The sequence below is a fragment of the Telmatherina bonti genome, assembly GCF_933228915.1.
Source record: "Telmatherina bonti genome assembly, chromosome: 15".
NCBI lineage: Eukaryota > Metazoa > Chordata > Actinopteri > Atheriniformes > Telmatherinidae > Telmatherina > Telmatherina bonti.
In genome coordinates this window covers 31545474-31617562 of record NC_136613.1, presented here as the reverse complement: position 1 = coordinate 31617562, position 72089 = coordinate 31545474, and the positions used below count along the sequence as shown (strand labels likewise).

At 39.7% G+C, this 72089-nt stretch overlaps 1 protein-coding gene across 4 annotated transcripts; it reads left to right on the top strand.

Moving 5' to 3' along the window:
- The first annotated feature begins 18099 nt into the window (after positions 1-18099).
- tfpia (tissue factor pathway inhibitor a) lies at positions 18100-68054 on the top strand. 4 transcript variants are annotated; one of them, XM_079253925.1, is made up of 7 exons: positions 18100-18224; positions 46355-46558; positions 60490-60666; positions 61474-61542; positions 62980-63036; positions 66907-67095; positions 67185-68054. In XM_079253925.1, the coding sequence occupies exons 1-7, from the start codon at positions 18143-18145 to the stop codon at positions 67250-67252; spliced, it is 846 nt and encodes a 281-aa protein (XP_079110051.1). In that variant the 5' UTR covers positions 18100-18142; the 3' UTR covers positions 67253-68054. The 4 variants fall into 4 exon arrangements, with proteins under 4 accessions (XP_079110051.1, XP_079110049.1, XP_079110050.1 ...); XM_079253923.1 differs by having other exon boundaries at positions 62977-63036; XM_079253924.1 differs by having other exon boundaries at positions 61471-61542.
- Positions 68055-72089: the final 4035 nt, after the last annotated feature.

The window sequence follows — 72089 nt, the reverse complement described above, 5'->3', positions numbered from 1 at the left end:
TTTAATTATAATTTAACACAATCTGCATCACACTTCAGTGTGAACCGTTTAGACCCTGAAGTGATCTGTACGTACTGAGGAAGACATGATGTCACACACACACACGCACCGCTGTGACTGTAGAAGTAAATGTTGTTAGCATGTGTATCATGTTCCATCCAAGCAGTTAAAAACTAGAAGCACTCTGAAAACACACACATCTGTCAAGCCACCGCAAATGTTATTCATTTTTGGTCAATTACCATTAGCTTCCATCGCCTCAAAGTATAGAATCATTTAAACGATCCTGGATCCAGGTGGTGATCCGGATAATCTCCCTAATCTAATCGCATGCTCCTTGTTTCGTTTTTTATATTTTCTGAAAATCGAATCCAAATCTGTCTACAACATTTTGAGTTATGTTACAAACAGACAAACCAAGAGCACTGACCTTCATCTTGGCAGAGGAAATAGTTATGATCAAACATAATTCTGTCCATTGTTTACATTTGATCTACATGTTCCACCTCCTCCAGCTCAGACTTGTGATTTCTGTTGCATATTAAGGTATGAAATGCAACATGGCCATTCAGACTGAGGTTGCATTGATAAAGATCTGATGGCTTGAGTAAAAGATTTAGTTCACATACGGACAAAAAAGTCCGACTTGGGTCCCTTTTCCCTCCCGTGTGAACAGATCCTGAGGCTTCTATTCTAAAATTGGACCATGAAAAGTAACCAGTGTTTCCCCTCCTGACAGTTCCAGCGGGTTAATGCTCCACGTCACAGACCTCAAATCATCTCATCCTGCTTTCTTTAACTTGACAATGAGTTCACTGTCCTCCAACAGCCTCCAAGTCACCATATCTCAGTCCAACAGAGCAGCTTTGGGATGTAAAAAGTAAAAGGGCTCAGATTCTTGCAAGGTGGACCTGATAAAGTGTCTGATGATGTTTTGTACTGAAAAAATTGTAGAAAACACAGTCGGAATTACAAAATGTTTTTTAAATTAACAAGATGACAGAAACATGATGCATGTGGTCACATTTACCTTTTAAACCATCGGGTTTTCACTAATTTAAGGGAAACTTTTCAGTTATCTTAAACAACCATTAAATGTAATGATTTCTTGAACACTACCATCATGTCAGATTTTCAGTTGAATTGTTTTTAGTTTTGTCCAAGAACCTCATTCAGATACTGCAAGCTTGTGAAAGCATAATGACCTTAATTGCACAGCAAATCCTTTATAGATCTATTTCTGTATGAAGTAATTGTGTGAGCTGAAATTCCCCTCAGGTTTCTTTCTTTGACTTCAGCCAAGTTCTTAAATCCATTTTAATCAAGTTCCAAAGGACTTCTCCTTTAATGTGGCAACGCAACTGGACCTATTATGCAAGGAAGAAATGTGTCTCTAGCATGATAAAAGTATCTTTCCATGGACTTGGTTTAGATTAAATAACATCCTTTTGCAAAAAGAGTGCATTATGATTTGATGTAATGCCCTTTTTTCTAAGCCTACTTTTACAGTTATCATCAAGTAAGACAAAAATGGCAAAACCAATGAAAATATTATTAAAATAAATACATATGCAAGTACAGGGTTATCACAGCTCTAAAAGCCTTCTTATGCTGCTTATGTACCTGGAACATTTAAAGAGCCAGTAATGAAGTCACAGAAAGTCTTAGCTGGAAGAAAATACGGCAATCTGAAATTATGCTGCAGAAAGCTTTAAGTAGTCTGACTGAATGAGAAATTATTCAGTCTGTAATACTGCAGCTGCTGAGTGCACAAAACAGCATCAGACTTTACAATGAAATGCACAACTTCTCTTAGTCTGGATGACTTTCAAAAGCTCTTTTCATCAAAACAAACCGTGATGTGTTCCTCAAGAGGACATGAGGTTGTTAACAGATGAGTAGAATTTGATATTCATGTGGCATCAGAGAGGATCCTGTAAATAACCCTGGATCATTAAAGGCCTCTGGCGTTAGGGTGGTGACAACACCACCTTGGGACTTCCACCCAAGGAATAATTGCTTTCAGCAAAGGACACACACACACAGGTTTGTTATTCTAATAAAAAGAGAAGACTAGTACCAAGAATAATTCATTGTTTAGCTTGATAAATTATGTCAGTTTAAGATAAAAGCAGCTGAGGCTTAATAAAAAGGTGCAGAGTAGAATTTTCCACCCCTGGTCTAAACCAAGAAGTGCAGGAGTCCACAGCAAAAGAAGGGCCACCTAAAGGAATCCACCACCACCCCTCAGCAGTTCCAGAAAGTGGGTGGGGGCTCCGGACTTCGAACCCAGGACAGAACAGCGGCTTTCCTCGGCTTATACCGGGGTAGGAGCAGCTGTGTCAACAGCAGTCTAGGTCTGCAGACACTTCCCAGCCACTTAGGTGGAAGCTTCGCGCATTTCCAGCTGCGCCAGCGAGAATCAATACAGGTCTAACTGTAGATAAATCCACTAAGAGACAATCTGTGACACCAGACAGTGTGTGTTTGAGGACATTCAGGATTAGAGACAATCACTGCCACCTGCTTCGTTTATTGTGGCAACTATAATTTGATTAAACTCAGGTGCATCTTATCCCACTATATTTAACCTAGCTTCAAATTAAAGTCTGTCACATGATGAGATGGTCAATAGAGAGAGTTCCATTAAAATGACTCATTGTTGGAGGTTTCTACCTGCAGAGTTGATCTGATCGGCCAATGCTGCTGTAGATCCATGGTTAGTGTGTTACCCTTCCTCTGCCATGTTACTGTGGGTTTTAAACTTGTTTGTGGTATTCTGCACAGATGTGATGGTGATGTCATGTGGTTACAGTTTCATAGGCCTGGAGCCCAAAATCTCTATAAGCAATTAAAAACTGTTTATAATTGTCATGGGCAGTGATTCGTCACCAGACAGGACGTGGACGATAAGCCCCTCGTTTTTCTCACACTAAAACGTTAAACTGGTCTTAAATGTGTAAAAGAAAAACTTACTGTTGTCGTAGACAAATTAGGAACATTTTGGTCATTTCTGAAGACGTAGTCTAGGAAAAGAGAATTCCAGAAATTTCAAATCTCCTCATATTTCCACAAACAGGGATCTAAATAACGCTGATGTTACAGGAAAGTTATGATTATTTTGATTCAATTTATTGTAATTATAGGAAAAAAGTTCCCATTAGCCTAGTAAATTGTACCAATGTGGTGATGATGGTTGACTGATTATGTATCTTGGACCATATTCTGCTCCACTCATTGAACCAGACAGGTGCCTTAAAACATATGTTTCTAATGTGGATAATGGAGGTTCTTGGACTGCTGGAATAAACACACAAGTTGTAACAAAAATGAAAAAAAAGGCTCTGTGGAAAATGAAACTTTGCCTGAATGACATTGGAGTGCTATCCTTGTACACATCTTGTAGCTTTGTTGTACCCTTGTTCAGCCATAGTTTAAAGCCCATGTTCTTTTGTTGCCAGGATAAAATAATTGTTTCCCAGACTGGTGAGAAACAGGACAACCCTGAGAAGTTGCCAAACATTTTTTTCTATTACATGTCAGTCAACAGCAGTATTATTTATAGAAGGATTACAAGAACTTTCCATTCATTTCTTCAAGTAAGGGGAGATATTAAAATCTGTCCAGAGGCGAAACTCTTGAGGGCATTTTTTTCAATTTCTGGTCAGCGAAAAAGAGCATCATGGGAAACCCACAGCATTTTGGATCCAACTGGGAAGCGTGGTAATACCATTGGTTTGATAGCCTTCCCCTATCAAATGGTAAATTTAAAAGACAGAGTGTGTATTTCTTATTGGTCCGAAGGAAATTAGTGAAAAACTTCCTTGTTCTACAATCATGAGCTGAAAACTGGCAGAGATGAGATTACTTTTCTTTGGAGTAATTCTGATGCCCAAGTACTTAAATCCTTCTGTGGAGTTCACAAATGGGTGGGACACTATTTGTCAATTCTGCTCGGCTCCATTTAGACACATGGCAGAGAATTTTCCTTTGGTAACTTATTGGGTTTCAAAGTGAACAAACTGATTAATCAACTCCCAGAGGGACGTCATGGACTCTGCAAGATCTGATAAACAATATCATCGGCATACAATGCTGTGCTGCTTTCCATGCCCTTGCTTTTAATAGCATTCATTAAACTGTCATCAAATCCCTGTTGCCAGTGGTGTTCCAAAAACTAGAGGGGAAATTCATGACCCATGTCATGTGCCTCAAGACAGCTCAAAGGGCTTAGAGCCATGGTTGTTAGTAGATACCATTGCAGTGGATTTATCCAGTAGTATTTTAATCCATCTCCTAAAATAATCTTCAAATCCCAACAATTTAAGCACCTCAGGAGGAAAGCTCCATTCAACTTGGTGAAATGACTCTTCTGCATCGAGAGATGACAGAAGTATCTGGAGACTCTTTCCAAGTATGGGTTGCATCGAGAACGTTCTTTACATTGTGGAACCACTGGTGATTTGCAACAAAACCATTCTGGTAATCATTTATTGACTGAAAGGACTTTCTATGATCTCATTTGTGTGTAAGAACCATGTTGTTTGTACTTTACCTGGATTTATGAGGAGAGTCATCAATGCGCTGGGTAATAAAGGTGTTTAATTCCATTCCTTTTAGAGCATTAAACATCTTGCAAAGATGTTGATAATTTATCTTTAAAATATCTATAAATATCTACCAGAAGCCCATCTGGACCTGAGAATGTACTTCTTGCTCATTATGGAGAGGGAGAAATCAGTCAAACTTCTCCAGTTCAGTTCTGGATACTTTCGGAATATGCAAAAAATCCAGTTTATGGAGAAAACTGCTTTGTTTTTTCTTGCACATTGACGATAAAGATTCTTCCATTGTTCCTCAATGGGTCACAAATATTCCAGTCTTTTCAAACAGTAAAATCAATTAATGATTCACTGGAAATGATAAGTGGAGCAGATATTTCAGTCTTTTTTTTTTAGCATGTTATACACCTCTGGATCTGTTTTCCTCGGATGATCTTGGTCGTCCCCTCCTCCCTTCATCCAACACCGTTCCGTTCTCCATTGAGGGACATGACAATATCATCTGTAATTATTCCCATAGTTTATTTGACTGTGTATCCAATTAAATTAATGAACCACAATACACCTTGTGCATTTTCTTGAGGAGCGGCCGTCTTTAGGGTTTTATTAAACAGAAGCTTTATTTTTTAAAAAGGAACACAAAATAATAATGAAATGTTATTTTAAACTTTAGTAAAATATGAGTACATTGAAGAAATGGTTGATATGTCGCCACTTGTCTTTGTAATACTTTTTTAAATTGTAAAGAGACTTGATGCACACCCTGTATATTGTATAGTTTTCTAATTTGAGAATGTGAACTATTCATTCCTGATGCAATAAAGCTTCAAGTGTACATTACAAATAACCTAATGCATGAGTAAATTAAGAAAAATGGTTTACTTATTTGCACTTTGACATGCAGAGTGATGTATGTGTGTGGCATATTTACATTTGAAGAGAAGAGAAAACATCAGCAGACAAAATAAGACTTATTTTATTTCAAATCAAAATATTATGGATAAAACAACAGAATAGTGCAAACTAACAACTATTATAGTCTGAAAGGGAGCAGGATGATGTAATCGCTATTCATCACTTGTCCTTGACTTCTTACATGAATGAACCTGAAAGACTGTGCAGCACTTTGCTGTTTCATGGTTGGCACATAAATAACAGTAAGGTTTGTAACTGTGACTGAATATTATTAAATCCAGTTTTTATGAACATGACCATTTTTATTTAAATCATTCAGGGATATATTTGGTGGTTTAGTATCTATGTTCTAACTTTAAGTTAAAATATCTTGACATTTTGTTGTGGCTTAATGTGAAGCTGGATTTTCCATTATCTAGGTAACCCCACGGTTAACCCTCGGTTTTCCAGATTACAGTGCTGGTTCACTTTTTACTGGTCACCATGGTAACTTACACTGAACAACTAACCTGCTCCAGAGTGGGTTATGTTGACAGATGAAGGAGTATTAAAGCACCTCGTCCTGACAAACCAGTTCTCTTCAAAACAAAATGTCCTGTGCGGATGGTGAGAGGAGTGTTTAGGAGAAAGTGTAACAGGCACAGATTCGTCCTTTTAATGAAGAACCAAAGCCTTGTCAATGATCCCTTTGGGTGAGCTTTTGCACTTGTTCTTGACTTGTTCCTCAGTCCGTTTAGCTCCACAAGAGTTGAATCTGAATGAGGTTTATAATGATGCTCACACATAAGAACTGTAGAACCGTGGATTTATGGAAAACACAAGCATTTAGATCGTCACGGTGATGAAATTAATATTCCAACACAAAACACTCCTGCACAGGGTGATGAGCCTCAAAAGACCTGAATGGAAAAAGGAAAGAAGGAACTGAGGAAGCTCAGCGGGATCACAGTGCAGTCCATTTATATGGACCTCACAAATTTTGCCCGAGTGTTGCTTTTGGCCTGGATGATGTTTGAATTCTTCCCATTTTTGAAGGGTAAAAATCTGCTTCTCCATGGTAACGTAGCTGCTCTGCAGGGTTTCTCGATGTTTGCAACTGATCAGACGCTGCAAATATCAACCTCATGTAAGTTGGTACTTTATCAAGATGGGAAAACCCGGAGTTGAGTTACTGATTTAATGTCCAGCTTCATAGAATCCTTTAAGCAGATTACCATTATCTGGGTAAGTCAGCTCAGGATGTGTCAATCCTGCTTTGTTGTCCAGCCCTCTGAAGTCGTTACAGCTTATTGTGTCATGGCTTCTGCATAGCCGTGACACTTCTGGGCCACCATACATAGTGAATGAATCAATGAGTATGATACTTGACATCAGTTTGCTTAATGACAGTTGGTCTTGGGTCACTTTGCACTTTACAGAAAGGTTGACAGAAAGGTCATTAACCCTTCATTATATTTAACCATCAACACCTCTACCTGTTGTTTTTATCATTCATATCTAATGAAAGCTCCTGCTGCAGGAGGATTCATCTTCTCTGCGGTTAAAGCTCCTCATATATTCTGCTGAGTATAACATTAGTGTTATGTGGGTTCAGACGACACTCAGGGAACAGATGTGCTGCGGAAACAAACAGTAATGTATACATGATAGTACATGTCTTCCTCTTCACATCTAGTCACAAGCACCTTGTAATCCAGGTGGTCAAGCTTGTAATATTCTATTCTGGTAAAAAGCATTTTACAGTTTTAAACATAGGAGCAGCATGATCTGACAACAAAATGGATTAGCTGAACCTTTTGTACCATCTTGGGAGACGATACTAAGTTTGAACTATAACCATGGAGCCGGTTTACATCAAAGATTCTTCTTTACCGGCCCCATGAGCCTGGAGAAGAGGGATAATGATGTGTGCCAGGTGGTTACAAGATCAGCAGGGGAGCTTCATATTAGAACCAGCAGGTGTTGAAGCTGTGATTCATGCTCTGCGCTTTGGCTTACAAGTAAGAGGTACTGCACCCCCGAAGCCAGCGCTAAAAGTATGAGCACTCTCATCATCAACCAACAGGACTGAGTTACTGAATTAATCATTCATCCAAACATTAAATAAACATTGATATTCAAATTCCTGCCTTTGTGTTACATTTGCTGAAGAAGCACCAGGTTATATTCATCTGAGCAGAGTGAATCCTTTGAGGGAAAAACCAGTATAACTGTTAGTTGTTGGGCAATGGGGAAACTTTCCATTTCAGACTAAACCCCGACTTTACTGGTTCCATCAGAAGAGTTTCCAAAGATCTAAAATACTACAGCTGTTATCTGAGCCCAACAGAGTATCTGAGAATGAAATGATGGTGGGCAGAGCTCATTCTGGGCAAAGTGGCGTCAGGAGAAAGGAATGATTGCTTTGAGGAAGAGGAGCCTTTGTTTGCCACTGACCCAACAAATGGAAACAATGTCAGAGCAGCAACACTTTAGCAACTATAGATCGGTGTGTCAATGCTGGAGACGGGGTTAGAGAAAAAAAACATGTTACTGAAGTGGAAACGTTAATATTTAATGAAGAACACTGTCAGTGTATTGAACATGTTTTACAAACTCAGCATCAATAAAAGCCAGAATGCTGAGTAAATAAAATTAAACCAGAATTGCAAATCTCACATGCATTTTTTTTATTCCCAAAAAGACCATACACTACTTAATAGATGTTGAATCAGAGACATTTTGCTATTTCATGGGAAAAAATGAGCTAATCTTTTATTCTGATGTCAGCAAGATATCTGCAAAAAAATTGGAAATGGGGAAAACAAAAAGCTTGGAAGGTAAATGGTACAACGTCACACAACTGAAAGAGATTTTGACATCTAAGGAGGTCATTAACAAACAGGTCATTACCATGACTGGGTATAAAGGCATTTCAGTGAGGCGGAGTCTCTGATGTCTACGATGTTAGACAGGCTGTCTAAAAGTTGTGGAAAGATTTTAGAAAAATTTTAAAAAGAAGATTTTAAAGAATCAGAAGGAATCTCTGTATGAATGCGACAAGGTATGAGCTTGATGAAGCGATATCTTTGTTCTTGCTCTCGAGGCCACAAGAACAAGAAAAAAAAAAGTCTTGTTGGCCATTCAGACTCCATGAGTATGCAAAGCTTCATCTGCAATGGCACAGGGATCACTGTGGACGGTGATGTCTGCATTCAACTCTGTTATTTCATGCGTGACGAGGGGAGGGCAGGTTTTTCCCACATCCTTGTGTTTTAATGCCACTAGAAAAAATGTTTGTACTTTCTCATCAACTTGACTAGTTTTAATAAAACAATCCATTTTACCTGCATCGGCAAAAACGCAGAAGCAGCAACTGTCAAAAGCCAAAAGTATGCAAAATATTTGCCTCTTGCGTGAGATTGTAAAATCAATTTATAGGCAAGATTTACATGGAAATCGTTACAAGTAAATGTAGTTGCCTGTAAAGTTTGCAGCTTGGGAGTATGAAGCCATTAACAACATGAGCAGCTGAGAAGTCCACTTTTCTGCATGTTTAAGCTAACTGAACTGTCACTGCGGTTCAGTCCATGACCCAGCAGAACGGTTAAATGGGAACATCTTCATGATGTTTCATAATTGTGCGATAACACTCACGTCAACAGTTGTTCGTTTAGATATCACATTATGGGACATGGATAACCAGTTGTTTTGGATTTCCACCAAAAAAATATTTCACCTTATGGACAATAGTTTTACCGTAACGCACCAACATTATGCTTTATTAAACTAAAGTTTCACTCAGTCAAAAATACCCGCTGACAACATCAACACCACTAGAGTGAACTTTTCACCTTTGAAATCAACTTAAACCTCAAAAGTTTCATAACAGTGGTAGATTTCTAAACCATGTTACTTCATCATCAGATAGTTTGTCACTTTGTCACACGTCATCCCCAATCCGTTCCATAATGGCTTGCACAGCAACACCAGTCCATGAAACTGTCTGATACCGAGATGATGCTGTGTAAAAATCCACAGTATATCATTTGTTTAAAAACCTCATTCAGGTACACACAGCAGAGCGACAGAAAGATTTAGCATTTATTGTTAGATTTTTAAAAGCCATCCATTTACACTACCATCGCTGTTACTGGGTTGGACTCCTTTTATTTTATTTTTTAACCCCTTTTTAGTATTTTTCATTTCATTTTAATTTCTATTTCATTTAGTTTTTACTTCAGAACTGCCTTTATTCTTATTGTCAGATTCCTCAGAGTTTTCTTTTTTCCCATGTTGACATGAAGCATCACACCGTTCCACCACATCCCAAAGCTGCTCTGCTGGACTGAGATCTGGTGACTGTGGAGGCCGTTGGAGGACAGTGAACTCATCGTCATGATGGAGATGATGTGAGCTTTGTGACATGGTGCATCATCCTGCTGGAAGTTTCCATCAGAAGATGCTACACTGTGCTCAAAAAGGCATGGACATGATCAGCAGCAGGACTCAGGTAGGCTGTGCTGGTTAAACCATGTCATGTTGGTACGAAGAGGCACAAACTGGGCCAAGAAAACATCCACCACACCATTAAGCAGCCTGAACTGTTATTCCAAGACCAGATGGCTCCATGTTGTCATGATGTTTCCAGCAGATTCTGATCCTACCATGTGAATGTGGAGCTGAACTAGAGACTCATCAGACCAGCAACATTTCTCCATCTTCTATTGTCCAGTTCTGGTGAGTCTGTGGGAATTGTAGCCTCAGTTTCCTGTTCTTACTGACAGGAGGGAACCCGCTGTGGTCTTCTGCTGCTGGAGACCATCTGCTTCCAGGCTGGATGTGTTGTGTGTTCAGACATGATGTTCTGCAGGTCTTGGTTGGAACCAGTACTGATTTCATATCCAGTTGTCTATCATCTCCAACCAGTCTGTCCATTCTCCTCTGACATCAACAAGACATTCTGGTCCAGACAACTGCTGCTCACCAGATCATTTCTCTTCTTCAGATCTTCTCTGTAAACCACAGTGATGGTTGTGTTTGAAAATCCCAGTCGATCAGCAGTTTCTGGAAAACTCAGACCAGCCCATCTGGTACCAACGACCATCTCCTTTCTCTTCCTTTTCTTGTTTTGAGCTTCAGCAAGTCATCTTGACCATGTCTACAGGCCTCAATGTGCCCACTTGGTGCCATGTGGTTGGCTTGACTGGCTGATTAACGAGTTGCATCAAAAGCAATTAAGCAGTCAGCCACATTATTAAAACCATTGACAGCTGAAGTGGGTAAAACTATCCGTCTCACCCCCACATGGGGTCAGCAGTGGTAACAGCAGATTAAGAAGAGTTCAAAGAACATGATGAGGAGAATGAGGTGTTCATCTGGCTTTTAAATTTCCCAGATGCTTAGCTGATGTAATGTGTGGGAAGTAAGCCCAATCCATAAAAAAATACCCACCAAGCAACCCAGAGGGCCAGGATCAAATGTCCCACTGGTAGACACCCTCAGCTTTCCTCTTTTTCCACACTGACTGATCAGAGGTCTTTGTAAAGCATGAATAAAACCCACTGAGTCTCAGGCAGATGTCATGTCTAAACAAGCAGAACAGTATCTGTGGCAGGGTTAAAAACCTTCACCCCATAAAAGCAAAAAAAAAAAAAGAATAAATAAGCTGAACTTTCTTTTTATCCAATTAGGTTTAATAAAAAACAAACAGAAAAAGCTCATTATAAAAACCCCAAAATACAGTTTTTACAGTAAGTATAGAGTTAATTCTCTGTAGACAAAACAGAACTTGTGTTCATCGTCAGGAACCAAGAACACAGAGGAAAAAAAGGTCAGACAATCTAATCTTTTCCTCTGCAAAAGCTCTGAGCTCCAGCAGCATAAGAAGATGGAAGTATTGAGGTCAAGATATCGTGGGAAAATTAACACACAGAACATTCCATCAGACTTTTGTTGTAGGTTTCACCATGTGACTTTTTCTCTACAACTTTTCTACACAGACGGACAGCTGGGGCAGTTTCCCTGAACAATGTGAATAATGGCTCTGCAAAATTAATCCCGCAGACAGACACATTCTTGTCCGCTGACATCCCACACATGTCAACAAGACTACCATAAAGCATGTGCACACAGAAACACACTCGCTGAGGCTGTGGGCAAATGTGTTACAATGATTCATTGTAATTTTTAGCCCCAAAAGCTTCTTTTTTTGGCCTCCCCCAAGAATATGAACAAATCTGCTTGTTTGAGATTTCAGATGTTTCCCAAGGCAGCATGTCTTAGACATCTTACAAATGAGGGTTATCTTAAGACGTTTAGTGTATTGTTTAATGTTTATTGTAGTTTCACTACATTTGGGCAGATTTACAACCATGTGTTCACAGTATACCACAGTTAAATACACTAAAAATATCTTTTACATGATCCTGCATCAAAATTCTCTCATATCAGGAAAGATTACTGCTGCTTTATATTCCTCACAGTACATGCCATCTTTTTTCCCTGTGTAATACTATATTCCCACAACAGCCATGAATATCAGATTTCATATAAAGCAATCAAAATTAATTGCTGTAAATTTAATTGTGGATCAGTATTGACAGTTTGGTTTCTTCAGTACTTGTAGAAGAAAGCTTAAATTCCAAACTCATTTCCACTGTTTGCCGCCAGCCAAGAAACTTCAGAGTGCTGCCGCTATTACTCACCTAGCTACGGCACACATCCAGACGTTTTATGTTACAAATAATCGACAACAATGGTGACATCGCAGGCAGGTATTCTGCATCATCTAATGTGGCTCACATCCAGGCAGTCTACAGGGCCTCAGGACACTTCTGCATACAAAGACAAAGGAAAAGATTGATTAGAAAATGCCTCGGAGCAGCACTAATCTGTTTCACCTGGCATGCGTTCCAGAGCCAATCTGCCCCCCCAAGCCACACCACCCATCACAGCTGAAGCCACACCTGATGGCCAGACTTCTGAGCACATGGTTGAAATACTCAACAGCACTGTGACAACTTGTGTGCTCTCACTGAGGATGCAACACCCCTCCGAGATCCCCCCTCAAGAAGTCATGCACATTATCAACTGTTCATTATGTAGTGAGTCATTTTGTGGTAATGTTTGAAATATAAGTCAGCATGCGGCACACTGAGAGCATAGCAAGTACGCAGTGCAACATGGCGGGAGCAGCTATTAAGCTAACAGCGTGAGCTACTGCTAGCGACTAACATTTGCAGCTCATTGTTATTGTGAGCATCCTGCGAAAGATCAGTGAGCAAATAATAGTCCTTCAATGATTCTCTAAGCTGGAGGATTAAAAAAAAATAAATAAATAAAAAATTAAATTGTTTCGTCCAAACAGTTCTGCCTTTTAAAACATTTGCATGTGCGCTCAGACCAACCTAGCCAAAAGCAGCTTAGCTAGCCTAGGTCTTGTCCCCTAAAAGTTTATGATTAACATAAAGAGGACTTTTTCATTTCGTTCAGTGCCTTAATTCTGTTGCATATTTCAATCTGTTTTCAGACTTGCAGATACATAAACCAACTTAGAAAATGGTGCAGTACCAACGGACATGTGGGGACAGTGTTGTGCAGTACAGCTCATGTGCAAGCAATAGAAACAAAGAAGCAGCAGCTGCAGTTTATGAAGACTTCCACTGTCTACTGTGTTGCCTCTCTTTATGTCTCTCTCTGTAAATACACTATTGTGATCTCCCCCATCCTCTCCATGTTTGCTATATTACTATAAATTTAACTCTGAACCCTGCACTGCCCTCTTAGGGATGATCTATGGTTCCTTTTTTTAAAAAAAAAAAATTAAATTCTACATGGTGATTCCACCCCTTAGCGCTTTGTTCATTTGACCGCTGCACAAATGAAAAGGGTAAGAAGAAGAACCTCTAGATGGCGCTGTAGTATGCCGAAGCATAAAACTGCCTGTGCTCAGTCGGTCTTTCTTATAAAGCTAAAAGACTGGAAGCTCACAGACTTTAAAATCAGCAATAATCACAGAATTCACTGCAGAAAAACAAATTAAACATGTAATTTACAGAAATCTAACCTGTCAGCTTTGAGTTTTTAAATGTATCTTAACGCCTTGATTGTGCGTATTTTCACACTTTGAGTTTTATTAACTTTTGTAACAATCAATTAGCATTTTCCAGTTTCTTGTCCCCTGTTTGAGATGAACTTAGTTTCTCAGTGAGTTTGTACTTTACAACAAACATATTTGTTGTACAATGTGCTATGTATGTAGTCATAATCATTTTGTTAAGCTCTTATTTTTATTTCAACCTTTTTAAAATATTTTAACTTCAGTCTTCTACAGAGACTGCAGACAGAAAGTAAGTAGAAAACTATAATCAGGTGCAGAGCATCTCCATTCAGTCTGGTCTGGGTTTAATGGTTTTACTTCGTAGCCCTTCTGATAAAAGTAGTTAAAAAAGCTGCTACTCAGGTTCTTCTTGGTCATCTCTTGCAATAAGAAACCTTCCCAAGCATAAAAGACTAGCCGTCCTCTGCTTCTGTGTTTGACTAGCTTGTCCTTAACTTTCACTTCATGCAGTTTGATTTTTCAGGTGCACTCAAACTTGTGGTTTGAACTTGCACTCAAACTTGTGGTTTGAGTGCACCTGCTCAAACTTGATGTCAAAAACTTGATAATTGCAACAGGAAACCTTTGGTTTATTACCCAGAAAGCCATGAAAAAACTGTGGTTGAATCAAACCCATCTATAACTATGAGGGTTTTAAAATGCTTTCAAGCAATGGGGGAAACAGAGTTTTTCCATATTTGATGAATCCTAAAAGAAGCTTCTTTGAAAAAAAGAAGTTCCATCCAAACCAACTCCAAATGAAGTTTTGCGAGATGAGAAATAAATTTAAAAAATTATTTTCAGTTCATAAGAATTACACGTACATCTTTCAGGAAACCACCGGGCTTTCTATGACACAACGTAAGAGAGGACATTGACCTGTGAAAAAAAGAATTGGTCATAGTTTGTCCAGGGTGTGTAAATGTGATTCACTGACTCGCTGTGTTAATGACATTAGCATGTGAGCAGCGTCCTCAGCTATCCTCGTCACATTAACAGATACTGCACTGCTTAGCCTTTTTATCAGTGAATTGCCAAAGCTGTGTTTCAGTAACCATAGTTTTCTTAGTCTTCATTACACAAATCATGTTTCACACAGTCACTCCAGGAAGCTGAGCGAGTATGAGCACTCCGTTGCTCCTGGCTGTTCATGAACTCCATGAAACTGTGGCGGTTCAGGCTGGCTTGATGGTACCTTCAGGCCGAAAAGACTAATATTAGCTTGCACAGATACGTCCAGCTGTTCTGCAAACTTAAACCAGGCACCGCTGTCACGGTCACGACTGGGGGGAGAATTTATTTTGGCCACTTAGGTTAGCTTAGAAAAGCGAAGCTGTTTTGGAACAAGTTTTACTTCCCTGTGAACTCTCAGTCAACCCAAAGTTTCATATTTTCTTTTTCACGTGTTTTCTTTTTCTTTTAATGTTTCATTTTGAGGTTTGCCTCACCATTTCAACTCGTTTTATGCTATAAGCATAAAATGATGCTTATGCTTACTGAAACAGTAGGCCAGGGAAGCTCCAGTAACTTGACAATACACTGATTTAACATATCAGGTCTATTCAATTGATTGTTAATACATATAACTTACCGGCCAATCACATGGCATCAGCTCAATACCTTTAGCCATGTAGACATGGACTTTCAATACCGTGTAGATATCAGTGCTAGATAGGCTCATCTGAGTGTTCCAGAAACTGCTCGGATTTGTACACACAACCATCTGTAGGGTTTACAGAGAGGGTCTAAAGAAGATATCCAGCGAGCAGCAGTTGTCTGGACCACAATGTCACTTTGATGTCAGACACAAATGGGTAGACTGGCTCTAAACTATAGAACAGCAATGGGAAGTTGAATCAGCACCGGTTCATCTGCAGAACATCATCTCTGAACACACAACATGTCTAGCCTTGCCTGGAAGCAGATGGTCTCCAGCAGCAGAAGACCACAGCGGGTTCCCTCCTGTCAGTAAGAACAGGAAACTGAGGCTACAATTCCCACAGACTCACCAGAACTGGACAATAGAAGATGGAGAAACGTTGCTGGTCTGATGAGTCTCCAGTTCAGCTCCACATTCACATGGTAGGATCAGAATCTGCTGGAAACATCATGACAACATGGAGCCATCTGGTCTTGGAATAACAGTTCAGGCTGCTTAATGGTGTGGTGGATGTTTTCTTGGCCCAGTTTGTGCCTCTTCGTACCAACATGACATGGTTTAACCAGCACAGCCTACCTGAGTCCTGCTGCTGATCATGTCCATGCCTTTTTGAGCACAGTGTAGCATCTTCTGATGGAAACTTCCAGCAGGATGATGCACCATGTCACAAAGCTCGCATCATCTCCACCATGACGATGCGTTCACTGTCCTCCAACGGCCTCCACAGTCACCAGATCTCAGTCCAGCAGAGCAGCTTTGGGATGTGGTGGAACGGTGTGATGCTTCATGTCAACATTGGAAAAAAGAAAACTCTGAGGAATCTGACAATAAGAATAAAGGCAGTTCTGAAGTAAAAACTAAATGAAATAGAAATTAAAATGAAATGAAAAATACTAAAAAGGGGTTAAAAAATAAAATAAAAGGAGTCCAACCCAGTAACAGCGATGGTAGTGTAAATGGATGGCTTTTAAAAATCTAACAATAAATGCTAAATCTTTCTGTCGCTCTGCTGTGTGTACCTGAATGAGGTTTTTAAACAAATGATATACTGTGGATTTTTACACAGCATCATCTCGGTATCAGACAGTTTCATGGACTGGTGTTGCTGTGCAAGCCATTATGGAACGGATTGGGGATGACGTGTGACAAAGTGACAAACTATCTGATGACGAAGTAACATGGTTTAGAAATCTACCACTGTTATGAAACTTTTGAGGTTTAAGTTGATTTCAAAGGTGAAAAGTTCACTCTAGTGGTGTTGATGTTGCCAGCGGGTATTTTTGACTGAGTGAAACTTTAGTTTAATAAAGCATAATGTTGGTGCGTTACGGTAAAACTATTGTCCATAAGGTGAAATATTTTTTTGGTGGAAATCCAAAACAACTGGTTATCCATGTCCCATAATGTGATATCTAAACGAACAACTGTTGACGTGAGTGTTATCGCACAATTATGAAACATCATGAAGATGTTCCCATTTAACCGTTCTGCTGGGTCATGGACTGAACCGCAGTGACAGTTCAGTTAGCTTAAACATGCAGAAAAGTGGACTTCTCAGCTGCTCATGTTGTTAATGGCTTCATACTCCCAAGCTGCAAACTTTACAGGCAACTATATTTACTTGTAACGATTTCCATGTAAATCTTGCCTATAAATTGATTTTACAATCTCACGCAAGAGGCAAATATTTTGCATACTTTTGGCTTTTTTCTTTCAGACACATCCAGATAGTTTCACAGAAAGGTGACCAAACTATGGAGGATACTGTCGCTTAAGAAATCAATGGCTGCTCAATCATTTATTCATTATCCTAACCGCTTAGTCCGATGAAGGGTCGTGGGGAAGCTGGAGTCTATCCCAGCAGTCTTTGGGCAAAAGGCAGGGTACACCCTGGACAGCTCACCAGGGCTACACAGAGACAAACAGCCACTCACACCTATGGGTAATTTAGAGTAACCAATCAACCTAACATGTATGTCTTTGGACAGAGGAAGCCAGAGTACCTGGAGAGAACCCACTCATACACAGGGAGAACATGCAAACTCCACACAGAAAGGCCACTGACCAAACCTGACCCCAGCCGAGGATCGAACCAGCAACCTTCTATCTGTGAGACCACAGTGCTAAAGGATCAAAGGATGATGTAAAACTTAAATAAAAAGCACAACATCTGCAATGTCATTTCCAATAAAAAAAAACATTTAATAGGCAATATATTACCTCTGATTCTACAGTTCATCAAGTGTAGCTGTAACTTGAAAACACTGACATATTTTTTCCCACCCCCACCTAAAATATTCAGAATATTTTCTAGTTTTTGTGACAAAATATATTATTTAACACAGTGTAATGAATTCTGTCCTGTTATGACAGACTGAGGCACAAAGAGGCTGGAAGACTATTATATATGTGTTATCTTGAAGCTCAGTTCCAGCTTGGCCTGGAGGAGATGAAGGTGGTTTCCGAGCCTCTCCTAAGGCCATAAATCAGGTCTGCATGGCTGGAACAGTCAGCCAAGTCTGGGCTTCACGACTTATTTTGAGATGTATTACTGCAGATTAAAGGCTTGTTGGGGAGTAAAACAGATGCAAACTGCAGCTCTGCAAGGCTCTGAGGGGACAGCTTGTGTGTTGACGTCATTCCCACTATTGTTAGTCTTATTGCGTTACTAAAATGACGTCATACTTGCAGAAAAAAAGAAGGTGTCAAGATATTCAATATCAGTCCTTAATATGTTCATTAAAAGTTTCGGAACGTGTTGTATTAGTAAATTTCAGGAGAATCTGATGTTCATAGTTCCTGCTTAATGACTTTGTCAGTAAACGGAAGTACACACCCACACGCGCGCGCACAAACTTCAGCCCTACAAATGTGAAGTTCTCCTCCAAACTTTACACTCATCAGGAATCAGCTCGTGTGATCACCATGGCTCTGACCCAGTGCTGGATTCTGTGCGCCGTCTCACTCGCCTGTCTCGCTCGCTTCGGGTCTGGCACGAGACACAGAGGTAAGAAGACTGAGCAGGAACAGAAACTAAAAACAGGGGATTGTTCTAAGTGGGTTCCCTGCGGTTGTGTCTCTGGTGAGGCGTTGTACAGCCACGGGAAGTTTTATTTCCCCCTTGAAACTTGTGCGTAAAATATATATATACACACACACACACACAACCGTGGGGTCAAAATGTAACCTGCAGTTTTTAATTCTTAAAACCTTTTTAAGCATTTTGACTGTCGAAATAAATCTTGAAATAGTCTTAAGTTTAGTTGTTCCCTCTTCCTGCAAAAGAGCCTTGAAATTATAGTTATTGTTAAGGCTATATTTATATATATATATATATATATATATATATATATATATATATATATATATATATATATAACACTTCATTTATGTAAACAGTAACAGTTTAATCATCTGAACCTCCTGGCACAAAAAAGACAAATACGCTATGTGCTTAAATATTCCGAAGCAAAAACTGAACAGGCAGATGTTAGCAACGCAAACATTTCCAACAGCAATTAAACTTTTCATTCATCAGAAATGGAAAAACCCAAACACAGTTTGGGGATTTGTGTACTGGCCTTGGTTTTGTTCGTAGAGGACCATTAGCTCGTACTGTTTGCATATCAGTTCTGTTCCCTCTTGAGAGGCAAAGCAATGCCTGTCTGGAGCATAGCATCAGCATCATCGGGGCGCTTCCTGCTTGCTTCGCTAATCGTCTTGTGGATAAACACTGTGTCTCATTAATTTGTAGAGAAATTTAATTAGATGCTCACTTGCTGTTTGAAGTGGTCCTTTTATTAGTCAGCCTCAGGCCAGAGACGGAGGAGAAACAGTCAGGCATGTGCCATCTTCATTTTAATTATCATTCGCAGGAAGGAGTAGACTTTAGACAAGTGCTTGCTGAATACTTTTACTAATCCACCAATATAGAGTCAAAAGTCATGGATATGAGGAGGTGTAGCCGGAAGACTTTCTTCTTTTATTCTTTTTTAACATCTATTGTACCTAAATCACCTTTTCCCTTACCACGGTTTGAAAACAATATGTTTTGGTTTTTCTTTGTTTTTTCCGATTGCTATTATCATCATCATCGTCATCATCATCTTAGCACTAAAACTGCTGTCCTAATGACCTCTTTCTCTCCTCTGACGCTGGCTTTCTTTCTGTTCTCAACCTTCTGGATCTCTCTGCCGCCTTTAATGCCATCAATCATTGCGTCCTACTCTCCCGACTACAATCCCTTCTCCACATCGCTGATAATGCCCCCACCTGGCTGACTTCATATCTTGTGGACCTAAAACAGTTCATTTCCATTAACAATTGCTTTTCTGTTTTCACCTAAAGCAACTTTGACCAACTAGTCTTGGCTTACTGTCAGTTTCAGAATCGATTTTCAGACACTTTTAGCGGTTTTTATTGCCCTTAATGCCCTTGGTCCTGAATATTTAATCTGCAGTTTTGTTTTAAGAGTTTGTTGGAAGAGAGAGCTTTTAGACGTCTGATTGAACAAAAGTGAATTCTTTTCTTTTTTTTTTTTTTTTAATTCTTTGGTTTTAGGGTTAGGAAAGTTGTTCTTCAATATGATCACCCTCTTAAATCAGAATGGGATCTTTGAAGGATTTCCAGTCATTGATCCTAGCAGACATGAATCTGAAGGTAGACTGAGTGTTGCAAATTCCCTCATTGTTTGTGCGGTTCCGCTACTTTATTTTAATCAGGCACATATACAGGCAGCTTGGGGTCCTAAAGTTCGGGTTTATTTTTAGTCGGGCATATCTACGGGCAGCCTGGGGTCCTAACGTTCCGGTAAAAACGTTTGTAAATACGTTCGGGTTTGAGTAAGCCTTTGGTGAATAAGGATGCGTTCATGATTATAGTAAGTGCTGAAGGGCTCGACTAAGTGATTCTTGTTGTAAAACGCAGTTAAATCTGTAACCAAGTTTTGCCGCCAATAAGCCGATGGTTGAAAGTAGAACACTATGCTAGCGAAGCTAATGCTAACAGCTGCTATGTGTGGTTGTTCACTGATGTTCAGATATGCTATGCTAATTAAGCTAAATTAATGGTATAGACAGATTAATATTAATCTATGAAAGCAAGTTGTGTGCACATAGAAGTGAGACATTCTGTTATTGTTTATTACTCACAGAAACCATCATCATTATCATCACCGCTACTCAGCAGTTACCCACCGGACGCTATCATCCTCTCATATTCCATCACCCTTGCTCTGTACCATTCCAAATCGACCTGTAACCAATGTTCCTGGTTTGCTGTTGAAGACTTGGGAATAATACAAGGATTAAACTGCTCCATGTGTCCGTCTGCTCTCTGACCGGACTGAAAAGCACCGAGTGCTATCATACAGAACCCAACATTTCCCTATACTGAGACTTGTGGGACTCCTCATCAGCACTAATGGGAGCCTTGCACCAGTCTATTGTAATGATGAGGGAGCTGAGCTAAAAGGCAAACTTTGTATTTACTGGTCCATCTCTTTTTCAACTCTTATCTCTGAGCATGAGATTTTAGTTGTGAATTTCTCTCTCTGGCAGAGTTCAGCCTTTGGGATACAGTAAGGAGCCTCAGCATCTGGAACCTTGAGTAAAGTCGCTGCTCTTCGGCATCTGAAAAAGGTTTGCTGGGTCAAGACCCCAGGACAGGGAGAGGCATCTCTGCTTATCAGGGGGCAGCTGTCCAGCAGGTTTTAGATGTTTCCCTGCTCCAACACACTGATTGAACTTAAATCAATGCTACCGCTGCACAATAACAGAAAAGCATGGAAACAGGCAGGGTTTGAACATTAGCCTTTCTGTGTAGAGTTTGCATGTTATCTTCATGTTTGCGTGGGTTCTCTCCGGGTACTCTGGCTTCCTCCCACCATCCAAAGACATGCATGTTAGGTTAAATGGTTTCTCCAAATTGTCCCTAAGAGTGAGTGTGAGCATGAATGGTTGTTAGTCTCTCTGTGTGGCCCTGTGATGGTCTGGTAACTTGTCCAGGGTGTACCTGCCTCTCACTCAGCGGTTGCTGCGATAGTCTCCAGCTTCCCGTCACCCTGAATTGGACTAAGTGGCTAAGAAAATGGATGGATGGATATCTGCAATATTGTCATTCTAAGAGCACATTCACACCAGCCTTTTTTATTTGAAAACTAGTCCATTGCTCAGAAAAGTCTACTTTGTTTTGGGTGTTGTAAATGTGCTTGAGCAAGTTTTGATTGGGATTAAAGAAGCGGCCTCGGCCAGTTTCAAATGTACCAAATATAGCAAGCAGATTACAAAACAAAATGGGTAAACACAACCAAAACGCATACGCACATGGGGCGATAGGCGGTTCTGGATGGGAGAAATAGCTCACAGTCAGATTTGGAAGAGTTTGGTAAAAGTTGTGATAGAAATCTGATCAATCAGACCATCAAGATCTGATGCAGATCCATATTTTCCTGTCTCTGGCGGAGAATGAAAAACATCTATTAAAGGTCCGACTAATTTAAGAAGTGCCGTTTGAAAGCAAAATAATGTTGCATCCTTGAACTGAACCGAGTCTCCAATCGGATCAAGTCTAGCAGACTGTTATGATGGGGATGCACCGTACTTTGGTCCAACCCAGCATCCCTTTAAGGCAGAAGCTGGAAATCTCTTGCTATTATTGCAGTTTGTATAATTTATCTCATGTTTGCCTTTTCTGTCTTTGCCTCTCACCACCTAAAGTGCAATGAAACTGCAAACGTGCACTATTCACCTGCATCCTGATGCCCCGCAGCTGAGTGAGAATCATAAATTCATTCTGACACTTCCATTTGTAATTTAACTGAGTTGGAACAAATTGTGATTGTGTTTGACTTTACCAACTTCAGAATAGCACGTAGTTCAGATGCGTCCACCAATTTATCTCCAGCAAAATGTAAACTCGATGACACTGTGGTGCTTAAGAAGACTGTGGAAATACAAGCGTGAATACAGACAAGACACTGCATTTCCACACTTGATCTATGGTTTGTAGAGTACAGATACCACAGAGAATGTAGTCCTGGGCATCAGACATTTTAATCGCTGTCACCCTGCCTACAGATAAAATAAATGCATTGCAGTGTGGTGAGTAGTGTCCTGTGGGAGGAAACACCTGTCCACTTGAGTTTGATACAGCTGAGAGATGACAAATGCAGTGAGGGGCGTCAGGTGCAGGTTAATCTGTGAGTTGTGTACTGTCGCTTGTAGAAATTGGAAAACAAGATTAACTCCACATTTAGAAAGGGCACTCTTCTCTTTCATTTTACCACCAACTTGACAATATTTGGTTTGATTATTTTTGCACTGTTAGGGCTGGTAGTGTCACAGTTCGGCTTGGAGACTTAGCTCATATCTAAACTTGACAGTGGAGTAATCTTTCTGTCAGGAGAAAATGAAACAACTTACAAGCACTTCTCTTGCTCTGATACCAAGCACCAAATGGGTAAAACTATTTATTTCTGCAGAACAAATAGTTTTTCTCCTGTGAGAAGGGATGTGATAGAAAGCACATTATTTTCTATATCAGCCTAGCTAACTAGCTTAAAAACTAAGCTTGTTATGTAGTTTATGTAATAGTTGCTCCTTTGTTTTCAAAATTCTGGGATTTACGGGGCTGAGACATGTAAAGCTGTCCCAACACACACTGTTAACCACCTGTTTAAATGGTTGTAGATGTAGCCCTGACTGTGCTGGAGCAAATCCTGACAACGAGACTTCTTACATGTTTTCAGAGTGGAACGAAGAACACAAAGTCATAATGCATCATGTAGGACACTAACACAAAATATGCTTTTTTTTTAAATTACCAGAAGCGGTCATTCTTATTGTTTTATCTTTTTTGCTTGGCTGACAACCTTTTAGAGGTGAAGTGCCTTCTTTTTTATTTTTCATGTTTCTTACAGCTTTTCAGGCTTGTAAATGTGTTTTCATGAGGCTTTTGTAAATTTTAACCCATTCGGTTTGAAATATTCTTGATTTTACATTTTAGAGCAGTTGTTTCCATGGAAACTAATCATAGACTGTATATGAAAGACGGACGGAGCCTCTGTGAAGCCTATGCAAAAGTGCAAAAAATTGCAGTTCCCCCCTTATCCACTAGGAGCTCCAAAACAGAGCAAATTTCCATAGCGTCCCGCGTTAAAAAGGCCAACTTCATGGCAGAAATGAACTTGTTCACAGCCTGGTACAAAAGCCATTTTAGGTTTGAAAGGTCAGGTTTACTTTAATAACTGTGGGGGAAGTGAATTATTTTCTCACTCCCCCATTTAAAACTGATTTAATCTCGAAATTCAACATATTTAGGGGCGAGTCCTTTTGATTGACAGGTACCCATTCTCCTGCTTCAAGAGGGAGGAATGTAGAACAACCACTGTTTTAGCCGCTTAGCAGGGTGTCAGCTTTAGTTTGCTTACCTCCGTTAGTTGGTTAGCTCCTGTTAGCTCCGGGTTTGCTCGGTTAGCTCTTAGCTACAGGCATGTCAGAGATTGCTACATGTCAATAATCCACAACACGCTCTCAGCTCCACCTCTTTGCCAATTTTTGTATTTTCTGGGATAGACGACACTCGTGACGTTGCCAAGATGGCAGTGGTAGGAATCGCCCACCGAGCTTCAATTCAGCTCTTCAGAAACCAAAGAGTGACATCACAGAGCCTCCGTCCATATTTTTACAGTCTATGGAACTAATGTTTTCCAATCTGGAGTGTACATTTGCTAACATTTAAGTAGAATGGTCCTGTCTGACATGTTTACATCACAGAATTTCTCACAGATGAAGCGGTCTACAAACTGATCGTCACAGTTGTGGATTTTGAAGGACTTTTAAGCGGCAGCTTGATACTTATGCGCTCTTACTGCAAACAACAAAGAGGGAAATGTGGAGAGACATAGTTTGAATTAAAAACAAACTTTCTGCTGCTGTCCTGTGGATTTGTATGTTTGCATCTTCTTAAGTTAGGAAACATCACTTGTTTTATATATTTAAAGTTTGGATTAAAAACATCCATCTTGGGTTGATGTTTGAATGCCAGAGATGAGCAAATGTTCCAGCTTTACCAGAACTTATAAAATGTGTAATGGTAAATTTTTACTAAGTTTCAGCAGGGAACCTAACATCATATTACATGTTATTAGTTTGTGCCTTTGTATTTTAGCATCATATTACAGAGTGTACTGTGAGAGAAAACATCCCGTTGGAGCAGCAAAGTAAAACTAAAATATATTATATAACTATATAACTAATATATGTATTATATATGAAAGTTTTTTTTTTTTATTGTAAAAACTGTTTAAAAACGGAAATGGTTTAGTTAAAAATCCTTACAGATGTACACTGTGACTCATTCCGGCCTTTTTCCTTTTAGCTGTGGTTCATTTTGCTTTCCGCTTGAACTGATCTAATAATCTTGAGCTGTTCAAAAATTCTGATGTTAACATGAAGGACGGCGGTACAATTTAAGGCCAAACGGAGTTTGTTCTCCAAATTCAATCCTTTCAGACAGGTCTGAATGGAGTGGGCAATGCATCTTCATGCTGTGATACTTAATGCTGACTGACCTGATAGGGATGCTGTCATCAAAGGTCAGATCCATCAAATAAAATGTACTGCTTTCTCCGGTCTAACTCTGACAAAATGAACCACTGCAGCTGTGGTGGTATGTTAAAAATAGGATCACGTGGCCAGCAGTTGGAGTGACACGTTTATTTTCTGAATTTTTAGGATGTATCTTTAACATTCCAGGAACATTACCTGTCTAAATGTCCTTTCATGTGGATTGGATGTTGACATTGTCTGTAGGGCTCTACATTAATGCTGCCTCTGAAGCTTACAGGAAACTTTTATCTCTCAAAGACTGACACATAACTGGTGTTTTGTGGAGGCGAGGGGAGAATGACACAAACAGGAACACTAATTATTATTCTACATACTATTCTACAGTTCACATGCCCTCATGACTCATATTCATCTGTTTAAAAGTTAGCTGGGCTTTCTTGGCCCCAAATGTTTATGCAGCTTGGCGTCTGTGGATGGATAAGGCTTTGGAACAGCTTCCTGCATGACTCATTTTGACGACAGATGTGAACCTTATTAAAGAAGAAGATATTGGGGAAGTCATTGTCCTACAGGATGCAGAACTTGTTAGAGATAAATGTCTGTTGTTGGAAATGTGGCTGTGATATTGCATTATTTTCTGTTGACAGGAATCTGCAGAGTATTAAAATAATCCCAGTTTTCACTCAGAACTGGAGATGGTTTGGAGAAATGGCTTCACAGTTGATGTTCAGTCATGCACGCTCAATCGCTTGCTGTAAATGATCTGCAGGATTACCTGCATTGTTAGCATGATGTCCCACCCTCATTTGACAGACATTTCACTAATCTGGCAGACTAATCTCCAGATGCTCTCTAAGAAATGTTTCATTTCTAATGAGCAGCTAAACTGGAGCATGAGTTTCTTGGCTACACTGCATGAGTGCAAACTGCTTTCTTCTTTAAAGGAAAGGAATTAAAAACAAAATAATTAAAAATGACCTTTCTTAAAGGTGGGTGTGATGACTGATTGTCCTTAACCATAACAGCTAATGTCAGCAGAGTGAACAAAAGTTGCATTGCATAAAAGAAAGGGGATGAAGTAAGTCTGAACTTGTCGAAAAGAAATCACACTGTGTACATGCTGAACCAGTTCAGACATGGCAGACGTGGAGGAGAGTAGATGGAAAAAGGTTATCTGTACACTCTAAAACAAAGGAACTAAATGAAGTATGTAGAGATAGAAATCAGCTACGCAGCTCTGTTTTCTTTCAGCCGTTCAACCTCAACTTGCACTGATATGAGAGCCGTGTCGGGTTCTAGCTAATCCATCAAAACATGAAAACATGCCCCACAACACTGGTCCAAATTTATATCTGGTGCATCTCTGTTGTAGGAAAAAAACAAAACACCTGCCATCAATTTTCTTGTTTACCTCTGCTAGCGACAAAGCTTTGAGCTCTGAATGAGTGGAAAAAAAATTCCACATGAGGTTTATCTCTTTGGATGAAATATTGCAACAAGAATTGCATGGATACAGATTGGATTTTGGACAGACATTTGTGCACCTCAGTGAATAAACTGTAATAAAATGTCTCTCAAAATGTCTGTAGCAATGATTAGGTGAGAGATATATGTCTGGAGAGCAAATGTTTTGCAGAAAGTTATTTATATGAATGTAACATAATTAGCATAAATCAGTTAAGCTCTTAAGAGAATAAAATGTTGTCTTCTTTTGCATTTGTCGGTTTGCATTCAGAAAAATGACCCTAAAGCTCAGCAAAGCTGAGAGTTACAACAGACTATATTAACACCAGACTACCAATATTATTAGAGGATAAACCGTCTATCCATCTATTTTATTTTGGGATTGATCTAAATTTTCTTTTTTTTTAAGTTAATACAGACAAAAATCTTATTAAAATGAATATTGATCATGTTTGTTTATATAGTTAATTTCTAGAAAGTGAAAGTAACCTTTCTAAAGGCACAAAAAATCCTGTGTTTATTTAGTACTTTCAATGAAGTCATACATTGATTTATTCTAAACTAAAACTAGTGAGCCTTTTAACAAAGGCTAGAAATCAAACTAACTTTGATGAACTTGCATATACAGAAAGTTTTTAATCTTACAACTGTTTTTCCTGAGAAAGTTACCGTCTCTCCATTTTGTGCTGGAATATGAAAATATAATGGTACCGCTAGCTTGCAGGCTATATAGCAGAAGCTGACAAACTTCAGCGTTGTTCAACAACACAACATGTAGCTTTGCTGAAGAACAAATAGAAACACATTTAGCAGTTCTAAAACATACAACATGTAAGCTGCATATCTTAGGAAATAAGTAAAAATAATAGTTATCGTTTTTGACGAAGCTATGAAGGTTTTGTCAGCCGTACAGATCTTTTGACATGTTAGCAGCATTTAGCTAATAAGGTTCTTGCATACATATAAATTTTTACAAATTTGGATGAATTTGAGGTAAATGGCAAATTAAAAACCTTTAAAAACTCACCAATGATCAGAATTCCTTCTAATGAACTATTTTGGCTCCAAGATTAGCTTTCTGCTCACGATTCTTCAAAACCTGCTAATGTTTTTTATTGAAGACAAAATGACTGCTAATGTTGACACAAAGTGGTCATAAAACAAAGGGAGACCACAGGCTGGGCTGAACTTTTAGTGCCCTTCATATGTAATCATTTGCCCTCAGTTGTGAGTGCAGCAGCAGGGGTAAGTCCCTGCAGAGTAAAACACACTTTCTAACTTTCTGCGTAACGCTCACTCTCACTGCCACCAGAAGAAGCATTTCCTTTTTTTTTTCTCATCTGTGTTGCTTGAATGATAACCTGCAATGCAGACCAAGACTGCGATATCAATCTCCTAATCAAGTGCATCTACAGCACAGTCAGCTGAGAATGACATTTGCACGGATTGGGTATGAGCCACTTTCTCTCGCATTCTGTCGGACCTATTGATTCAGCCCTGTAACCATGTCCATATCAAAGCAGAGGAAGTTGAGACCCAAACATTAAAGACTGCAGTTTGTAAAGTCCTTAAAGGTCATCCCATTGTTTGACAGATGACAGCTTCATTGATGGAGTATTGATGCAGTTTGGAAAACTGAGTTCTGGACTAAACAGCAAATTGGAAGCTACTTAATGGCTGCAAAGGGCAATCTTGCAGGTTGTTATTCTTTTTGATGTCATTAGTACTCTCAGCTGCTGTGCTGTTGGAATTGTTGGATTTCGTTTGTTGTCTTTTGCAAATAAAACAGAAGAAACAACTCTTTTGTACCACTGAGATGACGATACAATGCTTTTTAAAAAAGGTTTAGCTAAATTTGTTTAGCTCTGTACTGTGGGGTTTGCTGAATGGGTAATAAAATGGACCATTGAAGAGCAGATGGCCTTCAGGTGGGTAACAACATCCCATCTTAACATTTAAAATGGGAATACATAAGATCAGGCCATTTTTGGCCTGTAGAAATTTTAAAACCAAAGGGGCAAGGAGAAAAGCCAAGAGCTACTGCAATATGAAGATATGATATTAATCTACAGCTTGCAGACTGCGTACAGAACCACAATATGTGAACTAACACAACGTTTTGAAATAATTAGACAACAGTGAAGTATGAGTCCCACACAATCTCACTAAAAGTGACCAACCAGCAGTCTTGCACAATGCCATGACAAAAACTCACAAGACAAATGCGGCCTAGCCCAAGCATGCAGGTGTTGTGACCCTACTGATCCTAAATATAGCTGAGAATAATGACTACTGTCAAGCCCTTGTGACATCATATACTGCCTGGCCAAAAAATGAGAAAAAAAAATAGTCACAATCACCACACCACAACTTTGGTTGTATGCTAGCAAAAAGATTTTGAAATACTACTGAAGCTAACATATTTATATTAATAACACCACAAACACATAGGCAGTTGTTTGCTTTTAATGTTGTTTTTTGAATGTGTCATAAATTTTCCTTTATTCAAACATTTGCATTCACACAGAACTCAAAATCATTCCTTGCATTTCAATATTCTCTGTATCTCGTTGCAACAATCATAAATCAGACTGAGGAGACAATAGGTTGATATGTTTATAAACTATATAAAAAGTGAAACAATTAAACTATTAATGATTAATTAATATTCCACAAAATACACTAATACAAAAAAAAAACACAAATTACAGTTTGTTATTTTGTGTTTATACAATGTGTTAAGGATTCTTTCTACGTGTGCATTACGTGAAAAAAAAAAAAGTTGTATGCCACATTTGTGGGACTCAAATGCTTATTATCTTTCCTTTTTAGAAACTGTCTCTAACCTTAGGAATATGTAATCAGATTTACACATGCAGTTTACACATTACCACATTCCATCAGTGTGCCTCTAATCAGCAGCAACGCTGAAAAATGCAATGCATTGTTTATACAGTTGTTCAGATTTACTGATTATCTTCAGTCAGTTATGTTTCAACCTTTTCTCATTAAATTTTGTCATTGCTCTTTGTAATGTAAGCTTTTAGAGTTGAACATTTTCCTTTTACTGGTCTCAACACCATGGTTATTAAGGATCCTTTGGCTGTTATTGCAAGTGATGTGATAAATAATTCACTGACTCTTTTGTAACTGGGACTTCCTCAACATGGCAGATGGTGTTCCACTACTTTCTTTCCAAGAAGCCATGTGCAGCTTATGGCAAACTTGTGCTTACACCATTGTTTCCCATATGCTCCATATGGACTGAAAAATCATCATCCTGTGTCAATTTAAAGGGGCCAAACAAACCTTTTGCCCTCTACAAATGCATGCTTCATTTCTGCTTCAGGCATGAGCAGGGTTATGGATATTTGTCACCAATCTGAAGTTCGCCTAATCACACACCTTCCTATTATTGCTCCATCCAGGAAACATGTTTTTTCCAACTGATTAACCAAGAATACCCCAGACACAGCTTCTTAATTGGGATTGAGTGGCAAGGGTTGGTTTGCCAGGGCTTGTATTTTACAAATGTAAGAATGTGGATTTTGCAGAATTATTGAAGTGAGAAGGATTGATGCTTTCTTTTTATTATATTGTTATAAAAACCTGGTGGGAGACAGGTGGGGGCTCAACTTCGATATTGCAAGGTGAAGATAAAGCTGCCAAAGTCAGCTGGATTTATAAAATGAGCCTTCAACTTCACTACATATGAGTGGAGTTAAAGCATGAACACAGACTGAAAGTTTGTGTTTTATTTACTTTGTCCGACCAGCTTTCTGTTGGAAACGTAGTATAAAAAGCTCACTCTTGTGGGGTTCTGGGTAGAAAAGATAAGCTGAGATTGATAGTAAATCTAGTTTGGCACTGACAAATGGATCTGCAAATGCTATCTAGAGGTGCAACAATTAAGTCGCTTATTGTATCTCTCCTCCCCTACCACCTGCTATACCAACACACAGGCACTGATTAAAAATGCATGGGTCTCCCAAGCCTTTTAGATAATTAAGAAGGTTTCCCTGCAGCCTTACTAGTCAGGACCAAAACGCAGTCACAATCTGTTTTTAGTAACACTAGATAATGCACACAGAGAGATGCAAAGCTCTGTAAGCTCACTCTCCCAAAAGATAGCGCCATTTCTCATGTGACTTTGTTTTTCCACTTTCCACTCATTACAGAGGTTGTGTTTTGTACTGTGCTGAGTTATACAGGACCCAGAATGTTGCCAACCAAACATGAATAAATAAATGGATTAAACTACTGGCTTATCCCTCTGGCAAGCCCCCTAGTGTGTTTTGTGACCACACAAGTGGGCTTTCAAAGCTTTTATTGTTCATAGAAATGGCGACACATTTCTCCTAGAGGCATGAGCATGTCCATGTTTTGTGGAATTCCTTTGATCTGATGGCAAAAGTGCTGAGGAAGTTGCCAAAGACTTCCATTGATATTCCAACACGATGAGCTATTAGACAGAAAGTCCGGGTGTTTGGGGGATTATTGTGGGAAGAAAGGCATTTGAAATCTGCATGATCATTGTTTTTGTTTAGTTTGATTGTGTCATTTTCTGAGCTGCCCATATCCTTATTTGGCTGTTATTAGCTTCTTGAACAAGTTAGCTTTTCTTTTGAGTCCGTCTAATACATTGAAGGATTGTTAACATTCCAAGAACACCAAATGATTCTGAAACAAGTCAACACCATAATTACTGATAATGTTTACGTTTCGGAAACCTTTAAAAAAGATCACACTTGTTTGGGTCACATCTCTTTGCTGAATCAGCCAATATATCTAATAAATTTATATCCATTTGGACATCAATATTTTCCAGCCCAGAGGCATCAGAACAACTGCAGGAATGTACATCATGATTATCAAAGTGGAAAAATAAAATGGTGCCTCATTGAAGGAAGAGAGAAAAGAAGTAGAAACTGATAGCAAAAAGTAAGCCAAGAGTCAACATCAAACTGACTTTAATGGCTGGAGAGAGTTCAGAGAAGAGAGGGGAAACAAAACAGATGCTGAATTAGCCATTGTTGGGGGCCACTAAAGCATTGCTTTAAACCATGGATCTAAAACTGTGGTCCTGCTAAAAACAAACAAACAAACAAAAAACAATACCTTCAACTCATCATGTTTTCTGTCAAGGTTAACACGTTTGTCCTGAAACATCTGGGTGAATCTTCTCACTGTGTTATTCCTTTGATACAGTCACAGCCGCCTCCAGTGAGCAGCCAAACGGGATGACAAAACATTTTTTCAGCTTTTAGTACCCCCTCTTTATTCAGCTTGTGCAAACAAAAGGACATTTGCATTTTTGTATTCCCAGGGAGCTGTGGGTTGCTGTTTTCATGGATCATTATAGCAGAAAGACTGACTTGTGTTTTTTATTTTGTTTGAAGAACAAATTTGAATCCAGCAAAGGATTGATGATAATTGTCTTTGCAATTAATGCATTTATTTGTTTACTTATTTATCACACCCATTTCATGCAATTATCTCTGTAGATCATCTGAATTCTTGCATCATTTGTTATGTTTCTGGCTCTTTATCTGGATGTTGACAGCTGCATGTTATGCTTGTGGAATACACTGGACATAGCGGTGTTTAGGTAGGGAGCAGTGGGGCTGCTTAACACTGGTGATACGGACTGCCAGATATAACTGACACTTCTCTACGGGGAGATGTGTTGACAGAGGGTAAAATGGACAAATGAAGTTAAAATAATGTTTTGTAACAAAAGTGCAGTTTGGGGTCGAATTGCAACAGTCCACATGCAAGCAAATTGTATCAGGCCAAAATAAAATAAGAGTTGAATAGTGCTGAAAAACCTTTTTTTTTCTTTATTCATATAAATTTGCAGTCCACAACTCTGGTGCTGATGTTTAATTGCTACAAGATATTTACTGAGAAAATTGTAAACAAATGCTATAACAACTTATTTTACTAATACATAATGGGAAACATTTTAAACAATATTTTCAAATAAGTTGTTAAATGATACTCAGCAGTATCATTTAATAAATAATTGTATTTGTTCCTGGTTAGACCATTCTGTTGATAAGACAGGCTCTGAGACTTTCTTACCTGTATTATGTTTTATACATGCTGTATCGCTGCAGAAACAAACTTATATCTCATATACCTGTACAAGTACCTGGGCATACCACAGGCAAATGGCAACCACGAAAAAGCCACATGGAAAGCTGCCACAGCTAAATACCTGTAACGAGTGAGGCAAATACTGAGAAGTCAACTCAATGGCAAGAACAAGATCCGGGCAATTAACAGCTACGCCCTGCTAGTGATCCAATACCCTGCTGGGATAATAAGATGGCCAAAGGAGGATGCTCAGACCACGGATGTCAAAACACAGAACGTGCTCACCATGCATGGAGAGTTCCACCCCAAGTCCAGTGTCCAGCGACTATATACTAAGCAGAAAGAAGGCCCTGAGCACCAGAGCAGTCGAGGCCCAGATCTACCATACCAGACAGGATCCCAGGTGCAGACTATGCAAAGGAGACCCTGAAACAATCCAGCACCTCACAGCAGGCTGCAAGATACTGGCAGGCAAAGAATACATGGAGCACCATAACCAAGTAGCCGGCATAGTGTACAGGAACATCTGTGCAGAATATGGACTAGAGACCGCTAAGTCCCAGTGGGAAACTCTCCCCAAGGTGGTGGAGAATGACAGGGCTAAGATTCTCCGGGACTTCCAGATACAGCCAGATAAAATGGTGGTGGCCAACCAACCGGACATAGTGATCATGGATAAGCAGCAGAGGAAAGCCGTAGTGATTGACGTATCCATCCCCATTGATGGAAATATCATGAAAAAGGAGCATTAGAAACTGGAGATGTACCAATACCTCAAGTAAGAACTGGAGAAGGCCTGGAGGCTGAAAGCAACAGTAGTAGCTATATTGATCAGAGCACTGGGGGCCGTGTCCCCCACAATGGAGAAGTGGCTTAGAAATGTTTCAGAAATATTTTCAGAGACATTTTAATGGGAATGAATGTTTCTGTAGTTGGTGGTGTGCATCAATTGTTGTTTCTGTCAGTGTGCTCCAGGGCAGCTGTGGCTTACCATTGCTAAGATTTAATATAAAGTGCTTTGGGTGCCTTGAAAAGTGTCATAAAAATCTAATTTATTATTATTAGAAATGTGCCCTGATGACCTACTCTAGATGATGGATGTGGCAGCAACAACTTTCCGCTTCTTGTTTCTCCACTTTAACCATGTCCACCTCAAATGCCCAACCAATCACACAATGATTCTTGTAGCACCTCAGCTGGTGCATTGAAAACAAGCCAGAAAATGTCACGACTCTTCTGAGAATGGCGTACAAAAGGAGCTAGTCAAGATAAACAATGACCTCACTTCTCCATTGTCTTACTAAATCTTCAACGTAATAGCATTATAACACGTCTGCATAACTATACTTTCCCAACGCTGCTGATTCACTTCGCATCACTGCCCATAAAACTTTCAAACATGACTGAAGCTGTTAACTTATAAAAATGAACCAAATTAAATTCAAGAATAACAGTAAAAGACAAATTTGTCAATTAAAAGCTACATGATGCACCTGCCTTTCCACCTTTATAATATGCTGTTTAAGCATTTCCATTGACCTTAAGCAATGGGGCCCACCCTTGGACCATTTCGAAGATGATGACATAGTCTCACGCGACAAAGTATTTCGTTTTTGTTTGTTTGTTTTAAAGTCCTATAAGAAAGGTCTCTCATAGCCCTTGTGGATAATAAACAAATACAGTTAAATATATATTATTATTATTATTGTGTCAGAAAAGCATTGAAACCTTATTTGAATACTACTGACGGATTTAAAAAATGCTAACAAATTATACAAACTTTTATATTAAAAAATACATAAAAACGCCCCAGGGAGCACCCCTGGTTCAGGGCTTAAAGTTTTATTTCCGAAGAGCATGACTGATCTGTGAGCATAAGAAAGGAGGCTATAGTCACACAAACCTGAGCTAACTAGCTACACTGCTTCACTACAAACCCAGCTCAACCTCTGCCTGGCCAGTTGTATGAAAAAAGACTAATAAACTGCATTTTGTTTCCCCCATTTTGATAATAAATTAAATGATTAATTATCTCAATTTTAAGATTCAAGATTAGCAATTTTAAACGGCCAGCAAAAAACATCTCAAATCTTCTGTAGTCTCACCTTTTCTTTAGTGAAAAATCATACATTCTTTTTGCCATCTTAATATTTTTAGTCTCTTCAAATTCAGATTACTATTGTAATGTATATGCTGTATATTTTGAGCTTTCATTGAGCAAAACATTTATATGGAGATTTACATTTTATGGTCCTAAAACTTCGCAAAAGACACCTGAAAGCAAAGTAGAAAACATGATTTTATTATATACACACAAAAAATGTAATCCAGGTTCAGTCTTAACAGCAAAACCCATTCCTTGTGAATGAGTAGGTGATTATAAACAAGCTCATTTTCTGTGAGGTCAGCTGTAAAATGTTGGGATAGGCTGTGACTCACCCTCAGCCCTTTGTCCACTGGCCTCGGGGCACGGCTCTGATAAACACTGACAACCACTATTACACGCCTACCTTCACTGGCACAACTGATGCACCCTTTTTAGTTTCCTCATAAAAACATGCTAACTGCCCCGACTATTCCAAGTGGTGGCTGTACTTGTAAACCGTTGATCTGCATAGTAAAGAAATAAATGTAACGCATCAGTTTCAGTATGTGGAGCAAGACATGTGGCAAGATATGCCAACACTGATCATACCTTTTGTGCGACTGAGCATTTCAGCTTCTTTAATATGTTTTCAGACTCAACTTTAAGTTGCTCTCAGTACTTTGAACTATTCCTGTGACTTTATTATCTTTCAATCTGTTCCATTTTTGCATGCTGGTTAGCGAGCTCCTCTTTCTCTCCGGGGTTTTGGTTGAACAGAGAGGAATCTCAGACCCTTCTTCAGATTAATATTGTTTGTGGTCGAGCATTCCCACTTTTCAGATGTAAATAGTAGAGGGGAACCTCCTTATCAAGGACCATTTTTCCTTTGCAAAGCAAGGATTTGAAAAGGTTCGACTCTATATGGTTGATGTACTAGGAGCTCTTTCTAAACTGTCTGCCAGACGGTAATGTGTCCTCTATGTTTTGCCATGTACTTCACCACTCACTTATGAGCTGCTTTCTGTTGTTTACCACTCAATGTCTCCTGTATAGATGGTAATTCACCCCCATTTGCAAAGGGACCTTGAAATGAAGCTAAAGAACAATCTGATTGTGCACTAAACAAGCCAGGACTGGACCTGAGATAGACTAGACTTGCCCATATTAAGAATTACTGAGGTTCTTGGCACAACATTGAGCTGCTCAGATCTTTATCCAAATGTGTGAGAGTAAATCTCGTCCAAGCTGGAGCTGTCAGCATTACTCAACAGACTAGCTGCCAATTGAAATTGGATTAATCTAAAATCTGCTTTCGTTTTCAACGTGGTTCATAATTCATGGGACTGACTGATTTATTCCATAGCTTTCAGGGACTTGGCTGATGTGTTGTATGAACAGGACTGCGGTCCCTAGGGCTCTGATCAGTAAAATGGAGGACACCTGATGACAGATCTGTATATTTGCATTATGATGCAGGTTGCGCATAAAAAGTGCATGTAGAGCTTATGTGCAGGGGGGTGTATTAATTGTATAACTAAGAAGAACCCCTCTTGCTTTATATCAATCTCATGGAATTAGGGATGCAAAGACCAACTTTTTCACTTCCTATACAGATACAGATACCTGCGGTTAAGTATTGACTGATGCCGATTTGATGCCAATCCAGATGTGAAATGTGTTAATGTGTTCAGAGACAATAATGTTAATTTCACAGAATAATTGCTGTGCATTAGGTTTGACAGGCGACTTTTTTTTTCTCATTGGCATCAGTTCTGAAGTGTTTGAAAACAATGGAATACAGTGTATAATTACACGCACATAGTAGTGGACCGATACTGGTCTTGGTATTGGTGCATCCCTAATTCTAGTGCTGTCTGTGGTAATCAGACCAAACCCAGGGCCCAAAGGATGTAACATAAACCATCCTGGGAAACCACCAGAACAGTGGTATTTTGCCTGCATGAGGAGGCCCAACTCCGGCAGCTAACTACTGAAGTCCTTGTGTATTTGAGCTACTGAGCATGTTGTAGTGTGACAAGGAGATATGCTGACAGGAAAATGGAAGGCTGGACAAAAAGATGACAAATGGTATTGACAGGGAAGGTATAATGGAAGACATAGAGAACGGGGGAGGAAAGAGTGGTGACAAACAGAGTTGTGGAAGTGAAGAGAGTATTAGAAGGCTTGCCAAGTTAATACATTAACTTCATCTGTGGATGGGAAACATCCAGTTACTAGTACAGAATCAAGACATGCCATCCAGAAATCTCAGTACAGATATAGAAAGTGACCTATGGTTGTTTGAGAAATTATGATACAAAGAAATGTCTTATATATATGTTTGTAATAAGGTGGATGCACATACTCTGGTAAATGAAACCACTTTCAGACATGCAAATCTTAGATATAGGTTTAAGATGGGGAGGGTTGCTTATAAGCCCTTCCTGCACCATGTTTATTTTATTGTTCTTTTTTTTTTTATGATTTCATGTATGAAAACGCAAATGATAAATTTAAATGGATGGGCATGTACAGTAGTGTTGCTACTTCATATAAGAGCTGTTTGAACTTTCTTAATTTTATTAAGTTTTTACTGCTGGCTGCGTTTTTATTAAATTATTAAGCTATACTGAAAGATAGCCATGAAACAGTAGTTTATGTTAAGCTAAAGCTGCAAGTGCAGCCTCACAATTAAGTGGAGTAAAATCAAACATGTAGAACCAAAGATTCCCAAAAAGGTTTCGTTACTGATGTTACTGACCTAATAGAAGATTTCCAAACAACATTAATGGATAAAAACAGAGACCTTCAGAAACTCTGAGAAAGATGTGAGCATAGAGCCTTAGCCCAGAAAATCTGACATTTTAAACCATTATGGCTTATTCTAAAAGCCCATTCACACCAGTACCAGCACCGGCTTTATTTTAGAAATTGCTAATGTGGAAATTAACTGATTTGGATGAAAAAAAAATGTGTACTAGGTCTCCTGACACATGCATGTCTCAGTCCTCTTCAAATACAGGAAGTGGACTAAAAAGCAGAGGGGATTGTGGGTTCAATGCAGGGCATTGTGGGTCAAGCCAACCTACCATCCCAAGCACACCAATGTGTGTGTGGGATAGCAGGTTTGGAGAAAAGCCTAGCAGTTAGATGTGGATAAGGATGTTGTGCAATACCCAAAAGATGAGCCAGTTTCATCATTGTTGTGCAGCTGAATGCAAACTTGATAAGGAAGAATATTGCACCTCCCAACTCAACCAAGTTGTCAATTGTATAGCAGACGGTCCTGGTATGAGGGGGCTGGTGTGCCTCACTTGGTTTAGTTTCATTCTCACTCATTCAATTATTGTTGTTTTCACTACTCATGGCTGAAGGAAGTCTTAAGAAATCATAATGGCAATGTGATTCACATTTTTATTCTGAAACACCTTGCTAGTGCCTGGTTGGACCCTTTTTGTCTTAAGCACCATCTCAATATTTCCTGCCGATATTTTCAACAAGGTGTTGGAGACATTGCTCAGAGATTTTCACCTTCAGCCGACTGCTGCTGACTTGATATGTATTCATTTTTGTAAATCCAAGAGATGGTTTTGTGTAAAAATCCAGTAGATCATTACTTCCTGGAATACTCAGAGCAACAGCCATGACACATTCAGAGTCACTTAGATCTCCTTTCTTCTTCATCCTGGTGCTCAGTTTGAACTTCATCAATTTGTTTTGACCATGTTTACATGATAGATGCATTGAGATGCCGCCCTGTGTTTGGCTGAATTGATATTTATTCACAAGCTATTGAATGTGCAAACCTGATAAAGTGGCCATTGCATGTAACTGAAAGCCATTTATGTAAGGTTAATGAAAACATTTACTTTCTGTATTCACTTTCTGAGCAGGGATGCGTTCATGTTTGCATTGCTTTAAGTATCATTTGTAGTTTACTTCCAAAGAAAAAATTTTGATTGAGCGTTGGAATATTTTACTCTATTCAATTTGTCTGGTTATTGGAAACAAATGAGTGAAAAACACATTGCTTATTGTACTTTGGCCAGTCTCAGACAAGAGGAGCAGAAATCAATAAGAAGGACGTGTTTTATGTCTTCTCCTCAGACAGACAAATCCTGACTTATTGAATGTACAAGTCCAGCCTGCGCCATGTTTGTCCTTTTAATATTCTCAGAAACCAATGGCTGTTGTACAGCAGCTTGAGGCATTTAATGACACAAAGCTCATGGTCTTGATATTCCAAAATTTTCCTGTAAAGCTTGAAGTTGAGGCACAGAGTGTGTTGACATAACCAAAGTGAGCTGGGCATTGGATAAAATCCCAGGTCACCTGTGTTGACATATAATTCATCTCATGCCATGTGACCCACTCTGATTTGGTTTTAACCTTGATGAGAAGTTCATAAATTAAAAGGAAATCATGGGGTTTTGCTGCAAAGATCCACCGCCTTCATCAAACATCCATAGCAGTATCAAAGAGTAGTGGAAAGAAGGAGATTGAGAATGTTTGACTGCTGTCCCCAGAGCCTGCTTATAAGTTAGAAAAGGATGGGTTAGAGGAATGTAGGTTAAAGCAGAGAGTTGCTACGATCGTTATCCTGCCTGGTAGAGGGATTGTTTGTTGACTGCTGTGCTGATAGGTGAAGGCAGGTTCCCGGTGGAAGATATGTTCTAATAGAACTTTGTACCTTTCTGATATGAAAACGTATGTCTTTTTCAAGCTTTCTGGTAATATGAGGGAAAAGAAAAAAGAATTGGACAATGATTAAACCACCTATCTCTCAAATTATAGCTGCCTGTCGCTGCTTTGAAACGCTGATGCAGGGGCTCTGCTTTGGAAGAGGGTGAGCAAACTGCATAAGCAATGACAATATATCTTTGAACCAAACGGGAGAGTTCACATTGGCAAAGTGATAAATGATTCTGTGGGCTGTGGCACAGTTGTACAAAATTATTCAACACACTTTACGTAGGGGTTGAACAATTTTGCCTGAGACTCTGTGATGCTGTTGCTAAAGGCACAGCTGCACTTTGAGCCAGATTTTAACTCAAGTTTGATAAGAAAAGGTCAATTAAATGAACTGGATTGAATATCAAACATTTTGGGTGATTCGACTTGCAAGGTGGCGACGCAAGGACACAGGAGTTAGATGGTACTTTGCAGAATCTAGGCGCTGGTGGTGGTGCTTCTTCTGACTTCTGAAGAGACTCCTCAAGCATCTAGAAGAGGTGGGGATAAGGAAAGGGCAGCTGGTGGGTTCAACAAAATTTGGGAATGTAACATTTTTATCAGATGAGTCAAAGAATCACAGTTCATTCTGTGTGAATCCTACGGACATTATAACACTATCATTCAGTCATCAGGATCATTACTATGTATGGTTTTGGAACCATAAATCTACAACCAAAAATATAAAAAATACACATACATACACCTACTCATCCACAAAACACTGACATACTGAGGGATGTTACTTGGTATGCACCCTCATTCCCAATGCATATAGATCAGAAAGGATGCAATTAGAAACGCACCTTTTTTTTTTACCATGAAAAGTGATGCATTGTGAACCAGAAAAGCACTGGGATAACGCAAACCCCTGTCAAAGGCCACAGTTACAAATTCCTGGATCCAAATGGTGATCCGGGTTACCACCAAAATTCCTTTTCACATTTCCAACAACTCCTGAAAACTTAATGAAAATTTGTTTATAACTTTTTAAGTTATCTTGAACACAAACAGACAAATAAACAGATACATGACAGTAAAAACATAACCTCCTAGGCAGAGATAACAACAGCTTGTGTTTAAAGTCACAGACAGTAGCAAAAGAAACTTGGTTGTCAGAAGACCAGACAAGTACTATGTCAACCATACACGTATCAAAAAGACGTAGGCATGATCCCTGTACTCATGGTATCGCAACAAGCTAGTTTAGCTGCTACAAAAACCACTAACAGTCACCATTGGTTTTATTTCAATAATTGAAGATACAAACTTCAGAATAAGTAAACACATGTTTTTGTTCTTCGATGATGTCGGTGTTTTAACATTTAGGGGACAGAACTCAAATAAAGAAATTAGAAAAGCACTCGGAGAGCGCAAACCTCCGCCAAGGCCTTTAAAAAATTCCTGGATCCAAACGGTGATCCCGATCACCACCTAAATTAAATCATTTCTTCCTTTTCACATTTCAAACAACTCCTGAAAATAACTTTTTGAAGTAACTTTTTGAGTTATCTAGAACAAAAACAGACAAACAAACAGAAAATCAAACAGATAAACGCCTGGTAAAATATTACCTTCTTTGGAAGAGGCAAACATACTCCATCGGCAGTGATGAAAGTAAGCATTTTGTTGTGCTCAGACATGAAACAGTGCTTACACAGCGTCTGCACATAACATCATACGCTGTGCTTCTGAAGAAGTGAGAAGGAAAAGTGGAGGCAATAGAAGACAAAGTTAAAACATGTTACTGGTCAGCAGAATCAGTACTTTCTGCTTCCACTACCTCTGCCCTGACATTCATCACCCTACAGAGAGTACCTCATGTAGAGTTAAACTACAATTTCAGAAATAAAAGAATAAAAGACATAGAAAGAAGGAAATTTATTTTAAATTAGTGACCCACAGAGTTTTCTGTGGACTGACTCAAACTAGCATCTGTGCATCCCGGGGACTCACTACATTGAAAAGCTGTCAACAACGCTGCATGGCTGAGTTGTAACTGGACAGTAAACCCACATGCTGTTGAATAAAGATCTACTGAATATACACCTACAAGCCACCATCCACTTTGCTACTATGGGGTTGGTCCCCTTCTGCCTTAAGTGATGTCAGTCTCTGTCTATTAAAGACATCATGATTACTTAATTTTAAAATTATACACAGCATTAAATAACACAGTTAATTAATCATAAAGATCCCTCAATGTTGTCACTTTCCTTAAAGGATTATGTATAAATCATACAGACAGGTCAGCGCAAAACACACAATGTTGTAGTTACACAACATCCATGTGTTTTCGCTTGTATTGCTTTGTTTTTCTTGTGCCCTGCTAAAGTAGGCAAGTATGGCAGAGGGAAAACGATTCCCTCCAAATATGTGAATTAAGTAATAATTTATGGATTTGTTTGGTTGTGGAGATTTTGGTGGGGAAATTAAATCAAAGAAATAAAAAAATCTGGATTTTTTTGCTTCACAATTTTAAAATGATTTTTTTTTTTTAAATTAAAAAAAAATTTTTTTTCAAAGATGAAAAATCCATGATAAAATTTTTGGCATATTTATTGTTTTTATTTATCTTTTCACCTGTCTTCTTGGGCAGTATAGCAGCAGAATAATGGTCTGGCTACTGGGTTGTTTTTTTTCCCAATTGAAATGAAGAAAAATGATGAGCAAAAAAAGTTTTGTACATTTTTTTTTTTGTTTTTAGTCAATAAAAATGAGTAATATCGAAGAATTGTGAGAATCTCAATTTAAATCAAATCGGCACCCAAAAAATCGGAATGGAATCTAATCGGGATGTAAGCATGTCATCACAACCCTAATGGCTATGTTTTAAGAGTCTCTTTGCTAACTGAGAGGTCCATGTATAACAACGAGGAAGGTTCGCTCCACTCGATGGTACGAACTGATCAATTATAGTGACAAGTCACAGACTGAACTCACAGACCGCATCACACACACACAGATCACACTTAGTATCAGTGTGCGGCACTTTATACTACAGACAGGTAGTAGCAACTTAAGCTAAGTTAGCGCAACTTTAGCAAAGCAACGTAAATGTAAAGCAATCACTCATCCTTACTCATAACAAAGAGAGTCAAACTGAAACTGGAGACATGTCGAGTCCTCCTTCATTTCTAAACACAGTTATGAACTTAACTGTTGGCAAGCTCTGCTCAGCCCTGTAATGTTGCCTGGGTGGAGCTTTACACCTGTACGTTACTGAGAAGATGGCGGTGCAGACTGAGGATTGAATCGAGTCAGAGCGTCATCTATTGGAGCTACAAGGACTTCATTCTGCATGACTCCAACCCTTAAAAGCATTTACTGTTTTATGGAAAAAAGAATAAATCAGCAATCAATCTGCAAAACTCTGGCCGATGATGATATTTTGAAAAGGTCTTTGATCACGATTAAAATGTAGACGGCAGGGAGGGGGGCATCAGCCGTGGATCCCCTGCCCATCATCGCTGATTCTCCTTCATCCCTCTGCTCCCCTTCCTTAATTATTTAAACACACACACATGTTTGCATTTTATCTTACAAGTCTGCACATTTTCTACTTTTTCATTGATTTTATTGTACCATTGTTATGTCTCTTTTTTTGTACTGTTGTGTTAATGTATGTTTGTCTGCAGCTTTACTTGCACCATGTGCCCATGACAAATTTCCCCTTGTGGGACAATAAAGTTTAAACTCAGATCATCCGATTTAATCTGCCGGACGGTAAATCGATGGGACCCAAATGTTTATAAAACGTAACATGGGCATGAACACCTGTTGTGTGCAATTTTTCCAGAGGTGGTCATTCCTGGTCCAGAAAGTAGAAGTCCTGCCATGTTTTTGGATCTACCTGTACATTTACAACAGGTGTTTTCACTAACAGGCTAGTTTACCTGGCAAATAAACTCTGCTCATTAAATTCAGCTGGTTTAGTGACTGGTCGGAACAGCTGCCAGACAGGACTTCTACTTTCGTGTTTCTGCAACATGGCGTGAAAAAGTCTTGTTACATCATTCAGACGCAAAGAGCTGAACAAATCTAAAAACTCTGTGATTGATAGTTTATTGAGCAAACACAATTTACTGGGCTTTAGTGCGGCGCTGCTTCTGTCATATGAGATGGTTTAAAACAGATACATTAGGATGGTTTCATCAATTCCTTCATTTGATTCATGAAATCGGAGATCAATATAATTTTTCTACTTTTCCTTTTCTGGTGACAGCTGGGACCCTTCTAACGGGTAATAGTAATGGCAAATTCGGATTTAATTCATCATTGCAATTACATGAAGCTGTGAACTGTTTAGCAGCGTCTTACGTCTCACATTAGCAGCTAACATTAAGACTGTGGACTCTGTCATGTTCAACAAACACAAATTGTTGAAAATAACATGGAGTGACACCACCGTGCACGTTGTACCCCACAGACTACTATCCTTGGAATATCATATTTCAGAAGTGCATGTAGACGTGATTTACCAGATTATTACAGCAGTTAGATTTTGATTGTAATGGAAATGGGCTCAGTGTGTAATAAAATATTATGTGAGACTATATTTAATTAAAAAAAAATGTTTTTTATTGAATCAAAAGTGATTAAATCAAGTCAGGTTGTTGCAAATCAAAATTCGAGCCGATACTCAGTCCTATTTGTCAGAGTTTAAGTGGCTGTAAAATAAACTCATAATTTCCACTGTTCTGACATTATTTATGTGTTAAACAACAGCGGTTCTGCTAAAAGGCAGCTGGTAGTCAAAAGCTAGAGAGATGTTTTGAGATTCTCCATGAAAAAGAAAAGTTTCTTCCTTTAAAAAAAAAAAAAAAGAATTTCAAGTCAAAGTAGAGGTCCTGCGGCCTTTTGCAGCTTTTTCTCTGGGCTAAATCCACACCTAAAATTTATGGATTGTTTACAGAACAGAGAACTTTTAGTTGGTATGGAACTTGTTTTTGCTATTTTATGTGTGATACCCATAAAAAGTGACTTTACATGTTTAAACTGTGAAATTATTTCATGTATAATATTTCTGATAATTGTAATATTGTGAAAATTTTACATTGGTAATAAGAAATGTCAGTAATCGTACTAAGAAAACATTTTGACATGACATCACTGCTACTGGTTGAGATCTGTTGCCTGTGGAGGCCACCTGATTCTACCAGAGTCCTGTTGTTTTGGGGTGTGTGTGTGTGACTTGCGGCGTGCGTTTCCTGTCCTCGCCTGACATGAGTCTGTCTGTTATGTCATGTTCATCTGTTGAACATGTTCATCCATTTTCTCAACTGCTTAGTCCAGTAAAGGGTTGCGGAAAGCTGGTATCTTTCCCAACAATCATTTGGCAAGAAGCAGGTTACATCCTGGATAGGTCCAGTCCGGGCATGTTTTAGACATGATCCTCCTCCAAAGCACCAGAGTCAGATTATTGAACTTCCTCATCAAGTTCTTTGCAGCCTGTTAAAGAGCCCTTTATTTCATTCAGGTGTGTTAAAGCAGGGTTGCCGATAAAACTTGCAGGGTGGGGGGTCCTGAGGACTGGATTTGAGAAACACTGCCCTAGTGGAGGCTCGAACCCACAACCTTCTTGCTGAGCGGCCACAATGCTAAGTACTGAATACACAGGGGTGCCCAAATCCGGTCCTGGAGATCTACCATCCTGCTGTTTTTAGGTGCAGCCCTTCTCCAACACACCTGGATCAAATAAGTGGCTCGTCAGCAGGCCTCTGCAGAGCTGAATGACATGCAGAAGAGGAATTCAGCTGTTTGACTCAGCTGTGCTGGACAGGGGTTGCATCTAAAGGTTGCAGGATGGGAGATCTCGAGGACTGGACTCGGGCACCCCTGGAATACTATAACCGTCTGTTGTGGTATTCTGCATGTTTTGGTAAATAACCAGTGGTTATTTGAATTTCTGCTGGCCTTTCTGTTGTCTCCAACCAGTCAGTTATATTCTGAGCTATTTAGTCCAAATAAGGGTGGCGGGAAGCTGGAGTCTATCCCAGCAGTCACTGGGCGAGAGGCAGGTACACCATGGACCGATCACCAGTCCATCACTGGGCTAATCAGTCAGTTAATCAAACATGAATACAGTCATTGTTGGTAGGACAAACTTAGGAAATAACACTTGGGATGGTCCTCAAAACAGTGTTGAAAGAAAGGATTTTCACATTTAAATGTCTGATCTTAATAGAATTTGTGATATCAGCACCCATTTAATTGTTATAAGTAAGATTAATATCTTATCAAAATCAAACATTCTGGTCAAACTCGGACCATCTGCCCCTCCCTAGGACAGGGGTCTCAGTGGGTCATAAAGCAACTCCAGCTTTGCAGGTGAGAAATCAGAGAGCTGACCTGAAAACAACAGGGAAGAGAGCAGAGAGAGCCATTTCCCTGCTGCACAGCGACATAATGGCTGAACGCTTGCATCGGCATTGGCAGGGCTCAGAAGGCTCCTTGCCACCTCTCCAGCTTTTATGAGGGATAATAAAGTAAGAGAGCTGTGTCGGTGCAGATTGTCATCACCCGCACTATGAGCAACCTGATCATGGTCCTGCTGCTGATGATCAAACACATTCTCCACATCCAGATCCAGTCGCTCAGTCTGTGGGCAGTAAATAAAGCCATTTGTTGCAGAGCAAAGTGTTGCCGTGGGCTGCATGCTGGGAAATTTGCACTGCTTTCACTCAGTCTTTTCCCCTCCAGCCGCACTCTACCTGACTCTCTTATCTGCTGCAGCGGCTAAGTGACGGTCCTACACTCTCTGTGTGAGTCCAAGAACGTATCCACATTTAGATCCTGCGTCTGGTCTTGTCATTTATTTTATAGAAGTTAATGAATATAGAGTAATGAAATTTTACATGGGTGGTTTTGTTGATTTGCATCTTTTCTGTCAAACCTTTGTATTCTATCAGGTCAGACGTTTTATCTGGAGATTTTTTCACACACAGTCTCCCTCTGCAGCCCAGTAGGAATACGACAGCCGCTGTCAAAGCTTTTATGCTGAAGTTGTGTAGAAATTCTTCTGACATGCAGCTTCGCCTTATCTCCAAGCCTGAGGTTACAGTTGCATGCTGGGACCTCATTTCTCCTCACTCAAAACTAATGATAAAACAAACCTTCTACTATGGTTCTACTAATAATATACTAAAACTGTTTTATTTTTTTGTTTTTCTTGCTCTCCCACTTCAGAGCACAAAGCACAACCGGATCGCCTCATCTTTAATGAGTTGTGTGTTTTTAAAGCCGATCCGGGTCCATGCAAGGCCATCATGCACAGGTTCTTCTTCGATGTGGATGCCGGACAATGTGAGCCATTTGAATATGGAGGTTGCCGGGGCAACGCCAACAACTTCATGACCCTGGAGAAGTGTGAGGAAATGTGTGTTGTCTCAGGTGAGTCTGGCATGATTACACAATGGATTTCGGCCCATCTGAGTCAGATGAATCAGTAAGTAAAGTTGTTCTGCAGCGCATCATGTCTGCACTCTAATGTTGTTGTTTCTCTTTTGGCATTATTGCCATCATGGGCATAAAATCCTATTACAAAGTCATTTTGTGGATATGTGGCTAACATGGAACGTTGCCAGCACATTAATGCAGAACAGTTTCGCTCAGGGCGTCTACTTAATGGGAAAAGTGGAGCTCTATGGAAGGCAGTCTGTACTGTATTATTTATAGATTATAAACACTAAACTGATGATAAATTAAAGCTGAATTAATCAGTCTGAACTTCTAATGATCTGCTCAAACTTTAAACATCTGTGCTTCCCTGTTTGTGTGTGTGTGTGCGTGTGTGTGTGTGTGAAGAGCAGAATTATCTGAAAACGAAAAAAAGGAAATTAGAAACAAATCACCCCACAGCAACAAAAGCTGGTTAAATTGTGACTTTGGATGATTTATTTGGCCTTCGGTTGAAGAGAGAATGGAGTTAATGCAATGATCAAGCTGAGCTTTAACTAACATACTTACAACAGGAATACATCAAGGGCTAAATGGTCTGTCCTTCAGTCAGAAGTTTGCTGGATCAATGCTCTTTTCCCCATTCCACATTCTGACTCCTCGGTTCCACTGAAGCGTCGTGAAGACAAAACACTGACTCTGTATTAGCTGGATCATCTGATTCACTTGATCATTTAAAGCTGAGGTAGGTCATCTTCTTCAGAAACATTATTTTACTCTGGGTGAAGTGGTTCCTCATCCTGATGGTAGTCTATACATTTTGTAATCATGAAAAATCAGAAATATAGTTCGACCCCTTAGTTTACTGTAAATCTGTAAAATCTCTGACCAATCAAAACGTTCCGACCCAAATGGTGTTGTTCATTTCTTATATTTTGTAAGCTTCTTCTCCCAGATCCCCTCCTCCCCCTCCCGCAGCGCATACCTAATAGCCACACCCTGCATACAAACAGCATGTTAGGATGAAAATACAAAGTAGTGAAGAAGAAACTCGGAAGGCAAACATGGCTGAGAAAATGCAGGAAGGATTTCCCGACCTGTCTCGGTTTATTTGCCTCCTAAACAGCCGAGAAAGAGAAAATTGTTGGTGGAAAAAGTGGCGAATTAAAAAGCCTCCGATCACGCAAGGAGCAAAACCAGAGGGGGAGGAGCCAAGGCAGGGGGAGGAGCCAAGACAGGGCACTACTTTCAAATCTTGTGAGCTCCCCAACATTACCTAGCCCAACATTAAAGAAGCAAAAAGTGAAACTGTTGCTGTTGAGCACGGCTTGATCAAAGCAGTCTGTCATAAGGCAGACCTCCCTCTACCTGTTCCCCTTCCTTCCTGTCTTCATCTGCCAAAGGCAAACACAACAACCGTCATCATTGCTCAAGCACTCCTTCTTTTTTAATGTATCATGGCAAAGTCAGAGTTAATAAACCTCCAAACTAGAGCTTATTCCAACACTAAACTCTGATTCAATCACCACATTGAAATGTATGATAATGATACAGTAGCAGCCAAGAATGACTAAAACCTGACTGCCCTTACTCCCACGTATTCCATCAGTGGGAGATCATAAAAATACACATTCTCAGATGGAAAGCTAAACAAAGTCCGTCCCGACACTGACCTCCATCCACTCTGCTTTTCTTTAACCACAACTTCATAAATGTGTGTTTGACTGAAAAGCAGTCAAAGATGCAACTATGAGATCTTTCAGAAGAGGCACTCATTTAATTCACAACTAGGTAAGTGGTTCTGCATTGGCATCTATCTGAATGGAAACCATGACAGTGTGAGGAAAGCTGATAATGCATAAACACCGACGTATCTGCCGTAAGAGCTGCGTGCAGCGTCTAACAGTATCCACAATATGCATAAAGGAAACAGTGCATGTTTCATTCTGACCAGCGTGAGTTATGCCCTTGCATGCACGGCAATAACACATCTAGATGGCATGTTATTCTGTAATATGACAAAGTGCTTTCTGCCACTGGCAAACATTAACCTTCACCTTACCGCATGCTATGGATCTCATTATGCAGCCAGACGAGAGGATCACAAAGGAATCTGCATTCAGGCGGCGTTTGTCACATTCATGTTATCAGATTCCTCCAAAACAAATCTGCATTATAAAGGCAGATCCTGTGGTATGGAGTTATGTCTCCACATGATGCAAAGGTGACATTAAATCAGACACAATGACATGATACAAAAGGTTTGTGTGAAATTTAGCTTTTTTTCTTTGCACAAACAGATGATATTAGATCAAACAGGTCTATAAAACTCACATTTACACAGTGTTATTATAAGGACATCTACTTTTATTGTTTTAGTGTTGAATAACAGCAACAGCGGCAAGTTATTTGACAGAATAACAGCTTGCTGTGGCGGCTTTTATCTAAATTAAATCACACATATATGGTTGTATCCATTTTTGGTTTGCCGAGGTGTGTAAATACCATGCATGTTGTGTTTCCTGTCTGTTTATTGCAACATTTTTGTGCTTTTGAAGAATGATCATCATTTTGTTAGGTGATCATTATTGTTAAGGTGCTCAGTAAAGTGCACCTTGCAGGTCAGCATCTCTAGTGGTGTGACATGTATGACCAAGCAGCAAAATAAGCTTTTGGTAGAAATAAAGATGTCTTGGTTTTCAGTAGTGGCACAAATAGTAAGAATAGACTGAAAGCAAATGCATATCTCACACCAAAGTCCCATTATTATGAGCCTGATGGAAACCAGAAAGACAAACCCTTCAGTTTGCACTCAGGCAACATTATGTCTGACAGTTCTAGTTATAATTACCACACTGCTCGGCTTTTTCTCCCCAAACTCTTAAAAGTCATCTTAAAAAAGGTTAATTTTCATATCCATCCATCCATCCATCCTTCTAATGCGTTTGGGTATAATCGAAACCAACACCCTTAGTGGCTGCGATCAGCTTAATCAGCGGATTCAGCTGGCTGAATGCTATTTTTAAGCTAATATGCTAACCATCTGTCAGTGATGCTAGCTTGAAGAGTCCAGATGGCAACTGAATATCGGAGTAAGGCCTAAAGGGCTTTAAGTCATAGTAAAAGGAGTTTAGACGGATGGGTGTGTAACATAGACTCATGTCGTATACAGTTAGTGTTCAGTGTGTAACCGGGACACAGCTGTATAACACCGACAACGAACATGCTCGTGATTGGTTCAAACAACCGAAGCTGTTAATTAGAAGATTCGGTAGTCTTAAGCCTTAATGCAGTTCTCAAGTCCAGTTTGGCTGTAAATGAAAGTATAGTAAGAAAAGGGATTTTTTTTTTTCACTGATCAACGCTACCATGCATATCTCCTGTGTCCTTTTTTTTTAATTTTTTTTATTTTTTACAGACAATACATGAAACAGTAATTTACACTGATTTAGGAAAGTCACGCTAACAGGGAGCTGAGTCTGCACTTTTTCCAAAAGGAATTCTAACATTTGAAAATGTCACTGCGCTTTTAGCTTTAAAAAAAACAGCATCTTATGAGCTGCAGTCATCCCGAGCAGCAGGCCTGTTATCATCAAATCAGTGATATTTTAATTCTTGCGAACACTGTAGTCGACAAGAACCGCAAGTTGACACATCTGATTTAGTTCTACTTACACAACATGACACGACCACAGCCAGCGTAGCAACAAAATGTTCCATAAAGGTCACACACCAATGCAAAGAACATTCTGGATATTCGTGTCTTTTCCATGTCTGTGGTCGAGTAGGCTGTCACTTTCTTTTAGGTCTCCATGTTTTACTACAACCGCGTTGAGTCATAACCATTGTGTGCAAGACCCCCACAGGACTTCACTCTGATTACTTTCTTACATTTCAGCTTGACGTTTAATTAAATGTTGAGTTTTTTTGTTCCATTCTGCTCTTACGCTCAGTCTGGGAGCAAAAAGTAGACAAGAATGAAAGATTGGAGAAAAGGCTGTTTGGTGAAAATATACCGTGGAGAAATTTTGGGACCCTCATTATTTCTTTATAGTTTGTTAATCTGGGAGAAAAAAAAGTTGAGTAATTTGTTGAAAGATGCAAACATGAAAAGAAATGAGTGACAGAATGGGATTATCTATCAGTTTGTTGATGCACCTGTCCAGTTGTTTGTTGACATACATAGCCAATCACATGGCAGCAGCTCAGCACATTTAGTCTTGTAAACACGGTGAAGATGACTTGCTGAAGTTCAAACTGAGCATCAAGATGAGGAATAAACGAGATATAAGCATCTTTGAATGTGGGATGGTTGTTGGTATTTCAGTCTTTCAGAAACTGCTGATCTACTAGGATTTCCACAAACAACCATCTCTGGGATTTACAGAGATGGTGTAAAGTAGAGAAAATATTCAGTAAGCAGCAGTTGTCTGGACCAGAGATCTCTTTAAGAAGAGTTAAAGTAAACATTTTCCAAAAGTGTCTGAATTGTGTAGAAGACTGGAAGCATCAGCCGGATCCTGCTGCTCTTAATCCAACACAATTTATCCATCTTTTTCCATTTTATGCTGTTTTCTTACAGTTTTATTTCTTTTGTAAGATACAAAAATCCATTTTAACCATATGTAGAAGCATTGGTGAAACTACCGTATGGTCCTGTATATCAGAGGAAAGCTGTGCTTCAGAATCCAGTGGAATTACAACAGGAGCATAAACCATTGAAGAGTTACGGTATTTCAAAGAATGAATACTTTTTTGGATGTGACAGCAAGTTTAAAAGGATAAATTGAAAATGGTAAAGCAGGGGTGCCCAGCTGCCAGACTCATATGAATCATTCTTGGTATAGAATTTAATTGGCTGTTGGATCCATTTAGCAGAAACCAGTAGTGTTGGAATCAAAAACCTCAGGTCTTGAGGACCGATTCCGGTAAATGTGACATGTTTCCCTTTCAGTTTGTCTCTCTGAAGGGGTCGCTACACAGTGATTGCACAGGTGATTTGGCACACACATTACATGAGACGCTCTTCCCGACGCAACCTTCTGCATTTATCCAGGCTTGGGACTGGCCCTCAGAGAACAATCATGTCCTCCTCGGTACTGCAGCAGCGTAGGAGAGCAGGATTTGAACCACTGACTGTCAGGTCACTAAACAAGCAGCTCTACCAACTGAACCACCCCGAAACAAAAGGATAACCCTGGCTTGTTATCTTACCACTAGCGGACATATGATCTTTTAACATATCTTTTGAAATATGATCTAATTAACATGCTGCCTTTTCTCTTTTAGCTTCGTTTCACGTCTGACTCGCGTACCTGAACGACAGTCCGCCGTTTGTGCCTGTAGTGTCCGGCGCTTTCTGCCAAGATGTCACATGGAAGTTAGCTCGGTCTTACAGTCTTTTTCTTTTAGTTTGAGTCTGACATGATCCAACACTTGGAAATTTTGGACATTTTCTCAGGCTGGCTCCATATTTTCCTCCCATCTGTATTTCTTGTTCTGTTTATTCCATGACGTATGAAGCGTTCTTCTCATTTATTGGCAGGTGATACAGGAAGTAGCTTATACAGGCTGAAAGCAATGCATTAAATGCAACATTTCCTTTTTTGATTCAACTTTACTTGTTAAACAAAACATCAGAACAATTTTAATAGATCCTTTTTTTTGTAATCCATTGAATTGAATTATTTCAGTTTCATCCATTGATCATCGTCTTTTTGTAAATTTAATTTACCAAACTATGTAGAGAAAAGATAGTTTCATAGTGGTTGCAAATGTGTAAACTGTTTTGCTAGTAGCTTGTAAATGTGTCTCTACATCCATGTACAGACCTCGAGCAGTTTCCATATGGATGTCGAGCCATGCATTCACAGTATTTACTGGTTTGTGTGTACAGAAACCTTTTAGATATGGAAACGATGACATAACCGAGGCTGAGAGTGAAATATCTGAGTCCTACACACTACATGCAGTTTGTTATGTGTAGAAATTACTTGTCTGTAGATTTGAATGTCCATCTGGATTTTACATTAAAACACATTTATTACCATTCTAAAATTAATTTTCTTTGTTACAAATAGATGATAACCTCACAGCTAAACTGTGGAGGCAACTCTTCTGAAATAAATGAGTCACTGCAGGTATCATTCATAAAGACCATTTGACTCCTTTTCTTGGTTCTTAAAGCTGCTGAACAAAGACTGTTACGGTCACGTGTGTTACTGACTCAGCGGTGGACTTAAACGACCATTGTGTGTGTTGTTTAAGTCATTGTCAGCTGTAAGTGAATGAACCTGCCTGGCCAGACGTGTTTTGGTGACAAGGGCCAACATGTGGATGGGTGTGAAACCACCTGAGGAGGAGAATCAGCAGTGTTCAGCGTTGAATTCAAGTTTAGCAAAGTCAGAATTTACACCAGATGATTTTGTACCAAACAGTCACGGTTTTTAGACACAAAGTGATAAATTTATTCATCCAAACACGGCATATCCATATGCCGTGTTTAGACACTGAAAATATATGACAGTAGAGATTGTTTGTAGTGTTTTCCAAACTCTATTTGACTTATTGTAGAAAAAAGAAAAGCAAATAATTGTTTTGCTCTTGTGGCAGTTTAACTGGCACCTCACACTTTAAGTGTGCATGGATTTGCACCAAGGCAACTGTTTGCACACAAGATATTTTATGTGTAAATTACTGAACACTGGGACTATTTGCATGTGGCTTTGTCTCCCAGATGCCACACACGTGGAATGGGTTTGACTGGTAGGCAGCTACTTATGAAGGAGGGAGGAGTTAGTAACAGGAAGTAAAGTTTCTCTGGTTTGATGAGACACTTTAAATGTGTTCCTTTAGTCAATACAGGGGTGGAAAATGTACTTTGTAAAGGTTGCAGGATTGGATTGACTTGACATAGGCGTCTGTTGGAGTGGGATAAATAGGCTTTCAGTAATACTGGTTGTCGTCACCTTCTACCAGCTGCTCAGAGGCTGCCTCAGGGTTAGAGGTTTAGTTCAGAGCAGCTTTTTCCCTAATGGCAGATGACTGTGGATGCAGGGTGCAAATATTATGTCAAACGAGCTCTCAGATACCTAAAATGTATAAGTTCCACAATAAAAAAATGACAGAATCTGTCTAGTAAGTGCAGTTGGGCTTGATGCACTAATATCCGTGTTTACGTATGGTGGAGAGAAGCTGCTGCTCTGAAAGGTTTGTTCTGACACTTGGAAACGTTCCTCAGAGATTTGGTTCCATGTTGACATGAAGCATCACGCAGTTTCTGCACATCATGATGAGAATCTCCCGTTCCACCACGCCCCAAAGCTGCTCTGCTGGACTGAGATCTGGTGACTGTGGAGGCCGTTGGAGGACAGTGAACTCATCGTCATGGTGGAGATGATGTGAGCTTTGTGACATGGTGCATCATCCTGCTGGAAGTTTCCATCAGAAGATGCTACACTGTGCTCAGAAAGGGATGGACATGGTCAGCAGCAGGACTCAGGCAGACTGTGATGTTTAAACCATGTCATGTTGGTAAAATGTAGCACAATGTGTGCCATGAAAATATTCCTCACACCATTACACCTGCAGCAGCAGCATAAACTGTCGGTCCAGCAGGATGAATTCATGTTTTCATGCTATTTCCATCTGATTCTGACCTGACCAACCAGTTCTGGTGAGTCTGTGTGAATTGTAGCCTCAGTTTCCTGTTCTTAGCTGACAGGAGGGAACCCGGTGTGGTCTTCTGCTGCTGGAGACCATCTGCTTCCAGGCTGGACGTGCTGTGTGTTCAGAGATGATGTTCTGCCTATATTGTTTGGAACCAGTGCTGCCAGGACTTTCCATTGCTTTCTATCACCTCCAACCAGTTTGTCCATTCTTCTGACATCAGCAGTCCAACCAACAACAATGAAACGTTCACAGTTGCATTGTTCATTGTTCACAGTCTCTGAACTTTCATTCCCAGAATGCTGCATCACTTTACTGCTGGGTTTAGCTCAACACACAGTGTCACACGCTAACAGCTGGCTATCAGAGCACCGGCTGCTTCGACTGGGCGCAGTGGCTGATTCATCAAATAAACACAGGAGGACATCGAAGGATGGGAGAAAAAGAAAGAAGAGAGAGGAAGTGACAGAGGAAGAGATTAGAGTCAACATTAGTCTGAATTTCATTGACTGGAGAGAGCTCAGAGCTGAGACAGAATGCAATATGGCTGCTGGGTAAGGCATCACTGAGGGGAGGGCGCCACACTGAGAAAATCTGCCAAAGTTCATCAGCCTTACTTAAATCCATTTTTTACCTCACTTTGTTGCTCAGTTTGAACTTTTGCAAGTCAACTTCACCATGTCTGCATGCTTAGATGCACTGAATACTGCCATGTGATTGGCCGATTGGTTATTTGTGTTTTGAATAGGTGGACCTATTAAAGTCCACTGAGCCTCTATTCACCTTTCTCTTATGAAGACTGACTTTTTTTTACATCATGGCTTCTTTAAATGAAAAAGTAGGAAAATATTTCCAGGGACTTTGCAAAGCTTTTAGGAAACTCATCTTTTTTTCCAGATTGTTTTGCATTTTACAGAGTTTAAGATCAATTAACTGATGTAGAAAGAATAAATGGCAGACAAATCGCTCATGAAATTAACTGTTAATGGTAATCATTAGTCGCAGCCCTGGCAGTCTGCCGAACTCACAGACACATTTAATCTCTGAGAATTATTCAGCCATTCCAATTTATTGAGGCCGTTTCTGTCATTTAAATTTTCTGCTGAGATAACACCCTCGTATTTCCTCTCCTCTGAGGTCAGCTCGCGAACACTGGCCTCTAATGCTCTGCGGCTTCTGTCATCGCATTTATTTATCACTTTTTGAGACAGAAAAATAAAAAAAAAGGAAAATAATTGGAACGTTAATGGCAGCAGGAGGATGAAGATGCTCCTGATGAGCTCAGCTTCCTCACTGTGTGCTTTGTAGTACATGTCTCCCCCAAGTGGTTACTTCTGCTCCAACAGAGTTCAATTATTCAACTTTGTTTTATCTATTTTTAAAGAATCATTAGATATAAATATTTTTTTCACTGTCTGTATAACTGCTTTTAAAATGAAGACCACTGTGAAGATGAGGAACTCTGAAGGAAGATGAAAACGTTTATCCTGCTTCATCCTGAAGTCTCACCAGCGTCACGTTCTGCAGATCACTTTCAAACGGACCGAAAAGTATGAATGAAAGGATTAAACCCATTGTTTTCATTTCTATATACATAATCCTGGCTTGCCCTAAAAATTCCTCCACGCTTGTCTGAAACGCTGAAATCTGATTGAGGCTGTCTGGAGAGCAGCCAAAAGCTGCCTGCATGATGGTCAGCGTGATTCACACCCAGCATTAGCAAAAAGCTGACAGATAATTCTCCGCAAAACACAAATCACCTCTTCCACCTTCACAGCTTTAATAGAATAGTATTTTTTCTGAATTATTCATCACTGCATTGCTCCTGAGACAGAGCTAGCCTTTCCCCTTTCCACACCGCTGTTCGCCCGGTGCTTTTAAGTCAAAGTCACCTCATAAAATGTATTTAGATGTTACAATGATAGCATTTTAATCATGGTCGCCCCCTCAGCGAAGCGTGGCCATTCAGAGACCTGAAAGATAAACCAAACAGAGGGTATGCAGCTGTAAGATATCCCCTATGAGCAATATTTGTGGTCCTTGCATGCTTGGCCATGTGAGTGTAGAGAGCAGGAGAGCATGTATCTGAAGTCTCAGCAGAATCCTAAGTCAACCACATTTGATTGATTGGGTTTTGTTGGCTTGTTAGTTAGTAAGTCACGCTTTGTGGTCGGTTAATTGCTGCCATGTTGGTGTGAACACGATTCTCCAACTTTTTTTCTTTTTTTTTTTTTTTTTTATTAACCCTAACACAACTAAGAGTTTACACTTATGTCTAACGGTGCTTAACTACTCCTTACATTGTTTGTTTAGATTGAGTTTTATACCAGGGGAGGGACTTTAACATGGTAATTACGAGGGGTGTCACGATTCTCCAAATCCTTGATTTGGTTTTGATTTTAGGGTCACGATTCGATCGACTCTCTATATTTTTCTCTTTTTCTTACATCACAGAAACCTCTGACATTTTTAGACTTGTCTTGTCTATGATAATTTGTTTTCATTAACTTTTGTACAGTAAATGGACTTGTACTTACATTGCACTTTTCTAGTCATACAGACCACTCAAAGCGCTTTACACTACTTGTCACATTTACCCATACAACACACTCGTACCCCGATAGGCACATTGGGGGGCAGCTTGGGGTTCAGTGTCTTGCCCTAGGATGCTTAGGCATTTTAGTCAGGGGAAGCCTGGAATTGATCCCCCAACTTTCCAGTTGAAGGATGACTGCTCTTCCTCCTGAGCTACATACCTTCTATTGTCACAGTAAGTCTTATGTCAAAAGATGGACTACATTTAAGTGACAGTTTTCATTATTCTTGTGTAATGTATCTCATTAGACACTTGTGTTCAAATTTGAAATTAATTTATTTACAATATAAAAATATAAGAATAACTATCTTGTCATCAGTCAAGTTAAAAAAACAACAAAATAACAATAATAACAAAATGAGAAGTCACAGAGGGTGCCTGCCATCTTGTGACTGTGGTCTGCTGCTACAAATAGCCCTATAGCATTAGTTATAGCTTTCGCACGAGCTGAGGATTGTGGAAGCTTTATTACAAATGAGGATGGAATAGTTGGCTGGACCAGTCATGGTGTTTTCCTGGTTGTCAAATCTAAATTTTTGTGAGGCCGGCAAATGTGTCCTGCCATGTTTGTAGGCTTTCCCGTAGCCAGGTATGGGACACGCACAAAGCATATTGTACACACTGTGGCCGTCTTGTCAACAACGTGAACGTTGTCCACATAACTCACCGGGAACGCAAAATATGGCCACATGGGTGATTTAAGAGATGCAGGAGCAGCTTGAAGCTCTGGTACCATGTCGCCTTTATCAGTACTTGCCATGGTGTTATAAACGGCAGGTTAGCTAACGTGTAGCATCGGCTACAATATGCAGCGACTTCATGCGCTTTTACTTGTTTGTACACCTCCATAATGTATGTCAGCCTAACCAATCGCTATTGTAGACGGGGGAGGGAATGGGGAAACACACGCACACAGACAAATACACCAAAACCAGCGAGAGGGAGAGGAGGAGGAGGTGGAGGGGGGGGGGGGGGGGGAATCGTCGATCCCCTCTTTCGTTTAAATTTTCGAGATAAATGACGTGATTTCGATCGATTACAATTAAACATCGAAATTTGACACCCCTAGTAATTACAATTAATTACAAGAAAATAAATGCATCAGAAAAATTAACGCATTTAATTACAGGTTATGTTCCAAAAAAAAGCATTTGCAGAATTTCCTGGTCCAGTTATAGCAATGAACACATCAGATCTTGGCTAACAGCGATGCTAACTTAGCTACTTTGGCGCTACATTTAGTGAGCTTTGTGATTCATGTAGTACACAGGTGTCAAACTCAGGTGTCAAACTCAGTATCATAAAGCACATGTACTGTCAATATAACAAACCCCAGAATGCTGCTGTGGTGGTTTGGTGCATCAGTCAGGACAGGACCCTCTCCTCTGTTGACAGTAGTCATAGCAACTTCAAGCTCCTGCAGCAGAGATGGCAAAATACGGCCAACCCTTTCACGAGGGAGTGTTTGTGAAAGTGCATGATGAAAGCTTGTGAGTTCGTGTGACCTGAGACAAGAACAAGCATTTTCAACTAGAAGCCTGAGCAGAAACACTGCAGCTTTTGAAACCAATCTATGAGGTTCATTGTCATATCTGGAAGATATTTTCAATAAATATTACGGCTGGCCTGTGAGTTTGTCCACTTTTTTTTTTAATTTTTAATTTTGGCTAAATGTATATTTGAGTTTGAAACCCCTGCTCCAGTGACTCCATTACTATTGAGAACTCTAGGATCTTTTTCTGGTGTTACTGCAGACGTATAGGCGGTGGTGCTGCAACAGGTTCTTCCTTCAGCCACAGCTGTCAGAGCAGGACAGGATCACCTCTGCTCCATCGCCAAACTGAAAATGAAACAAGCCAAGTTTCCACTGGCTGATCCCTCTCGGGCTCACAGTCAGATATAAATACATATTGATGAAGAGTGTGGACAGAAACATTTCAAAAGTTAAAAGCACTGGAACATGTTGTAGACTCGCAGCCGGAGCTGTTAGATAAAGTCCTACTTTCTCTCTGAAGCACATTGTGACATTGAGATTGTACCCAGATCCAAGTCCTCGGACCAGCCTGTCTGGCACCCCTTTCTTCCACATTCTGATGCTCAGTTTGAACTTGACCTTGTCTACATGACTAAACGCATTGTCTTGCAGCCGTGTGATTGGCTGGTGAGCTTTCTGCTATTTGCAAGCAACTGAGAAATAAAGAGGCTGGTGTTGTTGCAATAGTGCAGACATGTGGTTCCAAAACTGAGGTTGCAGGATAATTTCAATACCCTCCTTTTGTCACAAAAATGTAAGATTTTTACCAGGGTTGTAAAAATTAAACTATTGAACATCTGTGAAATAAGCATGGGATTTTAGAACACATCCACGCATAAACAACAATGTTAGCACACTTGCATATTAAAAGTCTGAATTTAGCATTATTTCTGTGAGAGAAGCTGGTTTTGGGAATGTAGTTGTCTTGACACAGCGATTAATTTAATCCACCAAAAACAACTTTATTTATATTATGAAGATTACATTAGAGGATGGCTGCAAGAGGATACATCTGCTATATCACACAAATAATCACTCAATCACTCAGTTGCATGAGGGTCAGAACAATCAACATATGTTATCTTGGGGTTTTTGGCTTAAAACATCTGCGTGCTGCTGTAGAGAACTAGTTTCACCTAGCAGGGTGAGACAAGGCATTTATACAACACCTTTCATTCATTCATTCATTCATTCATTCATTGTCCTAACTGCTTAATCCAATTCAGGGTCGCGTGGAAGCTGGAGTTTATCTCGGCTGTCTTTAGGTGAAAGGCAGGGTACACCCTGGACAGCTCGCATGTCCATCGCTGAACACCTCTCATTTTACATGGCAATTTCAAGTGTTTTACATAAAACATTAACAGCATTACAGATGCTGTAGAGAAGCAACAACAACAAAAAGCAAAAATCACAATAAAATCCTAATCAAATTAAAATAGTGTGTGTGTGTGTGTGTGTGTGTGTGTGTGTGTGTGTGTGTGTGTGTGTGTGTGTGTGTGTGTGTGTGTGTGTGTGTGAGAGTGACTGTAGAGGTTTTTAATGTTAGGATGTTTGTGTTTTATATAAAAATAATCAATTAAAAAAAGTTTAAAAAGGAATAAAAACAAGTAGACGGACCCAAACTTCTGCCGGCCGTCATCTCTGACTGTGTTTCATCCTGCAGTTTATAAATGTTGACTGCGTACTGGATCTCCATGATGGTTCCACACCTTCATCCACCATAGTGGGTTGCAAATCATCACTGGGGAAATCTTCCTGATGTGCTTCCAAAAGATCTGCACAGTGTCAGGGTGCTGGACTTTGGTTGAAGCCTCCATGTTTTGATTACTTTTGTGGTCTTGGTAGAAGTGGCTTCTATTTCCTCCTTCTGCCAGGCTTTTATTCTGGCTGGGTGTCACATGACGAGCCAAGCATTCACATCTATGCTATGTTTCTGCCTCAAAGCTCAGATGAGAGAAACTGTACAACTGTTACATGATGGCAATGCAAAATGGCAAGCTCCTTTTGTGAGCACAGTGAGCGACGTTTGACTCCGTTGCATATCATCTACAGTACTGTGTCTATTTTGTGCATGTTTGATTATCAGATAGGAATTTTTACAATGGTTGTTTGTCCTCCTTTCTCTAGCTAACAAGAACCCATGCCATTTACCAGAGGCTCCTGGCCCTTGTCGAGGGCTTTTGAAGCGCTTCTTCTTTGACACCAACAGTCAGCAGTGCAAGCAATTCTATTACGGCGGCTGCTTTGGAAATGCCAACAACTTCAGGAACATTGATGAATGCAAGGCGAGATGTGAAAGCCCAGGTAAGCAAGGCTGATTTTTGCTCTGTAACAGGAAGGACTAGCTCCCAGCTCACATGTAAAAACAGCCTTATCAGGCCATAAAAATCTCTGAATCTGTTGTGTTTAGTCCAAACTAAAAGAATACATTCCCAGAATGTGACGGTTAAAAAAAGGGAAAAAACGGAAAGGTCATGCCCACCTTGACATTCTTTTCTCATCTACAACTTCACAAATTCAAAATAGTCATTTAGCCTGTGTTCTAATTACAAGTTATTTAATTTGGCCAAATAAAAATAATGGTTTTTGTTTGGATGCTGAAGTCCCGTTTTGAGAAAAAACAAAGTCCAAACAGCACAGCAGATTATAGTTCCCACACAACAAGCTAAACACAATTCGCTGGGGTAGCATAATCAAAACGGTTCTACCTCAGAAAATTACGTTTCTGATGAATTTTCAGCTGAGCATGAAATCACATTCCACCTTGATTTAGCATTTAAATAGTTTTAACTGACCGAAGCGGACTCAATTATGCTAAACTGAGGCATGACTTAGAAGTCATTTGGGCATTGAAACTGTCAGGGAAAATAACAAGCAAGTCGCTGGACTGAAACCGTTTCAGCCAACACCCTGTGTTGGACAGAAAACCAACACACACCCCTCTATTTGTTTACTCTTTTTTTTTTTTTTAACAACAATTTCAGACTCTTGGCATCTACTTATAGATTAAATGTTTGCAGATCAACAAAGATGACAGTATAATGAAAAATATAGTGAAGCAAACGTTAACTTTTTCTTTTTTTTTTTTTTTTGCCACATGGGTAAAAGTAGTAGACTCTACCACAGCACCAGAGGTCCACACAGAGTCTGCCCAGTTTGTGCAGACAACCGTCTTAACTGGTAAAAACTAAATGCATGCCATATTATACCATTTTACAAGTAACTAACATTTTGCTTATTAATACTCTCTTAAAATATACAAATATGCAAAGTCAAGCTACATCATAATTTAGCGTCATTTACACAGCTGCTTATCTATGTACTGGCCCGACCAGTTACTCGCATTACAGCTTGCAAATACTGTTAAGTTTTGAGGTTGGGGACAAGCAATGCTTCAAACACAAAATCAACAAGGTACCCATGAGAAATATATAGTATATTCTCAGTCTTATGCCAAAGTAAGTAAGGTCAGAAGTCTCTGAAAAGTCTGAAAACTTTCTTTTTTTTTCTAGCCATGTACCTTTGTTTCACAGAAGCATATTAGCCTAGCATAGCTTAGCTTGACTTAGCTAAAAATGTTGCAAAAGGAGCAGCTAGTGTGGCCTCATCTCAAGTTTAAAATAATTAGCAAAAAGTGATTAATATGTAAACCATGAGTCAGATTTACTAAAACAGGCAGATTGAAATGTGGACACAAATCCAAACAGCACGGGAAAAATGTCCAGTTTTGCTGTTACAACTTAGCTAAACTTAGCTAATTTACAGGCACTGACTCAATCAGCTAACTTCAGTGATAAACAAAGCAGTGTACTTGGAACAACACGTGTTCATTTAGATTCATTGGGACAACCAAACCTGTCAATAGTCACAATGCAATGTACCTGAAACTGCGAAATATAAAGCTTAATGAATCACAAAGGCTCTGTTCACACTGGAAGCAGTGAATCAAATTGAATCAGAACACACAGGTTCAAACCTGTTACACATTCAGTGTTATCCGTATTTACTGCTGTAAAAACAGCATACCGTGTCTTCGGCTGCACATGCAGGTCATTTCAGGAAGTTCACACGGAAGTGTGAGGAAGATTGCATGCAAATAATATTGTGAACAACCTGACAAAAACTAGGATTTGAGCATTAAGACCTGCAGCGTGAACAGTGTGAGAGTAAGGGGACACTGAAAGAGTCACGTCCACTCTTTTCAGAAGCCAAAACTTTGCTTTGATAGTAAATCACGCTAACTTTTAACATCAAATCAATGTTTCCACCAAGCACAGAAATGTAGCAAAGTGGACACCATGTCTGTTAATTACAGTTTTACGGAAAAAAAAAAGGTAATTTTTAATTAATCTAAACCACTAATTATATACTAACAGATGCTTCAACGATACTCTAAAATGTGCATGTCCTAGACTGCTGGAGCATGTTTCTCAAAATGTAAAATGTCTCACTCAGGTGGTTGGGCCTTTTTTTATTATTTGAGCAAGCTGTTTGGGTTTTCTTCCTCTAACAATTCTGTCCTTATCATACAGATATGAATGTCATATCAATGCTTGAATTTCAATTTAGGAAACAATACAAACAGATTCATTGATCCATATGTTTATTGTTTAGAAGAACTGACTGCAAGTGAACTTTCACCGCCACTGAACATCTTTGATGAAGACAGAAACGGTAAGAAAGCATGCTGCACATGCAATTCTTCTGTCCAACAAGCCGAGTGCCAAAATAAAAAGCATTTTATAGGATTCCACAACGCAACCTTTACTTCAGGGGTGACCAAGTTCACTCCTCGAGATCTACCATCCTGAAAATTTTAGATACAACCCTTGTCCAACAAACCTTAATCAAATGAATGACTCATTATCAGGCATCTGCAGAACTGCATGAAGTCCACACGTAGCTTGGTTTGTGCTAAACTGAATATCTTCCCCCCTCCGGCCAGTAAAATGAAAAAGAACCCACACAACCTCGTTTTTCAAAAACAAATCCATCCACACCTGTCCGCCTAACCATGTTGTTAAGTACATTCATAAGCATATCAAACCTTTAGGCGGTAGTAGCACCCCTAGTCTTATCAAATCAGAATAACCTTCCGTCTCACAACGTCACTTCCATAAAGCAGAAAACATGTCTCTAACATGATACGGTTAGGTGGCGGGAAATAGGTGTCCTTAATCTTGTCCTTCGCCTTTGGTCGTCTATATGGAGTGGTAGTGACAGTAAAAACCAACACAAAGTGCCCTGACAATGGATAATGCCAACACAGTTTTAATGACGTCCATGTTGTTGAAAACACGTCACACATGTAACCTCATGGTATGTTTTGTCGCAGGCAATGACATTTCAAAACCTAAAACCTAGGTATGTACTGTACGTCCACATGCAGAATGGAATATTCACACATCTTCACTTTGGTTTTTAAAAAAAATATTTTTTATTTGCTTAAATCTGCATTTTTGTGTGGATGACAGGCCAATAAAAATATCTAAAAGTGTCAGGATGGTAGATCACCAGGACCAAACTTGGGCACCCCTGCTTTACTATATAAAAACCTGGGGTTTAGCTGTCGATCAAGAGGAAGGGCAGTTGTCTTTCACCTGGAAAGTTGGGAGATGGATTCCAGGCTTCTATGTGCTGAAGTGTATTTGACACTGATGTGTGTGGGGTAACCCAACTTGTGGTGTGTGTGAATGTGACATGTAGTGTTGTGCACTCTGAGTGGTCCGCATGACTGGAAAAGTGTGAAACAGATGCTTTTACCATTTTGAAGTTTGAGTTCAGGTGTTAGTTGTGTCTAATTAGCTGTAGCTCACTAGCTACTGTGAAGCTATTGTCTGTTGTTGGGGTTTGTATACAGAGACAAGCAAGCTCTGTTTTTTTTTTTAAAAAAACAACTAATGCTTGAGAACATTTTTTTTTTCAAAAAACGTAAATCAGAGTTAAAAATTTAGTGCTAATGGCCTGCAGTATAAAACAGTTTTGACAGCAGGGCACAGAGCCAGAAACCATGCTTGCACTGTTCATTTATTAGACTGAGTACCATACATGTGGGAAAGATTAAATGTTGAGGCCAAATAGAATCACTCATCTTGTCTTCAGAGGAGCAAGCAGCCCAAGCTGAATGTTGAAACAGCCCTAAAGTAATCACATCCAAGCCATTTCAGAAAGCAGTATGGGCTGCCACAAGTGTTGAAAAAGTATGAATCAAGTCAAGGTGCAGTGATGCATAGATAATGGACAGCTTGTAGAATTGCTTTTGTTGGATAGAGCAAAGGGCAGAAGCACAGTTCATCCATGTCTCTCTCACACATCCCATTTGTCTCAAAATCTTGCTTATTATTAATTTTCTTGGCATTAGCTGGAAGTGAGCGTATATCTCCGCTGTCATGTTCCAAGGCTGTTTTGAGTGGCAATATGAGAGCACAGGGAGACCTCGGTCCATCTCCTTCAACACTGTCACAGTGATAATTCTGAAAATTCAATTTCACTCTTGTCAGAAAATATTAAGAAGAAAAGATTCAGGATGAGCAGCCCTCCATAGTTTCAGCCTCTTGTCAGTACATTGTCAGAATGCTGAGCTCTTCGGCATTCAACAGATCATCTCTGAGACATTAACATTCAAATCGTTTTAACAGAGGATTGATTGGATATTCAGTTTATTTAAAAAAAAAAAAAAAAAAAAAAAACATGATTCATGTGAAGTATCCAGGCCTTGGGTTTAGTATCAAGTTGAATTATGATTAAATTTGAGATTTACGAGGCTGAAAAAGAGCATTGTTAGAATTTGGGATGAATAGTAACTGCTCATATTTCTGTCAGACTAAAGACTGACATCTTGTGGCTGAACAAGGAAGTACAGTGTTAATATCTGAGAAGTGGCAAAGCTTGAAGGTTCTGACCAGTATCTTAGCTGGTTCCAGGACTTCCATCTTCTGAACGCAGTTCTCTCCCGTAGACCATCTGCTTTAAGGCTGGACGTGCTGTGTGTTCAGAGATGATATTCTGCATTTCTTGGTTGGAACCAGTGCTTATTTGACTTTCTGTCGTCTTTCTATCATCTCCAACCAGTCTGTCCATTCTCCTCTGACCTCTGACATCAACAAGACATTCTGGTCCATTCTGATGACCATTCTCTGCCAATTAGAGATGGTTTGTTTGTAAAAATCCCAGTAAATCAGCAGTTTGCGAGCTACTCAGACCACCTACCATTCCACTTTCAAAACAAGCTAAAAGCCCTAAAATATGTGTATCTGAGTTGTTTTATTGGTACAGTAACATTTATTATTTACATCCCTTCAGCCATTGTTTCGCAGCAATGTTCTGAGGCTGAGAAACCGCATTTCACACCTTATACTCCCAGAACGCTGCTTCATTTTACAGCTGAGTTCTGCTCTATACATGCTAACAGCTGGCTAGTAAAACACTGCAGAAAGCTCCACCAAATTCTGATCCCACCATCTGAATGCAGGAGCCGTGAGTGGAGACTCACACCAGCAATGTTGTTCTGTTGTCTAGTGTGGTGAACTACAGTATATCAGGGCAGTACTTCCTTATATGCATATTCCTGTTGTGGTCAAAGCTAACATCTGGTACACCCCCTCACCATTCTTTTGGCATTCTTTTTTCCACTATAGTGAAGTAAATTACTCTTTTGAAATGTGCATTTTTGCATAAAAAAGGAAAATCATCCTAGAAAGGTAAAAAAAAAAAAAAAATGGAGAACAGGGGCATCGGGATCTTCAAGATTGAAGATAACTTTATTGTCTGTTATATAACAGAAGCAGAAATTGGTCAGACACAGTTCCAACACATGTAAAATATTTAAAAATTTTAAAAAATTCAATCATGGTTAAAGGTGTTAAAGATGTGTGGTTTAATCCAAAGGACCCAGGTTCAAGTCTACAGACTGGGGAGCCTGGTCTGGAGCCTGAACCTGGCAGCCCACTAATGTAGGGTGGATGAAATGCAGAGAAGGAATGTCCCAGCAGGGATTACTTCAGTATAATATATGACTAACATTCAGCTGATGAATGAGAATTTAAAGACACTCCCAAGTTACGAGCAGTAAATATACAAGTTATATTGTATTGATGAAATCATATAAACTCCCCAAAAATCCATTTTTTCCAGGTTTTAAGGCAGAAAAACTTCTACTGAACAGAATCAATGAGGACAGTTTGTACAGCTCTGTCGGAGGCGCAGATACAGACCCTCCCTTTAGAAAAAAAATCTGTTTGCTTAGGCCTGGAGAGCCTGCAGACATGAGACAAATCTATTCCTGTCAGACTGGAGGCTAAGCGCATGAACTCCTGCGGAGTTTAAGGCCTGTTCTTATGGAAAGCAAACAGCCATCAATCGTCAGCTTTATCCACTTTAAGACAACAGAATCCTCCACCATTGTCCCGACCCTGCAGCCACGCTGCCTCTAAGCTGCCATGCAAGATGAGCCACAGCAATATCTGTGTTTCATCTGAAGCCTGGGTGAATCTCAGATTTTTTTAATTAAATGATATCTGTGTTTTTTTACTTTTTGATTGATAGATGTGAGTCATTCGGACATTTGCCTGAGTCCTGTGGACAGGGGGACGTGTGACGGCGCAGAGAAGAGGTATGCATACAACCCGGAAACAAAGAGGTGCCAGAAGTTTTCCTACAGCGGCTGCGGGGGAAACGGCAACAACTTCTTAAACCGCAAACAGTGCATTGTCACGTGCATCAAAAGCAGACGAGGTACGGTGGTTTCCAACCAATCAGCTCCTCACTCAAAGCACTATTAGGTTGAATTCATCATTTTTGTGAATTTGTTGGTTGTGCTGCAGGTCACGGGATGGGGATGATCCGAATAAGGAAGAAAAACATGGGCAGCATCGTAGACCGCTCCGTCTGAACGACCGTCCGGCACTGCGACTCTCTTCGCTCTTGTACACATGTCTTTATCACATGTTTGGCTTCACTCGTACCTCTTGTTTTCTGCTGCCAGATGTGTCAAATCAGGATGCCTTTAACTTGCACCATCTCTTTCGCACATAAAGAATTAGTTCAGTTCTCAAGACTCAGTCCAGATGTGCAGTATGTGTTTCAGTTTAGTAGAGGTTTATTCCAGAAAGATCCGTCCACCCATGACACTGTCATGCATTTAAAGCTGTTTTCAAGTATATGTGTGGATGTGTGGTGTGGGTGGTATATTTACACGTTGAATATTGTGGCACGTTGATCTTGATACTATTAAGTACTGCTTTATATTTACTTAATAAATGATGCTTTTGTTTTGAATAATGATTTTGATACAGCTTTGCAATTTTTAATATGAACAGTGTAACCAGGTAGACGGCTCCTATTTCAGGAAGAATTATATCAGTTTATTACTGTTATGCTCTGTTCCTCAGACATTTTGCTATTCTATATATAAATATTTATGTAATATGTATACTATATACACACACTGCCATTTGAATGGTTAGAGACACTTTCCCATTAGATGTTAATGGAAAATGTGCTTAAACTTTAGACTTGTAGTGTGCATCTAAATATATTCAAACCAATACAAAGAAGCTGAGTCAATAACTGTTGCCATGGAGTTATTGTGTTGGTGAAGATAAAAGGACACAAGAGGGCAGTGTCGCCTAAACCAGCAGGTTTGTGGTGGTCTCTCTTGTCTGCACAGCATTTGCGTCAAGCCTTGTTTTGTTACCATGATTGTAAAGGATTGGTGTGGGAGCGTGCTCAGTAATAAACAGCTACAATTCCCAGTTTGTTCCTTGAGTTTTACTTCTTTCACACTTTGTACACGATGTGTATTAAAGGAAACGTTTCAAAAGATTCAAACACCAAGCAGGCTGCTGAGTTTTCACTGTTTAACAGCATCAAACCTGTGATTGATAAACAGTAAATTCCACATGTTGGAGATGGAGCGGGCTGTGGGGAAACCTGCTGCAATATTCTCTGTTAATTCTGTTTTACCATTACTACCACTCCCAGATGAGATTTGATGAGTTTTATTGGAATGAAGCTGAATAAAGATCTCAGCCCACTCCACACCTGGTCTGCTGCTGACATCCTGGTACCAACACCGGGGAATCTTGGAGTCTTAGCTTCATCTGACCTGCGTTTGCTCTAACAGACGGACTCAGTACTAATCAGGCTGATCACAATGTTGTGTGATCAGTGTAACCTCTGGTAGATCCTGGTTAGTTAGTGAACATTTTCTGATTTTAGACACAGCCATGAAAAAGAAGCAGAGCAAAACATTGTGTTGTTATTAATAATGTTTACATTTTATTAATCCTTTTCATTCTATAAAGTTTTATTTTGTTTTTCTTTGGATCCACACAAGCTGCAGCCAGCAGCTGCTGCAACTCCTGGCATTACAATCTGATGTCTGTGCACAATACACAGACCTTTACATACACACATAAATACATCATATTAATGCACACAATCTCCATAAACTATTTACTGAAATGTATTCTTAGTGTAGACACATACATATGTACATACATGCATTCCTATACACACTACTGTGGAAGTATTCATACATATAATGCATGAAAGTCTATTTATGATTTCAATATAAATATATGTATGTACAAACACACATTCATACATCTGTACAGAACTGTAGAAGTCTTGAGCCCCCTTATTACCTCTGCCAAGGAGAAGGTTATGTTATTGGTGGTGTTGGGTTGTCTGTTGACTGTCTGTCTGTCTGTTAGCAACACTCAGTGAGTAAAGGATGAATTTTGATTCCATTTTCAGGAGATGTCAGAAATGGAACAGGAATAAGGGATGAGATTTAGGAGGTAATCTGATTTACCGTCTGGATCCAGGAATTTTTTTTGAAGGATTCTTTACTATGAGAGTTAGAGGTCACCATCGTACCTTCTAACTCACTGGAGAATTTTTGTAGAATAAATGCTAAGAGAAACAAGATGGCATCATGGTAGATGTTAAATATGCAAACGGCTGATCCCAGACTGGCAGCACTGGAGAAATTAACTTCAATAAGGAGTCTAAATACGATGCGATGCAACTTTTATTTTGATGAGGAAAATGGTGATATTAGCTTGACATGGGGTCAGTCAGTGGGTGGGCTGTTGGGCCTTATGGGGTTTTTCTCAGGTGAGTGACCTTCTGGCTTGGTGGAGGTCGGCGCTCTTTAGATGCTTCTGGTGTATTTACATTTTTTCTTCCAAACTTCAGACTTTGTTTTTATCTTTTAAACAGGCCCAGAGAAACACTTCACCAGGTTTTCTGGAGGTCTTTACAGTTTTTCTCACAACATTGACTTCTTTTTACCCATTTTCAGCCTTGTCCTTCTACATAATCATTTTCAGTGGAATATATTTTCCAAGCCACTTGACACTGAGCTGTGAGTCATAAACAAGCATCTAACTCAGTGGAAGAGATGAGCCAGTGCTGTGTCGACATCAGACAACTTGGCAAAGAGGTTATTTTACAAGCAACCTGCTACAAGTACATTTGTTTTCATTGCTTGTGTAGCGTCAAAAGGGAAAAGTCAAACATAACGGTCTGTCAAACCTAAAGTAGTTTTGTTATTACATGGTGCTACCTGAAGAACTGAAAATGTGGCACATCCCAGCACGGTGCACGGTGGTGTTCAAGCATTTGAGGAAACTAAACAAGTAGGGGGCAAAAGAAGACGTGTCAAGACTATAAGAAACAACCTACAGCAGAGGAACGGGATCTGAGAGGGATATGCTGAAGAAATGGGATAAAGTCCAGTAAAGATCTTACACAAGACCAAAGATGCATCTGGACATTAAATTGATTTATTTACTGTTCAGTGAAGGCTCGTCAGAAATGGTCTGGATGGAAGAGTTGCTGTCAAGAAGTCAATCTTAAAGAAGGGAAAGAGGAAGAAAAGGGCTGTATGCCCCATTACACAAGAACTGAACTGAAAATCAGGGGCGCCAGGTCTGATGGAGGGATTTTCCCCTCCAGAGCTCAGACCTCAACATTACTGGAGCAGTGCGGGATCATCTGGACAGAAAATGTGAAGAAGAGTGCTGGAAAATCCTTCAAAAAAACCTGGAGTACTATCTCTGAAGGCCAGTTGTCTCAGAACACAACACAGGTTGTGTTAAAAGATAAATATCAACATTCAAGCTAAAACTGTACAAACTGTGTTTGTCTGAGTTGTATCTCATTGTGTTTACATGTGTTTTAATCAATCCGCTCACATTTTTCCTTTATGCTTGGGAATAAAAATAGCATATAAATTAGCAAAGCAAAAGTAAATTTGTGTTAGGTTGATTTTTTTTTCTCTTTTAAGATAACATAAACTGGACTTAAATTACACATGGCTGGAAACCCAGATGGCTTGGAGTCCATAAGAAATGTGCCAAAATCCTGTGTGATATTCTCCTGTTGGTGCTCATTCTTGTTGCATCTGTAGGTGGATGATTGCATTCTCCCACAATACCAACAACATCCACCCCTTACTGACCATTCATCAAGGTTTTATTTCCAGGGACGTCAGTAGTGGGAAGAAGACCCTAATGCAGCCACAACAGCTTACCACCTCCTCATACTGGTAACTGGTCTGATCTAGTTTAGCTGTGGAATGGATCCCATTCCAGTTCAACCGGTGTGGTTGTGTTGGTGACTCAAACCAGCTGGATTGAGGTCTGGACTTGCTGCAGGTCCTTGCATCCTCTTAACTCCCAAATTCTGGAGGTCTGTGATGATCCTGATTCTGTAGAGGAGAGTGTTGCCAGGGTAACAGATTCTGGATGGGATCACCGGTGGCAACAGGACCTTATTCTGATTTGTCTGTCCATCACTGAGCTGCTGGTCAGTGCCAGTCTCACATCTGTGACTGACACACAACTCAGTGTGGATTTCAACATAAAATCGCAGGAGATTTTAGCAATTGTATGTGTTTTTATGCACTTTAACAGAAATTGTATAAAATACTCAAAATGTTTTATGTTTTTACTTATTAAGTAAATGAATACAAACATGAATTTACACTGTTGTGGCATCCTACCTGTATAACATGACATAGCATATACTTTGCTTGCGTCATATTTTCTGAGTTCAATATTTGCAGTTATTTTTGACCTGTGACTTCTGAAACAGTCGTACAATGTTGTATGTGGTAGCACGAAGCTGAAATGTATTTAATGGGCACTGTAGTTTATGTATTTATTCTTTTGGACGGGATAGCAGACAGATAAGTAATATCTAAGTCTTCGTGAAGACGGTGGAACATTCTGATATCTTCATCTTCATCTTCTGACACTTATCTGTGGTCGGGTCGCGGGGGCAGCAGCCTAAGCAGGGAAGCCCAGACTTCCCTTTCTCCAGCCACATTTGCCAACTCTGCGGGGGGGGATCCCGAGGCGTTCCCAGGCCAGGGAGGCATCCAGGAGGCATCCTGACCAGATGCCTGACCAGATGCCCAAGCCACCTCAACTGGTTCCTCTCAATGCGGAGGAGCAGCGGCTCTACTCTGAGCCCCTCCCAGATGACCGAGCTCCTCACCCTATCTCTAAGGGTGAGCCCGGCCACCCTGCGGAGGAAACTCATTTCAGCCGCATGTATACCCCATCTCGTTCTTTCGGTCACGACCCACAGCTCATGACCATAGGTGAGGGTAGGAACGTAGATCGACTGGTAAATCGAGAGCTTCGCCTTCTGGCTCAGCTCCTTCTTCACCAGAGCCCACATTACTGCAGACGCCGCACCGATCCGTCTGTCGA

What these genes read in the sequence shown, in the direction of transcription:
- tfpia (XM_079253922.1), top strand. Translation starts at nt 18,143, where the DNA reads ATGGCTCTGACCCAGTGCTGGATTCTGTGCGCCGTCTCACTCGCCTGT. An exon ending in GGAAATGTGTGTTGTCTCAG is followed by an intron (nt 46,559 to 60,489) that starts GTGAGTCTGGCA and finishes TCCTTTCTCTAG; the next exon opens with CTAACAAGAACCCATGCCAT. An exon ending in GCAGACAACCGTCTTAACTG is followed by an intron (nt 61,543 to 62,976) that starts GTAAAAACTAAA and finishes TTTATTGTTTAG; the next exon opens with AAGAACTGACTGCAAGTGAA.